Raw genomic sequence first — 69,675 nt, 5'->3', positions numbered from 1 at the left:
GGGTAACCCAGCATGAGGCCAGCTCGGCTTTCTAACCAGTAAGGACTGTGAATACTCGTAAAGTGTGTGCTTCCGTGGGAGAGAAGCGGAAGAACTACCCACTTGTTCTCAGCCAAGCGCCAGTTTCTGAGTGCAGAGATGAGGATGTGCACACACCTTGGGGGAAAAGTGCTCCAAGAGGCATAAAACAGTCGCTCACTCTTAAAGCACCGGCTCATCGCGTCTTTTGCCAGGCCTGGCTCTCACTTCTGCAGGCGGCGACAGGAGCCCTTCCTGCCTCTGGTTGGGAGGGGGGTTTCCTCCCCCCTCCCCCCCCCCCCCCACGCCAGGGCAGCAGGACGTCTTCAGCAGAGAGCAAGGGACGGCAATGGGGAGCCGCTCTGCATTCACCACCAGTTTGCAGGCCCTGGAAGCCACGTCTCCTGCCAAGTGTGGGACCTCCCGCTGGGACAGAGAGTAAGCCTTGCTGTTGACGGACAGGCGGGCAGAGACCTCTGCTCACGGAGGGCTGCCCCTCCTTTGCCATCAGGAGACGTTCGGGGTCTGAAGGAGGTGAGACGGAACTTTGACAAGGAGCGACGCAGGTCAGAGAGAACGTTCTCCACCCAGGGTGTGGCGAGTTCACCTGTCCTGTGTCCCTGCGTCTCCTCTGTCACTCGGGACCGTCTTCAGATGGGCTCGTTTGAACGGTCATGTAGTTGTTCCCCACCCCAGGCAACAACATCCACGAAAAAGTAAACTCGTTTAACGCCAAACCACGTTAAAGTAGCTGCGCTGCACAGCTGAAACGTGGAAAGTCCTCTCCCACCTGCCAGGCGAAATCCTCTCGACTCACCGTGGAGACTGGAGCCCCTGAGAAATGCTGACCATTGTGACCCTGATGGGGCTGAGCTCTGCACACAGACCCACCGGGAAGCCCGGACATGTCCCAGGAGGGAGGCACTGCAGGCAGGGCGTGTGGTGAGCGCGTACTGGGAACCCCACAGCCCTGCAGCCCTGGCTCGCTGCCAGCTCCACTCCTGAACACAGAATCTGCCTTCAGTAAGCCTCAGTTTCCCCATGCACACACCTGGACTCTCCCGATGCAGTGTGCTGTGTGGGTGCTGACCTTCCCTTGCTTTCAGAGACTGACTGAGCACCTCTCTTCTGGGGTGCAGGGCGCTGAGCTCGCCTCTCAGTTCCCAGCCAAAACCCCACTTACACCATCTGCATGTGTCCTCTCCACGCTGCTTGTTCACTACATCTCCGTATGCACGCACAGGCACTGGTGGCGGCAGTTTAGTGCTGTCAGCGGCCTTATTTCTAATTTTCCAGCTAAAGAACTGCAGAGCCCTGCCCAGCGTCAGATGCTAATTTTAATGCAGACCAACTCCCGCCTGCACGAAGCTCCCCAGCTCCTGGGGAAAAGGGACATTAAACAGCCAACTTCAAAACTACAGATACTAGGGGTCTTTAAACGGTGCATGGACTCCAAAAAGCATTTGCAACAAAATCAACTTATCTCCTAATTCCATTTTCCATGAATTTGTTGAAGTACAAAATGTCGACTCTGGGGACTGATGGTTTAAATCCAATCCGGGGGACACAGCACCACATCCCGCCCTGGGTTACACACAAATGAGGTCACGTGTCCAAGGCCCCTTGGGAGAGCCCATTGCCCACATCAAGACAGTGCTGGGAACGGAGATGGGACAACAGGAGGCCTGCCCAGTCTTGGATCCCCGGCTTGGCAGAGGGTCTCCCAGGGCTCTGAGGGTCCCACCCCGCGATCCAGGGTGTGAATGTTGCCTTTCAAGTCTGCCTGCTCATCACGTCCCTCCGCATACGATCAACCCTTCACAGTGCAGCTTCCAAGCCCTTGGAGTCAACCAACCCCAGAGAGAAAATATCCAGGGGAGACAGTGGCATCTATACTGGATACGTTCAGACACTGACCTGCCGTTAGTCCCTAAACAGAACAAGGCGACTCTGGACACGCCGTCTACACTGAATCAGGTGCTGCAGGTCGCCTGGAGATGATGGTGTGGGTCATGGGCGCATGCTGCGTCATTTCACATAAGCAACTGGAGCACCTGTGGGTTCTGGTATCTGCAGGGGTCCTGCAGCCAAGCCCCTGACGATACTGAGAGGCGACTGTGTTGTCCCAAGCAGTAGGGTTGCTTCTTTCGATGGCTGTCCCTGCGTCTACTTTTCCAGTGCGAGAACCCGGATGTGACTGTGCCTGTAAAAGGATCCTGGACAGGGCGCGCCTACAGATGATGTCACTTCACCGCGCCCAGTGTGCTGGGGTCATGCTGCGACGCCTGGCCCATTTTCACAAAAACCTCAGGTGTTCCAGCCACTGCTGGAGGGACCCGGGGAGGCGGGGCCCATGGAGGTATTCCAAGGGAACGCACGCTGCGTGCGTCCAGCTCCCTGGGGCCTGCTGAGGCTGTGGGGTGGCTCACGCGATAGCATCGTGGGGATTATAAATATTTATTGTAGCGTGACATGGCGTGATGATTTGTACTTCAGAGCGTCACCTGGATGCTCCTTAGGTAAACATTTGGGTTACGATCGGATACCCTAATCACCGTGACGTTCGTCGTGTGGTTTCTGATGTCCCTTTCTTTTACGGGAGTCCAGGAAGTGCAGGGCTTGCCAGCAGTTCCCTGCACACGACCACCGGAGACTGATGATGTTTAATGACTTCAGATCTCGCCGCGGCCGAGTCCACAGTCTTTGTCAGGCACAGCCGAGGAAGGAAGTCACAGAGGAACCTTTGATGTCAAAGAAAAGCGAGCTGAATGGCAGGGAGGGAGATAGCGGGTGTCCCTTCCTTGGAAAAGACAGGAGTGACACAACCCAGGACGTGGAGGCCGGGCAGGAAGCCGGCCTCGCCGGGCACCGCAGAACCTGGTATTTACTTTGCAACAGCATCACGCAAGCGTCTGTGAGATTAGACGTCGTGCGATTGCACGCTTTCCTTTTCCTAAGCCGTGTTTAGTGCCTTTAGGAAAAGATGAAAGGCAACCAACTCCTACAGGAAAAAAAATCCAAACACTCCACACTCAGCACCTGCTTTTTAAAAGATACGATCAAAGTGAGATTTGGGGCTCATTCTATCTTCCCAGAGGAATTTGACAATATCGTGCCTGGACAGTTTTCTTAGCATTTTTTTCCAGTGTTCATTGTTTGGATGATGTTGTTAAGAAGGTGAGAAAGGAAACGCACGTAATTTTCAGGACTTGTATAAAGAGCACAGGTACAGCGAGACCGGAGGACTCCAGGAAGACCTGGCCCGTGATAGAAACCACTGCTGGGGCTCCCTCGTTCACTGGTTCAATTACCGGACTAACCCTAAGACCCGATGTTGTGTGGCCCACCTGTCCTCTCTCTCGAGCTTCCGGAGGGGCCTCTGCCCACCCCATACCACCCTCGCCAGCTCTGACTTCAACAGGATGCAGACGTGTGGGACGCCTGGCAGCAGGCAGAGGCCGATGAGACGGAAATAGTCACTTTGGCAAGTTGCCCGCCGCTCGGTGCAAAGGGAATCCTTAGAAGCACACAGGACGGCATCCAAAAGGACGTCGACCGAAGTCCCGCGTGCCGACGCGCGTAGGAGCCCAACACTCGCAGCCGTGCTGGACGCAGCGCCTGATTTGCATAACCACTGGGGTGACTCCTAAGAAAGAGGTCAAAGGGGGCTTTGCTTCCTCCGGCTTCTATTCAGTCTGCTGCCTTCCAAAGTTTCATAGAAAATGATCACGTTCAGAGTTTTGTCCAGAAAAAGTAGGGCCAATTTTTTCTGGTGATTTTTCTTACAGGAAGTGAAGCATTGTCAGATGCCAGAGAACAGGTGGGTAACTGATGCTGATCCCAAGGGGTCAACGACTGGGTGCTGCCCTTGTCCAAAACACTTGCATGGGTTGGGGAAAACCACGAGCAGCGGCCAAGTCCTTAGCGCACAGAGGAGTCAGGAGAAGTTCTCTGGAGCAAGTGGAGTTTGCGTTCAGGAGCCCCAAGGGTAGCATTTCAAGGACGACCGAGGGTATCTGTGAAGGGAGGGACTGATTTTGAATCCCACAAAGAGAGCAGGGACTAGGCAAAGAGCTTCCCCTAAAAGGAAGTAAGGAGATTGTCACCAAAAGAGCCGGGAGGCCAAAAGCAGAGATGCGCACTGCAGATGTGACACACGGCAATCTTCTAGAATGTTCTGCACCCTCCTGGCAGAATCTCCTTGAGTCCAGTGACTCCCCCCCTCCCCAAAGCAAGGAGAAAGGAGGTCGACCACTCGATGTCACTCTTTCCCCAAAACCAACAGTGCAGAATCTCCAGGGTCCAGCACCCCGCAAGGCAGAGCCCAAGACAAGAGCGCCCACGACATTCGGTTCACACCAGAGCGTGTCGCAGGCGTTCACGAACCCATCCGAATCTATCCAGCAGGAGAGGGAGCAGGGCTGCGGCTCGGGTGGGGCGGCGCGGAGGAGCCCCGCAAGCAGCTGGCCCTGGCTCTCGGCTCCCGCTCTGAGCAGTCCTCACAGCTCCGTGCAAAGCTGAAGTGGCTTTTGAGCAGATGAAGCCATCCAAAGCAGGGACTTGAGGCGCCTTTGAAGAGTCACCTTTACCGTGCGGCCCTGGGGGTGTTTACAGCCCTCAGTGGCTGGTGCATTTCAGAGAACAGGGCCGGGCGTGGGCACTGAGTATGCATTGTTAAGTGTAGTCAGTGCCCGGGCAGGGGGAGAGCGGCCTCCCTCGCCCGAGAATTGCGACAGCAAGGAAGTGCTCGGAGGGGCTCTGCGTCGGGACGGCGTCCTCACGGGGCTGCCTGCGGCCTCGCTCCACGTGGCTTGTTTGCAACCTCAGGGGTGATGCTGCCTACGTGGCCACAACCACGAAGGGACTCCTGAGTGCCCAGGAAGCTGTGACAGCAACAGGGCCAGGCTTAAGCCAGGCGGTGGGAAAACCGACAGGCATGACTACCCAAACTATCCAAGACTACCCAAACACGAAAGATGGGAAAAGAGACACAGACGGTCCAAAAAGACGCTTTCCTTGTGAGGCGGGCTTTGAGGGGTCTTCGGCTTTCATGTGGTCTACCCCGAAGTTTCCCGCGTCCTCACTCACTTCCCTACCTCCTCCAGTCCTGAAGGGGGCACCCATGCAGGAAACACTGCCCATAAAGAACTAACACACTCTCATCCTGCTGGCTTTTATCCATGATTGCGTCACTACTCACAATCACTCCCCGAACGCCCGACACTATGCTACAAGTTGACCATATCCGGTTAGAACAAGACACAACCCCAGCCCCTAAGGCCCAGCCTGCTGAGACTCCATGCCGTGGAGGCGCTGCGGTGACGTGGCTGCAAGGACCCAGAGGCCATCACCTGAGCCAGTCTGGGGGCCGAGCGCCGGTCTGGACTGAGGCGGGGTCCCCGAGAAGGACTCCTCCAGGCTGTCCCTTCCGTGCACCCCAGGTTTTATCAGGTGACAAGCAGGAGGGGGCAGAGAGAAGCATGAGACAGCACAGAGTAGTGGTGTCGCGCGGGACGCTGGGGAAGCCTCAAGGGTCCTGCTGCTGCTGAAGAGAGAGTGTGGGGTAGCGAGTCACCAAAAACAGACTGAAACCTGCCCCGCACCAGCGCTCAAGTGCAAGGTCTCCGAAGGGGCTGTGTGGACCCGCGGGTGGGGAGGAGAGGTCCTGGCAGCTCCATAGGGGCAGGGCCAGCAGGGGTAGAATCTGACCATCACTAAGGGCATAGCAGAATCGGAGTGTCGCAAATGAGTGCTCTCTTCCAAAATCAACCCCGCACGACTCTAACTGAGCGTCTGGTGAGCTTTCCTTTGGGAAACCTGGGAAGCTGATTCTAAAGTTGAGTTTTGATTTTAAAAACTATGAAACTACGGTGAACGGAACTGCTTCCTTCATCAGTTCCTATGTTCTGGGGCCTCAGAGTGCTGCTGTGTTTGGAGTTAAGGCCTTTAGAGATGTAATTAGATGAAACTGAGGTTATTGATGGGCCCTAAGCCAACGTAAAAGGATTTTATAAAAAGAGGAATGCAGAAACTGTGACTTAGAGAGGGAAGTCACTGTGCAGACAGAAGGAGAAAGTGAACATGGACGAGCCAAGGAGAGAGGCCAGAGACGGAGGCGTCCTTCACAGCCCCCCAGAGAAACCAGCCCTGCTGACACCTTGGCCTTGGGATCCCAACCTTCAGAGCTCAAGAAAATCTATTTTTGTTGTTTAAAAACAATGTGGCACAGCGGGTTAAAGCCCCAGCCTGCAGCGCCAGCATCCCATATGGGCGCAATTCAAGTCCTGGCTGCTCCTCTTCTGATCCAGCTCTCTGCTGTGACCTGGGAAAGCAGTAGAAGTGGCCCAAGTCCTTGGGCCCCTGCACCCATGTGGGAGACCCAGAAGAAGCTCCTGGCTCCTGGCCTCAGATCAGCACAGCTCCAGCCACTGCAGTCATTTGGGGAGTGAACCAGCGGATGGAAGACCTCTCTCTCTCTCTCTCTCTCTCTCTCTGGCTCTGGCTCTTCTTCTCTCTGTAACTCTTTCAAATAAATAATAAATATTTTTTAAAAACTTCTATTATTTGTGATAGTCCTCCACAACAGGATTTATTATGGCTGCTCTGGTACACTAACCCAGACGGTCTAGGGAAATAGATATTAAAATGTATTGTGAAGCTGTTTAATTTAAACAGCTTGATGTCAGCAGCAAGACAAACGAACAAACCAATGCAACTGAATAGAACATCCAGAAACAGGCCTGTTAGGATGGCAAAAGTGCCACTGCTGACAGGTGCTCCTCCAGGCACATTGGAGGCTACCTTGGTGAAATAAGTGAAGTTGGATGTGCACTTCCCTTGTGGTCCAACAATCCTCCCTTTGAATACAAATTCTAGAAAATCTCTCACGTGGCCCAAGAGGACCACGTGCTTGATGCTCCTGAAAGCAAAGAAAGCCACGTGAGTGCCCATCAACAGAGAACTGGGTAAGCAAACTGTGATGTGTTCACTAGGGGAATAATTGATCTACTTTAGATGAGTGAGAGAGATCTCCCCTTCACTGATTTATTCCCTAAATACACACAACATCCAGGGCTGGACCGGGTCGAAGCCAGGAGTCTGGGACTCAGTCCAGGACACCCATGTGGGTGCAGGGATCCAAACCTTGAGCCTCCTGCTTCCCAGGGTGTGCATTAGCAGGAAGCTGGACCGGAAGCAGAGCCAGGACTTGAACCCAGGGACCTGTGTGGTCCCAGGTAGCGACTTCCCTGCTGAGTGCAGTGCCCACCCCTCACCTCCATTTCTGAGCAGCTCCCTGCATCAGGACTCTGGGTTAACAGTGATCTCTTTCAGTGCTCTCAAGATTTTGCTCCAATGTCTTCCCACTTGCATTGTTCCTTATCAGAATCTGCTGTCGTCCTTATCGGCCTAAGGTGGACGTCCAGGGAGTGTCTGCCTAAGGTGGACGTCCAGGGAGTGGTGGGAAGAGGCTTGAACTTCGTTTGTCATTGCCGCATTTGAAGGGCGAGTGGGGCAGGCGTTTAGCACAGCGGTCAAGTTACTGCTTGGGATGTGTGCGCCCCACATCAGCGTGCCTGGTCAGAGTCCTGGCTCCTCTGCTCCAGATCAGCGTCCTGATAAGCACACCCTGGAGGCAGCAGCTGATGCCTCAAGTGCCTGGGTCCCTGCCAGCCATGTGGGGGACCCCGGTGAACGTCCCAGCTCCTGGCTGTGGCCTGCTTCAGCCTTAGCTGTTGGGGGCATTTGAGGAGTGAATCGACAGAAGGAAGATTCCTCTCTCTCTCTCTCTCTCTCTCTCTCTCCCTCCCTCCCTCCCTCCCTCTCTTTCTCTCTCTCTCTCTCCCTCCCTCCCTCTCTCTCTCTCCCAACCCACATTTCAAATAAAATTAAATACCTTTGAAAAAGAGAAATGTATTCTCGTTTGTAAAAGAAAGAAAATGGATGTAAGAAATATGTAGCAAACGTGAAAATGTTAGGATGTTTGCATTATGAAGAGTTGATGGTTGAGTGAACACTCAAGAACTGTTTTCACGTCTTCAAATTAATTCATGATGTAAAATGTCTAGCGTGTAGGCGAGCAGTCAACTCTGAGAGAAGTGGACACGTGACGGGCCTATGGGACTCGCCACCCTGCTCACCTCATAAACAGCTCATGGAGGGAACAAGACGACCTTCTTCCAAGGAGCTCTCCTGGATGATGGAACTTCGAGGAGTAAATTATTCTGGGCGATTACTGGAGAAGTTTCTAAACATGCAGGCAGAGTTCTGCATCTGCTGGCGCCGCAGCTCACTAGGCTAATCCTCCGCCTTGCAGCGCCGGCACACCGGGTTCTAGTCCCGGTCGGGGTGCCAGATTCTGTCCCGGTTGCCCCTCTTCCAGGCCAGCTCTCTGCTGTGGCCCGGGAGTGCAGTGGAGGATGGCCCAAGTGCTTGGGCCCTGCACCCCATGGGAGACCAGGAGAAGCACCTGGCTCCTGGCTTTGGATCAGCGCAGTGCACAGGCCGCAGCGTGCCAGCTGCGGCTGCCATTGGAGGGTGAACCAACAGCAAAGGAAGACCTGTCTCTCCTTTCTCCCTGTCTCTCTCTCTCACTGTCCACTCTGCCTGTCAAAAAAAAAAAAAAAAAAAGAGTTCTGCGTCTGCAGGATGGCGTGTGAGCCGGCAGCTGCTTGCTGAGACTGACCTGCACATGTAATTATCGCTCACTTTCACTTTTGTCCTTTCACAGAGATGGGTATTGTGCAGGCGTGTAAATGTGCGTGTGTGTAGCCATGTGTGCATGCCTGGACATTGCACGGGAGGACACATGCATGCATGTGTATGCACTGTGTTGTGCATGTATGTACATTTGTGTGCACACGTGTGCATTGCATGTCTGTGTGTGTGCACATTTTTCTTGTCCATGGATAGCAGGAAGAAGGGTCTTCAAACACTTAGGAGGATTTGCAGCTCCGTTCCCAGGATCACATGAAAAGGATCTGATCCACTTAATTGTCATCGTGTAATTATCTCACGTTAACTGACCCCCGATGCACGACTTGATGTCAGGGCTGCTGCATGATTATCATGATGGGCAAAGCAGATCCACAGAGCACCCGTGGGCAAGCGTGGTGCCTCCCTCGACGGGAGCGTGGTCCCAGAGTCCCACTGCCAGAGGCCACAGGAGGAGGCCAAGCTGGGGCCAAGGAGAACACACTGCGTCGTCTTCTTAGAGGGGACTTCCGCCTGCTTGCTCGGACTCGAGGCAAAGTTGTTCCGCAAACTCAGTGGTGTGGACACCCGCCCTCTGCCAGGCGGAGTCGGACGAGGCGCCGGATGGGGGAGGCCTTCCAGGTGGGGCCCTGGGCTCACGAGTGGAGGCTCCCAGGGTTTCTTGGGTCCTCTTCTCTCCCACTGCCCCTCAACGTCCTCACTTAGGGTTACAGCCCCGTCTCTGCTATGCTTTGGAAAACAAAGGACAAGCGCATTCCACGGTGGAGGCAGCACTTGGCGGAAGCTGTGCAGTCTCTTCTCAGCAGGGGCCTGGGGAGTGCTGGCCTCGGGAGGCTCCAGAGGGCAGAGGCCGCAGGGCAGAGAGACCAGGCCAGAAGCCACGGGGACCCCTCCCAGCACACACAGCCCCTTCGACGCACACGCCAGTGCAATGAACTTGAAGAAACTCAACCTTGAGGGCTCCCCGGTGACGCTGATGTCATGTTACCTGTCGAAAGGTGATTTCCTTCTGCGATCATGAACTAGGGACCCCCGAGTTGGAGACAGAAACCCAAGTGGCAAAGTTCTACCCTTCAGCGAGGCCCCACAGTGAGGCCTCTCGTCCTCCGTTCTCTGCCGCACAAGCAGAGCCCACTGCAGGGTGGAAACAGGGTCGGGGGCTTGGCTCTCGTTCCAGCCTGTTCCCCTCCAAAACCACAACGGTGCTTCCTGATGACGCCACGGGGCTGCAAGTATCCAGACAGCCCGGACCTGCCTAGGTGTCTGCAGGGAAGCGAGTTGGCCGTTTCAATGTTAGTGACGATGACTTACGCTGTGGCCTACAGCGGATGCATCTCTACGGGCTGAGAAAATGGAGGAGGAAAGAGAAGAGATAAGGCAAGACCACGCCAGGGTACACTGAGGGGAGGAGGGGCGCGGCGCGGCTGTGTCCAGTGCAGCTCGGAGAAAGAGAAAGTCCAACAGATACGCACAGTGCAAGGCATGTCTTCGGCAGGTGCTGGGACAGGCGAGTACCTCAACAGGGACGGCGGACGAGGGGAAGATGGGCCGCCGGGGTCAGCTGCTGCCGTCCACAGGACTGGGAGGGGCAATGGACAGTCTGATGGCTGCCGCGGATCCAGGCCACCTGGTGGGACAGTCAGGCACGGCAGGCCGGGGCTGGGGCCTCCACTAGAGCAAGTGGGAGGAGAGGTCTGGCTCGTCCCGCCCTCCTGCCCCCCAGCTCAACCACTCCTGCGGGATCTGGAGGGCCGGGGAGCTGGGGACCGAGTCCCCGTGACAACCAGCAGACCAGGGAAGGGCGGGGGGCGGGGCTCGGAGCAGGTTCTCAGGTCAAAGACAAATGCCGAGTTGGTCGGAGTGTCAGGTCCACAGGGAATCACGGAGCCAGCTGCCCGTTCATGTTCGGGACACAGTGACACCAGAAGTTGCGTGTGTTTTTCTGAAATTCAGACTTGACTGGGAACTCTGCGTGTTTGAAAAGCTGACACACAAACAGGAAACTAAACTGGCACGGAGCGTCCTGGAGGCCGAGAGGGGCTCCGCGCTGCCCTGAGCCCAGAGGGTGGAATTCTGCAGCCGGAAGGTTCAGGGCAAGAAAAAAAATGGAAAATTATACGAGAGGGCAGGAGCTAAGGAGTTAACACGTCAATGTCTTCCAAACCCTCGAGGGAGATCAAGGGCAAAGGGATTCCCACAGATGTTGGCAGAGGAGACCAGGCCTGGGGCGGGGGGAACTGTGGCTTTGCACTCAAGAATTCCTGATAATGAGTCACGGCCCCGATTGAAGTCTGAAACCAATTAGAGCCAAAAATATGGTTGGCCTCAAACTTAATCAGAATTAAAAATATAAGGCACAACTTTCTAAAAAACTATTTGTTTGAAAGAGAGAGAGAAAGAGGGAGAGAACCTCCCATACACTGGTTCACCCCCCAAATGTCTGCAGTGGCCAGGGCTGGACTGGGCTGAAGCCAGGATCTGGGAACACAGTGCGAGCATCCGTGGGGCTGCAGGGCTCAGCCATGTGCCACCACTCTGCCTCCCCGCGGGCACAGTGCGGGAGGCAGGAGCTGGGAGGAGAGCCGCCCGGAGGTGGGCAGTGGGCAGCGGGCGTCCTAACCAGGCTCTGCCCCACGAGGCCACCCTAAGGCAAGCATTTGGAAGGAGGAGGAGGACAAGCACAGACAGGGCCGCCCTCCTGTTACGGAGCCCAGATCCACGCACACATAGACCAGCCAGGAAGGCACTGGAGCAAACACCATCGCCCCGGGGTCCCGGGGGTCCCAGGGGTCTTAGGTCTTGGGTCCGTGGCAAGGGCTGCCATCTGTTCCTGGGGGAGATCGGGTGGAGCTGGAGGGGTCAGCGGCAGGTTCAAGGAAAACCTGCATTACGGAAAAACGATGCTTGGATTTCAAAGATGGCAGCAAAATGAACTCGTCCTGCCACGCTGCCTTCCCGCGGCCCCGAGGTCGGTAACTCTGGGGGTCAGGTCCCTAACAGCTCTGCCAGCAGTTGGGCCTTCCTGACCCTTCCTTGAACACACACATACACACACGCATATGCGCATACACACACGCATACATACATGTACACGCACATACATGTGCGCACACGCGTGTGTGCACACATACACACATGTACACTGGCACACACATACACGCGCACACATACACACATGTACACACACGTACACTCATACCTGCACATGTACACACACGTATGCATGTACACACACGCACACACATGTACACACTCATACATGCACATGTACACACGCACGTATGCATGTACACACTCATGTACACAGTGCACGGTGCACACATGTACACACATGTACACTGGCACACACATACACACGCACACATGCACACATGTACACACACGTACATTCATACCTGCACATGTACACACGCACGTATGCATGTACACACTCATGTGCACAGTGCACACACGTACACACATACACACGTGCGCACATGTACACACGTACACACACATACACACGCATACACAAATGTACACGCACATACACGTGCACACATACACACGTACACAGGCACGTACACGCATACACACACATACACACGCACACACACGCACATGTACACACGCGTACACTCACACATGCACATGTACACACGTATGTGTGTACACACTCATGTACACATGTGCACACATGTAGACACTCATACCTGCACGTGTACACACGCACGTATGCACGTACACACTCATGTACACACGTGCACGGTGCACACACGTACACACACGTACACACATACACACATGCACACACATGTACACACACATTCCAGAAGCAGTGGAGGGAACTGGAAATGACTCAGCTCTTCTCCCACCTCGGCGGGGTGCTCCTTCCTCATTACTGAGCGGCTGAAGCCCCCGACTCCCAGAGCCCTCCCCAGACCTCCGTGCAGAGGGCCCCAGGCTCTGTGACAGGCGCTGGGGGGCGGCATTCGGGCTCTGGTGAGAAAGCCCGGCACAGGGACCAGGCTCGCTGCTTGCTCGCACACGCCTCCCTCTGCATATTCCGTGGACTTAGTCTCCAGCCACTCACGCGCGAGTGAGAGAGCGTGGCGATGAGTCACTGTGCACTCTCTTGCCTGCCCTCATGTCACGGAACACAGACCGTGAACTTCCATGGCCAGGAGGCCACGTCGAGTGCCCGCAGAATCGCTGCTGCCCGCGGTCCCCCAGCCCGGAGGGAGAGAGGTCTTCCACAGACAGAGCCATGGGCTCCAGGCAGGACGGTCACAGCCCACAGGACAGTGGGCGGGGTGGGGCCACATCCTGGCACAGAGGACGGGGGGGGGTCCGCAGATTATGCTGCCTCCCTCTACCCACAGTCCTCTTGGCCGAAGAATCCCGAAGCAAGAATTCGGCAAAGCTTCCTCCCGTTCGTGTCACGCGCGAGTGCTGCTCTGTGCGCGGCTGTCCCCCCCGGGGACCCAGGCTTCGGGGACAAACTACGCAGATGTGCCAAGTCCGCTGGTCCACTGCGGCCGCTGAGTGCTTGCCGTGCGGCCAGTGCAGCGGACTGACGCGGGCGTGTGCCTTTCATTCGGGTGCATTTTAAATGAACACAGTTGCTCCTGCTCTGTTCAGGCTCTGCATCTTTGCAGTATCTGCAACCACTTGGGTATGCGAACCTCAGTATCAACGGCAGGCTACATGTGGCTTTAGGACAAACAAGTGTTTCTGGGAAGTTTGCATCTGCCTTGAAGTATCCCATTCAGTGTAAAATAAGAGACTTCAGAGACTTAGCACGAAGAATATAAAAGATCTCATCGATACGTTTGTATTGATTCCATGATAAATGACAACATTGTGGATATGCCGGATTAGATAAGACATAGCGATCTGATTCCACCATTCGATACTTTCATCTTTGACTACGGCTATGCAGTGTGACAATGCAATCATCACGTGGTCTGTGTGTATTTCTGTTGGCCAGCACTGCTCCAAATCGCTACAGTTGTCCCTTGCCAGCCACAGGAAATCAGTCCCAGGACTCCCCACAGACAACATCCCTGGCTGCTCAAGTCCCTTCTGTTGTGTCTGCACACAGCTGACACACAGCCTCCGCCTCCTTTAAATCTACGTCACTTATAACACCCAGTACTACGGACCCCTGTGCAAACAGTCCCTGTAGTGTATTGTGTAGCGAACAATTATAGGGAAAATTAGTCTACTCGTGGGGCCGGCGCTGTGGCACAGTGGGCTGAGCCTCTGCCTGCCGTGCCGGCGTCCCATGTGGTGTCCGTTCGTGTTTCCACTGCTCCTCTTCCGATCCAGCTCTCTGCTGTGGCCTGGGAGAGCAGGGGAAGATGGCCCAGGTCCTTGGGCTCCTGCACTCGCATGGAAAACCCAGAAGCTCCTGGCTCCTGGCTTCGGATTGGCCCAACTCTGGCCGTTTCAGACATTTGGGGAATGAACCCAAGGATGGAAGACCTCTCTCTGTCTCTCCTCCTTCTCTGTGTCTGTAACTCTACCTCTCAAATAAATAAATAAAATATTTTTTTAAAAAGCCTATGTGTACTCAACCGATGTGTTCTGTTACACGGTTTTACCCTGACTGGTTGGGTCTGCAGATGCAGGCTCTGTGGACACGGAGTCAGCTGTGCACACAGGGTCTGCGTCTCTGTGTGGCAGACACCACTGCCCACCTCAGCCTTCTTCCCTGTCGCCGCCCGGAGCAGCCAGGCACAGGCCGAGGGCCAGTGAACCTGCAGGTTGGGTGGGGCAAGCAGTCTCAGTGGGGCTGTGCCGCGGAAGGGTTACGTGTTCTCCCCGGACAACCTGTGGTCTCCCTCGCTAGCTCCTGTGGCGGGAAGAGTCCCTGCAGTAACAGCAAATAGAGAAAGGTGGGCTGTGGGCAGAGGGGGGCACCGGGACCGTGAGCAGCAGGAGGCGCGGCCAACGGGCTCCAAGCTCCGCCCCCCTCCATGTCCTCCACCTCTGTGAGGGCCCGTGCCCCCCTGGGAGCGATGGCTATGGAAAACCCTGGAAGGAATGTGTGGACCCAGGAGGAGGAGGGGAGGAAGGACGCCCCCTGGGGCGAGGCTCGGGCTGCATCAGGAGGGCTGGGTGGGAAGCAGTCCCGGGCTCGGGTATCAGCTTCCAGATTGCGTGTGCATGTGCGGTTATGCACGTCTGCCTGCGAATCAAATGCTTGCTCTTGGTAATGGATAGAGTGAGGACAGCCGAGAGCTTTCATTAATAATCTGTCACTCTGGCCCCTGAAGTAGGACTGCAAGCGAAGTTCCCCCAGTCTTAGCCAAGAGCATTCGGTGACGTCTGGCTGGCGTCTCCCGGAGGGGTTTCCCACGCCTCCTCAAGGAGCCAGCCCACCGCCAGTGTCCACCCTCACCGCTCCAGAAACACAGCGGCTGGAATACGTAAAGCCCACGAGACCGTCCAAAAGACAGCAGGCCTCTGACGGAGCAACACCATCTCCATCTCACGGAGCAGCAGACTTGGGGGGAGGGGGGGATTCTGACCCCTAGAGCCCAGAGCGCAGCCCCGCTGATCAGCACGGCCAGCCACGGCTTTCCACCACGGTCATCAAAGAGCAGGGCCAGACACCTCGCAGAAGGAATAATTCCCTTTCTAGAACTCCAGATAACCGGCGGAAGAGAGAAGGCGCCTGTTGGAGGGTGCTCACCGAGCTGGGCCTGCAGAGGAACCGGGTGCCGGGGGCCAGGGCACTGCAGTCAGCAGCCGGGCCACCACGTGGGTCTGGCCAGTGCACACTCTTGCAGCAAACCCGGGAGAACCCACCAGGCCTGCAGCGGGAGGGGCCCCGGGACTCGCCAGCCCAAGGGGTCACCAGGCCTGGCTGCAGGCACCTGCCCCTGGCACGGAGGTGCCGGAGATGAAGCCAAATCAGCAGCTGCCCTGCCGAGGGCTGGCAGCTCAGCCGAGCAGGTGCCGTCAGGCGTCCGCTCATTCAAAAAGGAAAAGTTGAACCTGAGAGGCACCCACAGCCTCCCCGTGCAGGGACAAGGCTGGAGAAGTCTGTATAATAAAGTCCTGCAATGCTTGGCTGTCCCTGTCTGTGGGGAGCAAACCGGACTAGACTGAGTTACTGGAATTAAGACTTATTCTATGCATCTGCTCTCCCACAATATGGCGCTGGGAGAGAAGTAAACAGCTTCCGCACAGCTGCCTCCAGTTCAACCAATTAACTGTAGGACTTGCTCCTGATTGGAGAGCAGCGTACTCGGCGTGTGGGCAGCCGAGTTGGGATTGGCAGAGGAGGACTATAAAGGAGGAGAGAGACGGCATGCACCAGGAACATCTATGGGGAACATCTAAGGGAACCCGTGCAGCCCCCGAGAAAGCCGGCCGGCGGTGTGCCGCTCCCCTGCGGAAGTGGGGAATGTGGCCAGGGGGAACTGCCCTTCCACGGAGGTGGAAGGGATAGTAGCCAACCCGGGAAGAACCAGCAGCAAACCCGGGGAGGGCCGAGCAGACGAAAGAACAGCGCAGGGTTCAGTGTTGCTCCTCCACGAAGACGGGGAGCGACACCTGTCTTTACCCTGGCGTTCGCACTTCACAACATCATCCGACGCCTGTGGGTGGTGTCAGTCTTGTCCATGTAATGGACAAAGCTGATTCCTAGCTGTAAACTCGTCTCTCCACTGTTTGGGTGTGAAGCAGACTTCTCATTAAATATAGGGAGATATACATTAGACACGTAATATATTAGACATGTGTAACGTCTACGAGATGCATAAGACATGTAATGTGCAGTCTGACAGGGGAATATATGTTAGACATGCATTACATACACACTACTACATGTTAGACATTTGCATATAAAATATACTTCAGACATATACATGTAAAATGTGTCAGACATCTATATCACTCATAGTTTTTACTAGACATATGCATATAAACATGTATTAGACATGCGTAAAATATATATTAGGTTAGTAAGATATATTAGAATATACATATAAAATACACATTAGAAACAAATAAGAGAAATATTAGCCAGATAATATATATTAGACAGATAATATATATTAGACACATATAATAAATATTAGACATATACTTATAAAATGCAAATTAAATATACAAGATAGTTATTAGGATATAATGTGTTATATATGTAAAGCATATCACACATATATGCATAGAGTATATATCAGACATGTCTCATAAATATTTGACATATAAAATGTATTTATTCAGCATATATAAGATATTATACATACTGCATTAGGCATATATAAATATATATTAGACATACTTGCTCATATGCATACAAAAGTGTTAGACATATAAGATATGTGTTAGATATATGTAATATGTTAGACATATATAAAATATATGCTAGACATACACGCATCAGACCTGTGTGATATGTATTAGACATACACATATACAATATATTTGAGACATATATATACAAAACCTTGACGTCAGCGGGTTTCATTATTAGGTGAAGCCAGTTTTAATTCCCTCTCCGTGCCTGTGCCCGGGACGGCTGTGCTGTCAGGTTTGCTGGGGTTCAGGCTCCTCGACTCTCCACGTGTACATCGAGGCCCACTAGGGGGCGCCACTGTGTCCTCGGCCTGGGAAGTGCACAATCGCGCCGGGCCCCATCACCGACGGAGGGCTCTTCCCGCCCAGCCGGCCCCCTCCCACCTCCCCTCCCCACATCTTCCCTGATGAAATTCTCGCACGTGCCATCCTGTCTCTGCACCTGCTTCTTGGGGGCCGGGAGGGAGCACCCCGGTTCCTGCTCCCCGGCAGATCGCCCTCTCCTGTCTCTCCTGCGCCTGTCAGGGCTCCGGTCCTGGCATTCAGCTCGCGCGTGGCCCCCGGGGCTGCGTCCTGGGATGTGCACCCCCACCCCTTCTTCTCGTGTCTGGCACTAAGCACCCTGGCCTACGCACAGGAGACGGGACGACCGGGCGTCGGGAGTGAAGACACCCGGGATGAGAGGGAACCGTTCAGGGATCTGGGGAATGGAAGGGGAGAGTGGCCGCGTTCTCCCACAGCCCAGGCACGGGGGTCTCATCAGGGCCCCAGGGGACAGTAACAAGGCGAGCCCACCCTGCACAGGCGGCACACGTTGTGGAGTAGAGTCAAGGGCCTCTGAGCGTCCCACCGCGTGCACTTGGCCACACCTACACCACGTGCCTCCCTTCAGCCGATTCCCCCAGGGTCTGGGGGGTCCTGCCTTTTTGTTTGGGAGAGTCTAGAGGGGAGTGCATCGGGGTCTTTCCAGGTGACGTCTGAGTCGACGTGCAAATCAAGACCCTCGTTTCCTCGTGTGGTTGGCACTTGGAAGTGGGTCCCAGGGATCCCCCCCCCAGCGGAGGGGTGCACAGGGCGGGCTGGCTGAGTGCGTTCCCTCTCCTGCCTGGAGCCGCGGGAGCCGCCTTGCCCCTTCGGCTTCGCCAAGGCACTCGCACGCTTTGTGCAGGCCGTCGCGCCTTCTGAGCTTGCTAACTTGCCCCTTCGCAAAACAAAAATTACAACCTGAACAGCTGCTTCTGAATGCTAAATGAAGTGGCAATGAAGCAGAAATCCTGCGTTTGGAGGCCAGAGCCAGGCCATGTTTGCAAGGAAGACGGTTGTCAGCAACGGGCGAGACCCCAGGCCTCGGGGACGGAGCAGACGGTGCAGGGGCGGCGGGGAAAGAGGCTGAGCGAGCCTGGGGCCAGCGTTCCCGGCTCTGAGTGCGGAACCGGCTCCAGGCCAGCAGAGGATCCCAGGGCACTGCCGCCCTCGCTCTCACCCCTGTGCCAGCCCCCCAAGCCAGCACACAGAGTTCCCGGGGTCTGCAGAGCGGGGAGCCGGCTCACTGTTCTGTCTGCTGTTGAGTTCGTACGTGACTTGGGTGTGTAGACGAGATACGCAAAACGCACGTAACACGGGGTCCCATCTCCAGGACAAACCCTTCCAAGCCTTCGTATCAGGACCTGAGTTTTCAGCACCCCGGGAACAGGCACGCACCCTGGTTAGGATCCAGTGCTCAGCGTGGATGGCTCTGGAGTTTAGCTCAAGGACGGTGGCCTTGTGGTGTGGGGGGCGGAGAGGGGCATGGCGGGCAGGTTGCGTCCCACAAAGGGGTGCCAAGCGGGGCCCAGGCTCCGCCTGCTGCGAGAGAGGCCGAGGCTTTTGCAGACGCACGCCGAGGGGTGGGTACAAGGAGAGCACGTTTGTGATCAGTTGCTGTTCACATGAGTTTCCACAGGGACACAAAACCCTCCGGCTTCAAGTTCAGAGGTCTGGGCTCCTTCCCGCTGCATGCCGGTCGTCCTGGTCCCCTCCAGGGCCACACTCAGGTCTTCGCGGCCTTGCCTGGCCTGGGCTGGCGCCCCGTGCGTGCGTGCGGCTCTCAGCAGCTGTTGTGTTGGTGGGTCGCAGGGCACGGAGGTGTCACGCACAAAAGCAAAGCCACGTGCACATGTGGACCCAGCACGATGCTCGCGTGGGACCAAGCTCCTCAGTAGCCCAGAGTCTCCAGACCGGGGCGGAACCCCAGGCTCGGGCCCTGAGGCCAGGCGCCCGCCGCTCCGACTTTGCCCTCTCTCCACGCCCCGGGGGTCGCTGGGGACGGGGGCTCCATCCAGACAGTCTTGAGTGGCAGGGCTGGTTTCTCTGTGGGGTCGCTGGTGTTGCCAGATCACCGTGCCAATGCCAACTTACCGTCAGCTGAGCTCCCGAGGCTGCCCGGCTGTGCTGAACTCGACTGTGGGAGGAGGTGGTCGGAACCAACATAGAAACGCCAGAAAAGGAGAAACCAAGGACACCCAGGAAACGCTAGGCGCCGGGTGTGGGCCTGGCCGGTTTCTGTCACCAAGCTTGGGTTCTCACTGCACCTGGAATTCTTTTGTGCTGGGCGCCACCTTGTGGTTTCTTTTGTATTTTCTCCCTGGCTCGTAGGCCAGCTCCCTCCACCACCCAAGCTCCCCACACCTGCCCACCCAGGCTGCCCTCCACCCTCCTGTCCCGTGGGGCCTGTCCACCTAGGGCCACCCCTGTCCCTGTGCTGTGCCAGCGGGCTCCTCCCACTGGTCTGACCCAAGGCTCAGGGGCTTTGCGACAAGTGCTCTGCCCACTCCTGCAGCCTCCGGGCCGCCTGGGGGCCACCACTCCTGACAGCCTTCTCCTCGCTATGATCTGTATATGGTTTGCCCCTCAGGTTGGAATCTAAGCCCCACGGGGAGGTACTGCCGGGGTGGAGACTCACTCCTACCGTGGTGCCTAGAGGTAGGTGGGGTCTCGGGAGCGCAGGTCGTCAGGGCGCAGTCCCCACGCTTGAATCCTGGTGACTTCACAGAGGGAGGAGAGTGACTTGCAGAGACGTGTGCATGCCCTGTGTCTGCGCAGCACAGGGCTCTGCCCCCAACACGGCCACAGGCACAGCCCGGGCTTGGACCTCCACAGCCACAGCCAAAACCAAGCCCTTTTCTTCAAACGTACCCAGTCTGTGACACTGTCATCAGCACCAGAACTCGGACCAGCACAGCCCTGAGTGGTGCCGCCACCCTCACCCTCCGTGGGCTCCGTGGGCCTCAAAGTCCCTTTTCCCCACTCTGACATCCGGTGGGCAGCTGTGGGCCATCAGCATAACCGTCACCCAAAACACAGGCCTCCCTAGCAGCGTGTTCTGAGGCCGTAATCCCCGTCAGCATCAGCCACAGCCACTGGGAACAGGCAACTCACCACCATCACCCACCAGGACACGCCACGGCCTCACGTGGCCGGGGCAGCCACGGTGACAGCCACAGTGCCAGCTGATGGTCACAGCAGAGCTGCCTCTCACACGGCCAGAGGTACTGTGGGCAGCGCTGGGTGAGGCGTGAGGCCGACAGGTAGAACAGGCGTCGCTGCAGAGGGGCGCACAGCCAGGCGGCAGGGAGGCCGAGCGGGAAGACAGCAGGAAGTGCATGGCTACCCTGCAGGGCACAGAGATGCACCTGGCTTGAGTTTTTCAAATAATCCCACAGTAACTCCTCGTGGCAGGGAACATTTCCCCCATGTTCCGGGCGGGAAAACAGGCCGGGAGGGGTGTGTGGACTTCCCCTGCACGTGCGCAGCCTAGCTACCCAATTCGCTTTGTCGTAGACGCTCAGGTTCGCCCGGCTCACGTCGCCCTGATGTAACAGCGTGCTCTCAGCTGGACTGTGCACCTCGGCCCTCCTCTCTGACACCTGCTGCTCAGGGGCCCTGAAGGGCGGCCTCGCCCACACCGCAGCTTCTGTGCGCTGTGGGAGAACGTCCCCCACTCTGGGCCGCAGGCTGTGCTCAGACGCAAGAGCTGACGGGCGGCTGCTGGTGCCGGAAGCTGGTGGCAGGGGCTGAAGCCTGCACAAACAGAGACCCTGGTGGCAGGCGTCCGGGACCAGCACGAGACTTGGAGACAACAGTGGGAAATGAGGCAGGGGGCATGTGGGAGGTGGCCCTCGTCCCTGGGACAGAGCCGCTGCCTGCAGCTCCCTGCAGCCGGCAGAGCAGGGGAGGGGTGGAGACGCCCTTCCGGTCACCAAGCAGGGCCGGGGAGTGGTGGACAGCGTGGGCAGGGAGGGGAGTGGTGGCCGAGGTGTGGTAGATAGCCATGGGCAGGCCCGGGAGTAGTGGACAGCCGTGGGCAGGCCCGGGAGTGGTGGACAGTGTGGGCAGGCCCGGGGAGTGGCGGACTGCCGTGGGCAGGGTCGGGGAGTGTCGGATAGCTGTGGGCAGTGTTGGGGAGTGGTGGACTGCCGTGGGCAGGCCCGGGAGTGGTGGACAGCGTGGGCAGGCCTGGGGAGTGGCAGACTGCCGTGGGCAGGGTCGGGGAGTGTCGGATAGCTGTGGGCAGTGTTGGGGAGTGGTGGACTGCCATGGGCAGGCCCGGGAGTGGTGGACAGCGTGGGCAGGCCTGGGGAGTGGCGGACTGCCGTGAGCAGGGTTGGGGAGTGGTGGACTGCCTTGGGCAGGGAGGGGAGTGGTGGCCGAGGTGTGGTAGATAGCCATGGGCAGGCCCAGGGAGTGGTAGACAGCCATGGGCAGGCCCGGGAGTGGTGGACAGCCGTGGGCAGGCCCAGGAGTGGTGGACAGCTGTGGGCAGGGCCGGGGAGTGGTGGACAGCGTGGGCTGTGAGAACAAAGCACTGTAATGAGAGGCAGGCCCGCCCCCGGCCGTCTCCCTGCGTCCCAGGTGTCCTACCTGTCCTTTATCAGATGGGATTCAGTGACGGAGGTGGTGTTACCGCTGCTGCTACGAGGTCCTGGGGAAAGGCCAAGAAGGGAGCCGCGTCTGAGGGTGCTGTTTAGGGATTCCAGGGCCAGGCAGGGGAGTTCCAGGCCTGGGCAGCAGGTAAGGATCCCCTACCTGTGATCCCCCAGACCAACCAGAGCCCACCTGGCCATCAGAAGTCCCCTAAAGAGCATGGCATTGCTGACCAATCCAAGGAAGGTCTCGAGCCCCATTGCCCAACCAGAACCTGGACACAAGCTGACTGCACACCTCCCGGCCCCAGCTTCAGTCTATAAGAGCCTTGGCCCCAACTCCTCCAGGGGCCCGGGCATTAAGCGAGAGCTGTCGGCTCCTGCCTCTGTGCTTTGTAGTAAACACCCACTTCCTTCCACCAAGTGGATGTCAGGATTGGTTTTCTGCACGGTGGGCGGGCAGACCCGGGTTTGGGGGTTCCCAGTAAGGTGTGGGGAGGTTCCCCTGCCACAGGTGCTACCTTTTCCCCCCAGACACATTCAGCTACCTCTGCTGTCAGTGACATTGACCTGACAGCAGGAACTCCCCTTCCTGGGAGGCCACCGGATGTGGGCTGGACCTGTGATCCGAGCGTGTGAACCCCAACTCGGGGTGGTGTAGACAGGGCACCCCTCACGGGCATGGCAGGGCCGCAGCTCAGGGGCTGTACTCGGGGCTGAGGGTTGCTGTGTGCATGAAAGGGCCCATCCTGGGTCAAGGAGTTCGAGTTGGATCTGAGATGCATGTCGACAGGTAACCCCAAGCCTCCAAGCCTGTAAACTTGAACTGTCCGTCATCACGCACTGCGGCCGGGAGCCCCACTGTCTCCAGCTCACATCTGACCGGCTGAGCATGAGAGAGGCTTTGTGTGTCATCTCTCAGTGGGTGCGTTTGGAAGGGGGCCCAGGGTCAGAGCCGCTGGAGTGGGTTACAGGGGCGTTACCTGAGGCCCCGGTGCAAAGCCATGCAAAGACCACCCCACCCCAGCCCACCGGCTTTCCTTCAGACAGTGCTGTGGTTAGGGTGTGGTTTCCCCCAAAGGGCGTGTGCTGGAGGCCAGGCCCCCAGTGAGGCAGCACTGGGTGAGAGGTGGTGGTGGTGGGAGACGGTCAGGGGCTCCACCTGGGATGGGGGGGGGGGGGCTAGGTCTCCAGGGACTGGACTGGCCACCGCAAGACCTGGCTGCTGTTACACCTGCTCTCCTGTGTCCTCACTGGGGGGCCTCCCCTCCCCCATGTGTCACACACTCCCACCTGTGACCCCGGCTGTGGGTTCATTATGGGAGTGTCCGAGCTTGCACTTTAGTCTCCGAAACCCTGAGCCAAAATGAGGCTCTTTTCCTTGTTAAACCGCCAGCCTTGGGCATTTTGTTGCAGCAACAGACGGGAAACAGCTGCCCAGCCCCTCGGCTGAAGCCTCCCCACGGAGGGTGAGCAGAGCTGGCGCCTGATCCCCGACCCACTCCTGACGCCCTGCTGCTCCTGGGCCACTCACAGGAAAAAAAGAGCAGACGCAACAGGGGCCTCCCAGAACTCCCCAGCATCCTCTAGGCTGACATCACGAGAGCACCCCAACGTGCGTCTTCCAGACCAGGAGAGAGCCCGGCCCCCGCGTGGGACACCCGTGTGCACCGCCTGCGAGGCGAGCCCAGCACAGCGCACACCTGCGTGCCACCTGCGCCCCGTTTATCTTCCCTGCCCTCCCCCCTCCACGTGGGGCGGCCCCCTGTGATCTGCCCGCTGAGAACACAGCGTGGTCCCAGGCCCGGCTCCGGGCGCTCGCCCGCAGTGGGGAGAGAGAAGTGATAAATAACGGCTCAGGCACCGCGAAGTTTGGCTTTCGCGTCTCATATCTGCCTCTGGAGAGTCTGCTAAATGCCTTTTATCCTCCGTCCATAAACCCTTACGATAACAACTTTATTTGGGAATTAATCCAGACTCCCATGATTCACGGAGTCACACTTCCTCAGCGTGTCAGCCCCTCCCTCGCTGGCAGTGCCGAAGTTTTGGAAGCGGTGTTAACCCTTTCTGTCCCCTGGAATGATGAAAAAGCTTTGCTAAGTCTTTGTTTCAAGTAGATCTTAGAAGCGGTCGTGTCCCTGGGACAGGTCTTCTCACGCAAACCAGGCTGAGAAATTGGCTACCGGGGGAATCCCACCGAGACTCTCACGGGACGCGTCGCATGTTCTCGCGTCCAGCCTGCCACCTTGGTTCCTGTCCGTGTCCACGCACAGCCACCCCTCTGGAAGCAGCGCTGCGACCGTGAAGTCGGACACTCCTGGGTCCAGTGTTGACTCCAGCTCCCTCTGGCCGTGTGGCCTCAGGCAAATGGCGTGCCCTCCTGAGCCTTGGTTTCCTTGTTATAAGGTGAAAGGCGGCAGTGACAATGGCACGACGTGGTCTGCAGCCACAGGCGTTTGTTGAGGACTCGCTGAGCCGCAGCCCACGGATTCCTGATGTCAGGCTGGACAGCGGTACCCCCACTTGCGAGTGGCCACTGAGTGACTGATTTGGACACCTGTCCCTTTGTTCACCTGCCCCTGGCAACCCCGGCCAGATTTTACCCGGGAGCCACACCTGCCCATCTGTAAGCCCAAGAGCTCTGAGCAGGGCCAGGCATACAGCCTGGATCCAAGCCCTCAGTACACGGCATAAGCATCGCCACAGTGATTGGTCCACCCGGGGCACGTGACCCCACGGGAACTGGGACTCCCGGGGATGTGACGTCTTGCCCACCTGGGAGTGATTGAGCCTGGAGGGCACTGGGCCAGCAGCTGCACAGGGAGAAACGGCAGCTGTGGGCCTCACGTGGCCCCACGGGTGGGCCTGCCCGAGCCTGAGCCCCGCCCTGGACCGCCCGGTCACTGTGCCCCTCCACTCCCAAAGACCTCCAGGCAAGGCCTCACTCAGCGGACACAGCATGGTCAGAGGACCCCTGACACCACAGGCTACAGGAGGAGTACCCCCCAAAGGCCCTGGAAACTACAAGCTCTAAACCCCCAGACCGAAAACATCAGTCCTCAGAGGGACCACACCCTCCCTGGGGTGACTTCCTGGGTCACCCGGGTGTGGGCCTCACAAACCCCTTCTCCATTTCTCACACCACGGAACAGAGCCAGGGACCTTTTTGCCTTCCCTAAGGGTGGACTCGCCTAAGTGGCCACGATCACAATGCCCTTGGCCATGAACTTCAAGATACTGCTGGACACACCAGCCATGCTCTGCTTCTGCCCCCACAAGGGGAGGTGGACAGTGCCGTCCCCTGCGAGGCCAGTCCCGTGAAGACCTGAAGTCACCCCGCCTCCTGCGGAGCACGGCAAGGCCCAAGGGCAGCCGCTGGACGGTCGGTCCCACCGCTCGGACATCTGCCTTCCTGCAGAGACTTTGTGCGTGATTTACGCTCAGCCTTCACGCCGGTTTGGATCACACAAACGTCCCAATGGCTGTGACTGTGAGGCCTCCATTCTTAGGAGAGATTGGCTGACTCGCTGTGCCGCCAAGGACCGCCGTGCCCTGCTCCGCAAGCTGAAGTTCATTCTCTTGCTGTCCCGGAAGCTCAGATTCCACGACTGAGATGCCAGCAAGGCCGTATTTTTTGAGAGTTCCCCAAATACCAGCAAATTTATTCAGGAATGAACGTTGCCACAGGAACACGCGTGACACAGGAAGCCTAAGCCATGCGTGTATTCTAGAAGACTGGAGCGAGAAGGTATGAAAGGCGAAATGAGGACCATGAGGTCGGTCATGCGGAGTAACAGTCCCTGGCGACAGGGTGGTGTCGGCCCAGGGCTGGGCGGGCAGCGGGGCAGACGTCCGGGCACCGAGGCTTCTGTGCAAGGCCGAGCAGCTCCCGCGGAGGCTGCGGCTCTGCAGAGTCAGGCAGTCACGCGCGAGCTCCCCTCCCCCACAGCTCCCGGCTGTGTCTCTTCCTCGTGCCTCACCTAAGAGACTCCATTTTGATTGTGACGGTGTTCGCAGAAGGCTCTGGGGAAGAACTTTTCCTAGATTCTTCCAGCACCTGCAGCCCTTGGCTCCCCCTGGAGTCAGACCCATCCCTGCCGTCTCTGCCTTGGTGGCCACGGAGCCTTCTCCCTGCATCTGAGCCTCTTCTCATCTTCTGGGGTCCATCCTAGCCCACTACAACTGCATCCTGACTTGATTCCTACCCGCAAAGACCTTCTCCCCAGACGGGTCACACTCGGGTGCCGGGTGGCCGTGAGCTGGGTGCAGTGAGTGGACACACGGGGCGGCTGTGGTGTCCGGTTCTCCCCCGTGGAGTCCATGCTCCTCTCCCCAGGCACCTGTTTCCCCAGGGCCACAGCAACAAAGCACTGAATTTTAGGATTTTTGCCAATTGGGCATGTAAAACACACTATCTTACTTTTTTTTTTTTTTACTTTTCATTATGTTGAGCACTTTCTTCCTCTTTGCTTTTATTTATTACCTATTTTATTTGAAAGGCGAGCAGGAAAGAGAGCAATCTCCCACCCCATCCATGGCTCGCCATTCATTGGCTCCCTCCCCAGATGTCTGCAGCTCAGTCCAGGTCTCCACATGGATGCCAGGTGTACTGGAGTGAGAAGGCCATGCCAAGATGGCCGCTGGCAATGGAGCCTGCCTGGCAACAGGCTGTGATTGGTTAGGGCATAGACCACCCCATGACTGGATTGGCTGCCTTGGCTATATAAGCTGCTGCACCAACTGAACTAAACGAGTCTGCGGGCTGCTCTGTGGGCTGCTTGCCTCTGGCCTGCTTTCACCAGACTCCCGGGGTCTGTGTGGTGACTCCGTGCCTCTTGCCCCCACCATGCTCCTCCTCTCAGAACAAATCCACCACAACGGCCAGGGACCCAAGAACCAGAGCCATCACCTGTGGCCTCCCTGGGTGCCCATCAGCAGGAAGCCGGAATCAGAAATGGGGCAGAGACGGCCCAGGCACCTGCTGCGGGCCACAGGCATTGCGAGCTGAGTCTCACGTGCTCAGTGCCCCAAACATGTTTTTCCTTACGTGTTTCTTTGCACCGTGTCATGGGATTGGGGGGGACCTTCTGCTTGGGTCTTTGTCGTGCTAGTGAATTGCAGATCTTTTCCATTTTCTCCTGCAACTTGCTTGGGGTGTGTCCCAGCGCCCCACTGTGGAAGTCCTTTTCTTGACCATTTGAAGCAGAGTGCACAGTGCCTCCAGTGGCCCGCGGCTCCCCTGCCCGCGGTCTTGTGAGGTGTTTCACAAACATCACACTAGCCTCAAGTGTTTCCTGGCTGCACTCCCCTCCTCCAGCGACATCTCTTTCTGGTTTCCTGGTCAACCTCTGTCTGCACACGGCTTATTCCACAGCCAGCGGTGAGTCCTGCACGGGTCACCCGGAGGCCCCCTCAGGGTCCAGACACCTGCAGCCCCTCCCCACGTTACAGGGAGGGGTGCGGACAGAGCTACGGACGACGGCCGGGCCCTGAGCCCCCGCCGCTCTGCTCAGGTCATCCTGCCACACTCTGCAGCCCGGGCCTGCAGGCCTGCTGGGGTGGCCCCTTCTTGGCCTCCCTCTGCCCTTCCTGGCAGTCACACAACACACGTGCCTTCAGCCTCCCGGGTTTGCTTCCACCTGTTTGTGATGTGAAGTCCCCGAGAAGGCCCTGTGCCCCAGCTGTGCAGCTTTTTGATTCTCCAGTTTCGTGGTCTTTCCTCACTGGGAGTTCAGAGACATCCAGATCCTAGACTCCACAGAAGCAGCTGTCCTGGGGCACACCTGTCTTCTCTAAGTGTTGACAGTTTCTTTGAAAATATTTATTTATTTATTTATTTATTTATTTATTTATTTGAAAGGCAGAGCTACAGAGAGCAGGAGAGAGAGAGAGAGAGAGAGAGGTCTTCCATCCACTGTTCCACTCCCAGATGGTCACAATGGCCAGGACTGGGCCAGGCAGAAGCCAGGAGCTGTTTCCTGGTCTCCCACGCGGGTGCAGGGGCCCAAGAACTTGGGCATCTTCTACTGCTTTCCCAGGCTACAGCAGAGAGCTGGGTCGGAAGTGGAGCAGCCAGGATTTAAACTGGCACTCATATGGAATGCCGGCGTCACAGGCGGCAGTGTCACCCACCACACCACAGCACCACCGCCTTGAAGGACCCTTTATACCTCAGAGCAATTGTCCCTGTGTCTGTTATACATTGCATCTGTTGGGTAGGAAGATAGATATGAGCTTATGTGTGTATGACAGGCCTAAAGAGAAGTCTTCTATGTCCAGCATATGCTGCATCTCCAAGTCATCCCGATGGTGTTTCAGGGGCAGCCCCAAATTCACATCCTGCCCTGCCCCCTCCTCCCCGATAACCTGCCAGGTGGGGGTCCCCGCCCCTTCTGCCTGACAAACCTTCCACAGTCTCCCAGGTGCAGCCCAGTATCTGCATTTCAAACACCCTGCTCCTGATCCCCATTCTCCAGGGGGTCCTGCTCACCCTTCCTCTGAACCCAGGATGGCGCCAGCTAGCCTTCCTCCTGTCTGATACCTTCAGGGGAAAACTCAGATAGGAGCTTCTTAATATTTACAGCCATAAAGTCCTTTGTTTCAGGAGGAAATGTGTGAAGACAAAGACCCATCTCCTTAAACCCCCGGCCTCAACCGGACTGCGGGCTCAGCCCTCTGCCTCTCTGCTGAGCCACCCGCCTGCCTGGTCAGGTGTAATCTCTCCACTCAACCATGTAACCTTGCTCCTCCCCAGTCTGAGCGACTGAGCACTCTCTCAGGTCCTGTCTGGAGAGGTGCCCATCCGTCCTTCGGATGTCCCTTCCCTAATAAACCTTGCTATTTTACCTCCCACTACTCTCTGTCTCACGCCTGAATTCTTTCTTGCATGAAGACAAGAACCCTGCCGTTTTCTGGTAACAAATCCAGTTTAAAAATCATGCTCTGCCCTATCAGACAGGCACCTCCAAGCATGCAGTACTAGCATTTGGCTGGTCCATGCCAACTCCCCCTGTGGTTGCCCAGCCCCCAGGGCAGGGACTGGGCACCTGGGAGAGCTCATGAAGGCCACAGCAAGGTGTGATGAGCCGCACACCTGGAATATGGGCTTCTGGGGGGCAGGCACCTGAGCTGGCCCCCTGTACAGCCCCCTCCCAGCACAGAAATGGGGGGGCGCCCAGTGAGGCCCTGCCCCTGCCTTCCCCTTCACTGCCTCCAGCTTGCCTCTGGGTTCAGGGTGGCCGGGCCCCAGGCCTCCCACACAACGTCCACCCACCCAGGACCATCTAACTTAGGGTGACGTCAGGAAGGGGCCTGCAGGCCTGGGGAAGCCTAGGAGAATGTACAGAAAAATAGCAGGCCCATGGCAGGGGGAGTCACCCAAAATCAGAGTCCCGCATTTCCACTTTAAGAGTGATTTGGGGCCGGCGCCATGGCTCACTGGGCTAATCCTCCACCTGTGGTGCCGGCACCCCGGGTTCTAGTCCCGGTCGGGGCACTGGATTCTGCCCCGGTTGCCCCTCTTCCAGGCCAGCTCTCTGCTGTGGAGGATGGCCCAAGTGCTTGGGCCCTGCACCCCATGGGAGACCAGGAGAAGCACCTGGCTCCTGCCTTCGGATCAGCGCGGTGCACCGGCTGCAGTGTGCCAGCCGCGGCGGCCATTGGAGGGTGAACCAACGGCAAAGGAGGACCTTTCTCTCTCTCTCTCTCACTGTCCACTCTGCCTGTCAAAAAAAAAAAAAAAAGAGTGATTTTGAGGGGGAGGAGGAGTTACCTGCCTATGCTGAAAAATACAGATGAAGAATGATGTTCAACCTACCCTGTCCCTTCAAGCAGAAGGCAGAAGCTGCTACGTGGTGCCACAGTGCCTCCTGCTGGCCACGCCTGGGGTTACACCAAGGTCTGTAACCTCTTCAGGGAAGAAAACGGGAGCTGACTCCCCAGGATGGTGTCCCCATGAGAAAAGTCAAGAATAAGGCTTGCGTGGAGGACCCCCACGCTTGGGCCCCTGCACCCACGTGGGAGACCCAGAAGTTCCCGGCTCCCGGCTTCAGACCAGTCCAGCTCCGTCACTGTGGCCGTTTGGGGAGTGAACCAGCAGGCATAAGTTCTGTCTCTGTCTACCCACCCCCCTTCTCTCTGTAACTTATAAAATCTTTTAAAAAATAATAATGCTTTCTTCCCACTGCCAGAGTACAGGGCCTCAAGCCCCCTGTGAATGCAGGACACCCCAGTCCACGCTCATCTGGCTGTCGTCACGAACCCTCGGCCAGGCACTGGGCCAGGACTAAATCTAACTCAGCGTTCACAGCACCATTACAGGACATCCTGGGGGGGGGGGTCACCTCGGTTTCACAGGTGCAGGACACTCAGGGAGGGGCGAATGGGCTGGCCTGGGGTCCTGGGGCTTGGGCTCCCAGATGCTCTGCCGTGGACAGCACAGGAAACACGTGCCCACTTCTGCTCTGGTTCTCCCAAACACACCGTGAGGTCTGGTTTGGTTTCCAAATTCTTAACACTTCTTCCATGGACACTGGCTTCAATCAATCAACTCCAGCTCCAGCTCACGTGTAGGAAAGAACAGTTTATCGCTTGCAGAAGGTATATTGACCACATACTTCTCTGCGAAGGAGCTGGGCTCAGCGTTGTGGGAGACGTCTGTCTGCAGGAGGCTCCCGCTTGGCTCAGGGGCACTGGTGGCCCCAATGCGACACTGGACAATCAGCTAGGAATGCCAAATAGAGCCCGCAGATCATCGCCAAGTGGGTGCTGCTGGCAGGAGCTCTGGGTTAGCTTGGGGTCTCCCGGGCTCAGGCTCAACGTGTGCTGGGGCTTGGGGAGCCCTGAGCGAGCAGAGGCGGAGACGGGGGACGGGGAGAGCACAGGAGGAGAAACCTCCCTGCTCCCCAGCTCGGGAGCACCCCACTCCAGCTTAGGAGCCCGGACCAAGCACCCACGAGGAATCCAGCGCCCGTCCCGGCAGCCGGCTTGGTTCAGCACAGTCAGGCTGACGGCTTCCTGCTCACGTGCCAGCTCCCATCCTCGGAAACTGGCTGGCTGTCGAAAGACTCTGAAGCCATTCCCGGGCTCCTTGGGAAATGGCCTCCATTGATTAGCAATGTCTGCCATGTTGGCCTCTAGGGCAGCACAGGATCCAGGCCCCAGCCTCACCTCGGCTGTGGAGTGCGACAGTGGGGACAGGCAGGGTCTGGGTGCCCCTGCAGGCCTGCACGAGTGAGCAGGGCGCTGTCATGGGCATGGACCGGGGACACGGGCTACAGAGACGGCAGGCACCACTGGGGCACAGGCAGGGGCACAAACAGGGCGGGGGATTCTGGGAAGTGAGCAACCTGCCGGGCCATCCTGGCCTCTCTGAGCGCACTGGAGACCAGAGCCGGCCCAGGCGAGCACAGTGAGACCCCTGCGGTCAGGAGAGGGATGGCCCCCAAGCAGCCACTCACGCCTCCGGAGAAGAACTGCCCTGGACAGAAACGGGCAGGGCCTCCTGCCGCTGGGGCAGGGAAGCTGAGTGGGCAGGGGGCCGGTGGGGATGGGCAGAGGGACGATGGCCCCTCCTCTGGGCACAGGCAGGCAGGTGGTCCTGGGCCAGCGAGCACTCGCTGAGCGCCTGCGGTGGTTCCCACACAGCCAGCTCTGTGCAGCCTGCAAGGTGAGCACAGCTGGAGAGAAGACCACGCGTGCTGTTCTGTTCCCACGCGTGTTGCTCACAAGCAGACTCAGGAAATAAACACGGGTGGGGGAGGGCGCCCGGACCCCTGCCTTCCCCCGGGGCCCGCCCCGCTCCGCCCCAGAAGCCTTTGCTGAGGCCTGGCCTCCCCCCAGCGAGCCTGTGCGTTATTTATAACCCCTGCCTGGCCTGCACTGTCCACGGCTTCTCTTTATTCCTGCAAACTTGCCCTCACATTTGTCTGCCCTTAGCCCCAGGCCCTTTGTGAAGTTTTGCAAAAATGTTCTTTTATTATTCACCTGTGAACACAAGCGTGGGCAAAAAGGAAGACAAAAGAGAAAGAGCGGTGCCCCATTTTTAAAAATTTGAGTGAAGTTGTCTGAGATTTGGGGGGACTATCCTTAATCTTTCAACACTAAAAACTTTTTTCAGCCGTAATTGAGCCCCTTAATTTCCAACGTTCACCCTCGGAGCGGGACACGGGCGGTAACCATGAGGACCGATGCCAGCCTGCCGCTGGGTCTTAAATCTGCGAATTTAATAACTCCAAAACCCTTCCTCCCGTCCGTCAGTCACGATACGTTGAACCATCACCTGGAGACGCTCAGGTCACCGCCAGGCACCTGGCCACTGTCCCCTGTGCTACGAGGAAACCTGAGGCTGCAGCTCACTGCCCCTCCCGTGACCACCGCCCAGGGCAGAGCGCTGGGGCCGAGAGGAGGACCAGAAGTGCCCAGGGGACGACCTGCCAAGAGCTGCATCCGGGTGCTCACTGGCCAGAAACACGGCGGTCCCTCCAAGTCACCGCCAGTCTGAGGGTCCCTCCAAGTCACCGCCAGTCTGAGGGTCCCTCCAAGTCTCCAGTCTGAGGGTCGTGCATGGACACCTGCCCACCTGATCTACACCCGTACCCAGCCCCAAACCCCAGCCAGCAACCTGTCAGAATCAACGAGCCCCCAGCTCTGTCCGTCTGCCTTCCCCTGTCTCCCTGCCCTGCCAGTCCCTGCCATGAGCCTGCCCACGCCTGAGGGTCGGCTGCCACCTGGGCACACAAGGAGGGCAGCCCCACTGGCCACGAGGATGGCGGCCCCCTGCCTGCAGCGGCTGCCCTGCCACCCAGACCCAACCGTCACTGGCCACGTACGCAGCTCAAAGCCCTTGTCCTTTGAGGCCATTCTCCAGCCCTGGGTCCTGCAGCCTCCATCTGGAACTCTTTCTCACCAGCGTCTGAACTTGGCCTCTCGGCTGCAGGGCTGTGACCTTGACACAGGTCCTAAGGGCGTGCTGTGTGCTTTCTGCTTGCCCACGGAGCAAAGGCTGCACACACAGTTCTGCTGTAGACAACCTGCCCAGGCTAGCAGAAGGTGGGGCAACACGCCCCCCCCCCCCAGTGGGGCCCAGGCCATCCTGTCCCGGGTGTGAGGCGGGGCTGGGGCGGCCTCCACTGCCCCCACTCCCCACCCTCTCCCTCCCACACAGCCCCCGGAAGGCTCACCCGTGAGGGCTGCCCTGGGTTTCTGGCTCATCGGCCAGCAGGGGGGGGAGCCCCAGGTCAGAGCCTCCCTGGCCCGGCGGCCCCTCTGCAGGAGGTCAGAGTCCCAGCCGTGGACCCCTCTGGGCCAGGCACCTTTCCCCCCTCAGCCTTTGTAATCACTGTTGACAGACTGCAACTTAGCGGCTTCTCCTACAGGTGCAGGGCTGTAGACATCACTGCAAGGTGTCCAACCCGCTTGGTTGGGGCCGGGGAAGGCGTGTGTCACAGGTTGGGAGGGCTTCTTTTATAGAGTCAGGACATGGGGGTTAAAGGTCAAAGCAGGCCTGCTCCTCTCTGTTGACCTTTAGGCACCTGCGGGGACCTTGACAAGGACTCTCCTTCCCCGGAAGTGTGGGTAGGGCCTCTCCATTCCCTCCTTGTGCATCCCAAAGCTGCCATCCCGACCTTCTGATGACAGGAAAGGGGGCGACGATGAGTCTCTGGCTACTTCCTGCTGACTGGGGACGATGGGGCACTCTTGGCTGGCATGGGGCGCTGTCTCCTGGGTGGGGAGCTGAGTATATCCCCGTAGCAGCATTTGGTTGACCGCCTGGTTGCTGAAGGCCTTGGTTCGTTCCATTGTCACCTGCTGTAAACACTTACACAGACACTGGTCTGCAAGTCAGGGTGAGAACAGCAACCAATGATCCTAAGAGTGGCACTAACCAGGTAATGAAAGGATTTCACAGAGGAGAGGAATGGGAGGGGTCACTGGACCCTTGTGAGGACGGTTTGATGGACGTGGTTTAAATCTGATCCCAGCCGAGACCGGGAGAAAGGCCACTCAGCTTTTGCAGGTAGCGGGTTTGTCTGTAGGGAAATTCTGAATAATCATGCAGATTAGGTGGAGGAGAGGACCATCAGTGCACACAGGTCGGGAGCAGAGTAGAGGCTGTGATCACAAAGGAAGGAGACCCACGTGGGCAGACAGGGCCTGGTACAGAGGACAGTCACTGTCAGAGGAGCTGAGAGAGGTGCTGGCTCCGCCAAACAGAACCTGACAGAGGGGCCTGATAACACTCAGGTGGGCTTCAGGCCTTGTAAGTTAGGAGGCCAGACCGGTCTGTCTCTTCACAGGGTGCCTCCCAAGGGGGGTGTGCACCTCCCTGGGGAAGGCACCCTGTCGGCTTCCATTACCCAGCTGGCCTGGGAGGAAGCTGGCGTCTCCAACAGGAAGTTTAGTTCTCCCGCAGCGTTGCTGACCCAACCTCAGCAGCGGTGGTCACCCTGGAAGCTGGGCTGAGTGAGGGCCTTTCAGCTTGGAGCCAGCAAGGCTGCGGCTCTGACCTGGGCGTCCCGACTCCACTTCCAGCGACCCAGCTCCTGGCTGGCAGGGCTGGCGGGCTCTCCACAGGCTCACTCTGCTGAGGCCCGGCTCACCTCCCCGAAAGCCCCTGCAGTGGACTGGCCCGCTGGGTCTCCGAGGGCAGATCCCTGCACGGGGCTACATTTCACGGCCGGCCACCCAGCTTCACGTTTCTCACTTGTTGACAGACCAACCTAGAGGCTTCCGTGCAGGCGCAGGGCTGCACAGACACCACCAAGACGGAAGCTTGAAGCCTTATCATCACCCCAGACCCACTACCAGTCACCCCCGCCCCACCCGTCCCCGGCCCAGCCGGCTGCTTCCTCTCCAGGGACGCGCCCGCTGGGGCATCTCACCCCGCACACCAGGGGCGCGTTCCGAGGACAGAGGCGCCACCGGCCCACCGCCATCCCCTCCCCCGCCTCTCACCGCTCGCCGACCCCACCCGCCCTGAGCTCGCAGGGCCGGCGCGTGGGCGCCCCAAGTCCAGCGTCACCCACGCGGTGCCACCACGCCAACCCCTGCGCTCGGGTTTGGTCCGTGAGGAGCCGGGGAGGGGCGCGCAGACCGCGGCTACCGCCCTTCCAAGCGCACCGAGCCATGGGACTCGCCGGGCACCTGCGACCCCGAGGCTGGCGGGCGCGCGTCTCAGGGTCAGGCCCGGCCAGGTCGGGGTGGGTGGGGGTCTGCGCGGCGCCCCGCGGAGATCCCGCCTAGCAAACCTGAGCGGACACGCACAGCGTGAGGGCGGGTCGGGCTGCGGGGAGACGGCGACACCCATGACACGCCGACCCCTGCGGCCGCCTCTCCGGCTTCGGGACCTGCGACCCCCGCGGGTGCCTCCAGCCCCCGCACCCGTGTCCCCGCCGCAATCCGCCATCGCACCCCTCGCGGAGATGGCGCAGCTCGGGGAGCAACAGAGAGGGAAGCCCTCCATTTCCCTCCATCGCCTCGCCCTGCCTCAGACCAGCGGCCGGGCCTTTAAACGCGGCCCGGGCGCCCCCGGTCCTGCGCAAGGGCAAATCTGCACGTACAGGGCCTAAACTCCACGGCCGTCCCGCTCCCGGGCGGGACCCGGGGCCCGGCGGCGCCCGCCTCGAGCCTCGACCGGGGACGGCGCGGCCCCGTGACCCCCGCACACACGTGCCCGTGCTGTCCCAGCCACTTCCGCTATCGAACGTCCCTCACCTTCCTGTCCTGCGCACTGGGCGACCTCGGGCGGACACAAGCTCCGCCCTTTCCGCCGGCAGCCGCGCGCCCCGGAAGTGGTATCCCGCGACGGCTGGCTGGTCCTCCCAACCACCGAGAGGGCCGCCCAGAGCGCCGGCGCGCTCTCCCTCGCCGCCTCCTACCCCTGCGGCAGCGGCGCCCCGGGCCGTGCCGGGACCACTGTGCGCGTGCGCAGGAGTGCTGGGCCGCGGCGACGGCGTGGTGCGTCATCGGGGTGCGACGCCCGAGGGACTGTGCGGGGTTTGCCTGGCTGGAAGGTGCGGCGGCGAGACCGGGCGGGAAGATGCCAGTGGCGGTGATGGCAGAAAGCGCCTTCAGCTTCAAAAAGCTACTGGATCAGTGCGAGAACCAGGAGCTCGAGGTAGCCGCGTGCAGCGCGCTGGGAGGAGCTCCGGGGCCGCCCCGGCCTCCGGGCGGCGCCGGTTTCCAGGGTAACGGGGCCGGGGCGCGCGGAGAGCGGGCGCGGGACGCGGGCCCGGGCGCCCCGCACTGCTCGGGCCGGGCGGTTGCTCGGCCGCTGCCTGGACGCGTGGGGCAGCCTCTCCTGCCGGCCTCGGGGCCCGGGCCGCGGGCCGTGGGGGCCGCCCCGGGCGCTCGGTGTCTGGGGAAGCCAGCGCGGGGTGCGTGACCCGCGGACACGCACACGCGTGGAGGGAGCGGTGCCCGGCGGGCCGTGCTCCGTGCGGGCCTGGGGAAGGCGCCCCGCAGCATGCCCCGGAGCGGCAGAGCCGGGCGGGGCTCGGGAGTAGGCCGAGCTGTGTCTGCAGCCGCCGGCGACTGACGTTTCAGCTTTTTGTTGTTATTTTTAAATGTACCCGGAAGGCACCGTTAGAGGTCTTCCGTCCCCGGCTTCACTGCCCAAGTGGCCGCCAGGGCCCGGGCTGGGCCAGGCTGGAGCCGGGGGTCTCCTCCGCGTCTCCCACGCGGGTGCAGGGGCCCCGGGACTCGGGCCATCTCCCAGGCCACAGCAGGGCGCAGCATCGGAGCTGGAGCGGCCGGGTCTCGAACCTGCGCCCATCGGGCCGCCCGTTTGATCCGCTGAGCTGCAGCCCCACCCCGGAAGGTTTCGGGTTTTTTTCTGGCGTGGGTAAGAAAGGAGGCTGTGCTCTTGCGTTTCTGGCGTTCTAGGCTCCTGGAGGAATCGCGACGCCCCCGGTGTACGGCCAGCTGCTGGCTTTGTATCTGCTGCATAACGACATGTGAGTACCTTTAGCGACCCGCGGCGGCCGCCCCGGTTCCCGGGAGCCCCGAGCGCTCTGCTGCGGCCTCGCTGCGGCCGTTCCTGTGGCGTCCAGCGGGTGGTGGCCGGCGGCCTGTAGCTCCTCCTAAGGAGGACAGCGGGTTCCTAGGGAGACGCAGACGGGCGGGCGGCTGCTTCCCTCCCGGGTGCCCCGGGGCCGGGCTGGTCCAGACCACAGCTGGGAGCCCACTCCCACGAGCCGGCCGCCGTGTGCGCTGGCAGGAAGCAGAGGCCGGAGCCGCAGTCGCGGTGAGGCCGGCGGTCTGGGGCCCTGGGGCAGGCGCTGACCCCGCCCGCGGGCTGCCGCCGTCCATTTCCCGCGGAGCCTTCGGAGAACCCTCAGGTCCGAAAAGCAGCGCGGAGCCTGGGAAAGTGCGGGCGCGTGACCTTTTTAAAGGATTGTGCTCTGACCTGGGCTCAGCCGAGGGCCCCTGTTGTCGGCAGGCCCAGAGAAGCTGCCCGGAGGCCGAGGGCCAGCAGGGGTTTGCTGCCCACAGCCGAGAGCTCCTGGGAGCCGTCTCGTAGGGGGGACCCGTGTCTGCTCGCTGGAGGGCAGAACGCCCCCGGGTGGCTGTCGTTCTGTGACCCCAGGGGCGCCTGACGGTTTTCCTCTAAACTTCTCCGAGCCCTTTCTGTCCTGTCGTCCTAGAAGCTGAGCTGGGCTCCCCGCGTCCGGCGTGTGAGTGGCCCGCTTCGCTTCCTGTGGTCCCATCGTAGGGGTGTCCTGGTCCGGGTTTCTCCCCGGATCCCCCTGCTGTGGAGGTTCTGGGGGCAGGGCCCTGTGTGGGGCTGTGAGGAGGACCAAGCCCGGGAGCCCGGGCGTCTTCCCTCCGGGGAGGCAGGACCTGGGAAGCGCGTTCTTATCTGGGTGAATTATTTGGGGAGTTCTGTGTAAATCTTTGTATTTTTGGTGTTGGCTTAATTTAGCATCTGAATCATTCCTTCAGAAATTCACTAAAAATGGCAGAATGTGACGTTGATGAACTATTTCCTGTCTCTTCGTCTGGAGAACTACTCGTAATTCCCCAGAACAAGTTCACATAAAATATGTTTGCTCTGTACTGTGCATAGAGTATTTTGATTAACTCCTGTCTGTTCTCATTAGGACCTAGTAATTTCCAACATTTTTACTGACCGCTCTTTGCGCTGGTTTGCATTAGGAATAACGCGAGATACCTCTGGAAGAGAATACCGCCTGCCATAAAGTCCGTAAGTGTCCTTGCCCTGCGCTGTGTTGCTTCCACGTGGTGATAACGTTCTCTGACCGGGGAATCCCGTAAAGCGCTGTTCCCGTCCCGTGTCACTGGGGTTAGAGGAGAGAACCGACCTCCGGCGCTGCAGTCAGAAACCAGAACTTCCCCGGGATGGCGGAGGGGTCGGCTCGGCTCCCGGTCATTCCAGCCACGCCGCTGAGCCGGGCCACGCGAAGGGCTGGGCGGTGGCTGCAGGGGGGCGGGGGGTTCAACGGAGCTGTGCAGGTTCCTGAAGCAGGAGTGGCGTGGAGACTGGTGGTACACTGCTGTTCTGAAATGGTCATTCGCAGCGCTGGGACTGTCTATCCAGTTAGGAGAGTGGGCTTCTCGTTTTGGGTGGAGAAGCAAGTGAAAGCTGCTTCCGAAGTGGGCCGCAGTGGTCCTTGGGTTTCGGGTGGGTCAGTGCCCGCGTGAGTGGTCTCCACGTGGGACCAAGAGTCCACCTCAGGTTGTGCTCAGCTCTCAGCCGGGCACCGGATTAGTGCTTTAACTCCCATCCTTTCCCATACCTGCTGTGAAGTGAGGTGAAAGAGGGTCCCCGTGGTGGAGGCGTGAGGGTGGTGGCCTCCTGTGGTGGCCTGTGCTGACCTTGGCTCTTGCTCGCGTCCCCAGGGCATCGTGTTATGTGTGTGGGGACTGCAAACAGGGCACCTTTCGAATCAGCTGCCCGAGATACTTAATCCCCAGGCTTAATCCCGAGCATGTTTGGATTACTTTCTCAGCCCTTAATCTGTTGTGGTAATAAACACTTACAGCGAATGAATAAAGAAATTTTGCGTTACTGCTCATGCTGCTTAAAAACCTGTTTGAATGTGGTTGGACTGAAAAAGTGATTGCATCTCTTAAAAGGAACGTGAGATTTTGTGTTGATGATGCAGCTAACACGTTGTACGTCTTTCTGACTTTCGCTTTAAGACACAGTTGTGGCCGGCGCCACGGCTCACTAGGCTAATCCTCCGCCTTGCGGCGCCGGCACACCGGGTTCTAGTCCCGGTCAGGGCGCCGGATTCTGCCCCGGTTGCCCCTCTTCCAGGCCAGCTCTCTGCTGTGGAGGATGGCCCAAGTGCTTGGGCCCTGCACCCCATGGGAGACCAGGAGAAGTACCTGGCTCCTGCCATCGGATCAGCACGGGGCACCTGCCACAGCACGTGGCCATGGCGGCCATTGGAGGGTGAACCAACGGCAAAGGAAGACCTTTCTCTCTGTCTCTCTCTCTCACTGTCCACTCTGCCTGTCAAGAAAAAAAAAAAAAAAAGACGCAGTTGTTTCCAGGATGAGCACTGTCAAAGGCTGTGACGTGTGTTCCAGGCGAACTCTGAGCTCGGGGGGATCTGGTCGGTGGGACAGAGGATCTGGCAGAGGGACTTCCCCGGGATCTACACGACCATCAGCGCTCACCAGTGGTCCGAGACGGTGCAGCCCATCATGGAGGCACTGAGAGGTGCGTTTCTTTGTGTTGGACGTTGCAGCAGGCCCTTCCTGAGGCTGCAGGGCGGGAGGCGGGTGGGGCGCTGGTGAGCGCAGGTGAGCGGCAGCTTTCCGAGCTCCCGTTTTTATTTTGTCCAGAAAGTGCCGCCAGCCTTCTCTTGCTGAGGCTGCATCAGCAGTTCAGGGCTTCGTGTCTCGGGCTGGTTCCAGGTTGAAATTGCTCCTGGCAGGGAAAGGGCTCTCCGCTGTTGCAGGAATCCCCGGAGTTCACGGCCTGAGGGGTGGAAGGTTAGAATCCCCGCCGGAGTGCAGACGGTCATTCGGCCTCGGCAGGCGTCTGGCCGGCGGCTTCCAGGCGAGCAGGCTCAGGGCGGCTCGGGCACGTGCAGGGGCTGACGCAGCGATGTGGCCGACAGCAGGAGGCGCTCCTTGACACTGGAGTGGGGAAAGCAGGGGTGCAGGGCAGGTGAGGGAGCGAAGGGAGGAGGGGTGCGGCCGGGCGGGTCCCGTAGGGGCAGTGTTGGAATCGGTGAACAGCCTTCACCCCTGCTGTAGGCCTGAGGAGGGATAGTGGATTTCATGGTGTGGGCTGAGCAGCCCTAATTGAAAATCTGAAGTGCCCCCAAATCTTAGAAGTGTGTGAGCACGGACAGGACCCCGCACGTGGAGAATTCCACTGCCGGCCTGTGCGCTGTGCCACAGCCAAATAGAGATGCACTGAGAGGGTCGTAAATCACAGTGTGAGGTGGAGGTGAAGCTTAGCGATTGTGTATGTGGGCTGACGTCGCATCCCCAGAGCACCTCACTAGGTGCAACTGTTCCAGGATCCACAAAGCCCCGCATCTGAAGCTCTCGGCGTTCCCAGGCCTGTGTCTGGGGCAGCCTGGGACTGCAGCGAGGGCCCGCGCCAGGGCCTCGGGCCAGCTCCGTGCAGCAGGCTGGTGGGCAGGAGCGGCCTCGGGCCCTTACTCAAGCTGCTCTGGGCTTTGGGTCGTCGCCTCGCAGATCTCTGTCGTGTTGGGAGTCCCTGGGAAGCGGCCCAGTAGACCCCCGGAGACTGGAAGGTGTGTTGTGGGAATGCGGACTGTGGGGCAGGGTTTGTCCCTCAGTGGGGGTGGCCCATGGTCCCGTCAGGACTTCTGCATTCTGGAACATTCTGTCAGCCTTCAGTACCCCACGCTGCCCTGAGACTCCTGCAGGTCCCCAGAGTCAGGAATGCTGCTTGATGGTTGAGGGCGGTCCCGTGGTAGGTTTGAATTATTGCCAAATTTTGCCAGATTTAATATTTTAGTTTTTAATTTGTTACATACACACTTGTCTTCAAGTTAAAAACACTTTCTCAGGTCTGTTCCTCTTCTTTTCTGAGTCCCAGTCCTATTAGAAAATCAGAGACGGCTTAGATGAGGTCGGGCCAGTGAGAGAGCTGTTTTTACAGGAGACCAGAAGGACTCGCTGTGGACAGTGACCCTTCTCCCCAGGGCCTCTGGGTGGGGTGAGGGCCAGGATGAGTGGAGCTGGAGACGGGGGCTGCCCCTGGCAGGGCACAGAGGAATTCGATTCCCTGGCCCCTGGCCCGCCTGAGGGTGCCTGCCTCCCCATGTACAGCACGGCTGGAGGGGCCGCTCACTGTCCCTGTGCCCCGGCACCGGCACCCGGCGGTGGGCAGTCTGGTAGATGGCAGGCACAGGCAGCGGAAGTTGGACAACTGAACCGTGAGCAAGCCTTTCTTAGGCCTCCGTTGTACTCAGGGCGCGTCCTCCCTAAGTTTCCGCAGATGCCAGGTGCTGGCTCGGGGCCGTCGTCCGGGGTGTGACTGTGCGGTGGGAGTTCAGAGCTAGGGTTGCGTGGTGACTCAGGGTGCGGGGGTGTGAGTCACAGGCTGGGGCATGAGAAGCAGCTGCGCGTGGAGGCCTCCCTGACGCCGGGACCCTGACCCGCCACCCCCGTTGTGGCTGCTCCTCCTCCTGTCCCCCCTTCCCTTCTGTTCACGTTCTAGCACGCTTCACTCTGGCCAGAACATAAGAGTTAAAGTGAATATTTTAATTTATGCTGATTTGCCTAATGAGTATAGTTTCCTGGTGTACACTTTAATTTTTCTAAAGAAACCAAAAAGGTGTTCCTTTTCCATTGTTACCTCAGTTCTTTCCTGTTGAGTTGCCATAGCTTTCAGTAGAAAATGTTTCTTTAAGATGTTTTAGGGGCTGGTGCCACGGCTCACTAGGCTAATCCTCCGCCTGCGGTGCCGGCACACCGGGTTCTAGTCCCGGACGGGGCACTGGATTCTGTCCCGGTTGCCCCTCTTCCAGGCCAGCTCTCTGCTGTGGCCCGGGGTGCAGTGGGGACTGCACCCCATGGGAGACCAGGAGAAGCACCTGGCTCCTTACTGCGGATCAGCGTGGTGCGCCAGGCGCAGCGGCCATTGGAGGGTGAACCAACGGAAAAGGAAGATCTGTCTCTCTCAATGTTCACTCTGCCTGTTAAAAAAACAAAAAACAAAAAACGATGTTTTAGGGGCAGAGGGTGAGGTATAGTGGATAAGACTGCCACCACGATGCCGGCATCCCTTATGGACGCCGGCTCAAGTCCTGGCTGCTCCACTTCTGATCCGGCTCCCTGCCTCCCTGCTGTGGCCTGGGAAAGCAGCGGAAGATGCCCAAGTCCTTGTGTCCCTGCATCCACGTGGGAGACCTGGAAGAAGCTCCTGGCTCCAGCCTCTTCCAGCCCCAGCCATTGTGGTCATCTGGGGAGTGAACCAGCAGATGGAGGATCTCTCTTTCTCTGTCTCCCACTCTCACTGTAACACTGACTTTCAAATTAAAAAAATTCACATCTTTTAGAAATCTACGTTATGTAGTTGGGTTGAAAGATGGAGGGAGAGCAGAGGCTGGCCAGTGCAAGCTGGGGAGCACTGTAGCTGAGCAGGACGCCACACCCGTTTGTCCTGGGGAGACCACCCCCCAGCACGTGCGCAGCGCAGGCCCTCGGGAGATCACCCCCCAGCACGTGTGCACTGCAGGCTTCCCTGGGGCTGCTGGCCTCCCCAGAAGCAGGAAGTAGAGAGAGAGCCCTGTAAAGAGCTTGGAAAGAAGGGGGCAGGTGGAACAGTACACACCATGGTGGTCGATTTCTTGTTCCATGGGGCGTGTGGAGGTGAAGGCTTGGCTCAGCAGTTGGGAGAAAATTCTGCGTCCCATGTTGGAGGCTGAGCTGAGTCTCGCCTCCATAGCGAATTCCATCTCCTGCCGTCGTGCGCCCTGGAGGCCGCGGTGAGGGCTCAGGTAGTTGGATCCCTGCCACCCACGCGGGGGATCTGCCTTAGTTCCAGGCTCCCGGCTTTACTTCGGCCTGGCCCAGCCCTGCCTGTTTTGGGCGTTTGAGGCATAAATCAGTGGATGAAAGACCTTTCTCTCTCTCTCTCTCAAACAAACAAACAAACAAAAGTAAATAGATGTATGCACTGCAGTGCTGTGAGTTCAGAGGAGGCACGTGGTGGAACCTCACAGGCCAGAGGCCTGGGGGAAGGTGCGAGGCCTGGAGAGCCAGGGGACTGGCGTGGAGCGAGCAGAGCGGAGCGTCTGGCATCTGGCAGAGCCCCAGAACCATGGGGTTGGCAGTGTTACAGGGTGTACACCAGTGGATTAAGTGTGCAGAATAAAAATGACAGGTACTCCCTCAGCCTGCTCACAGCCACGTGGAGGAGCTCTTGGGTTACGCAAGAGCCCTGGGCAGGACTGGCCGGCTGGGTGCGGCAGTTCTCCTCTGTCTCTGACGTGACTGCGTGTAGATTTGGAAGCCCGCCCAGTGTCCACATGCTGTCCTCGGGATGAGATGCTGCTGGTGCTGCCTGGCAGTCTTTTTTTTTTAAAAGATCAAAGTTAGACTCTTTATTTAAGATTTATGCCAGGAGCTTCTTCTGGGTCGCCCACACGGTGCAGGGGCCCAAGCATTTGGGCCACCTTCTTCTGCTTTCCCAGGCCACAGCAGAGAGCTGGATGGGAAGCGGAGCAGCCGGGACTCGAACCAGCACCTGTGTGGGATGCCGGCACCGCAGGGCCGAGGCTTAGTCCACTGCGCACAGCAGCAGCCCCGGGCTGCCCTTCCCGATGGGGCAGGAGCCGAGGACGTGGGGCGTCACTGACGTCCACTTAGTCCACTGTGCACAGCACCAACCCCGGGCTGCCCTTCCTGATGGGGCAGGAGCCGAGGACGTGGGGCATCACTGAAGTCCACTTAGTCCACTGCGCACAGCATCAGCCCTGGGCAGCCCTTCCCGATAGGGCAGGAGCCGAGGACGTGGGGCGTCACTGAAGTCCACTTAGTCCACTGCGCACAGCAGCAGCCCCGGGCAGCCCTTCCCGATAGGGCAGGAGCCGAGGACGTGGGGCGTCACTGAAGTCCACTTAGTCCACTGCGCACAGCATCAGCCCTGGGCAGCCCTTCCCGATGGGGCAGGAGCCGAGGACGTGGGGCGTCACTGAAGTCCACTTAGTCCACTGTGCACAGCACCAACCCCGGGCTGCCCTTCCTGATGGGGCAGGAGCCGAGGACATGGGGCGTCACTGACGCCAGGCGTTTGATGCAGACTTTGCAAGGCGGGTGTGGTCGTCACTGGGGTTGTTCCATGACACCCAGGGCTGCTCCTGCACCGCAGACCCTCCCGAGAAGGAGGCGCGTTCCTGGGTTTTCCGCTCCAGTCATTCCAGTGTTTGTACGTGACATGAAAGAAAGTTACAAGTTTACACCCTCAATACAAAAATGTGTTTGAATTACATTTTCTTAGCGCGTGAGTATTGTGCATATTTGGCTCTTTTTCCACCTTTGCCGTTTTCCTTGTCACTTGGGAGAGGTTTCTCCGTAAGTGTGAGAAGTGCACCTGTTTGTTTAGCAGTGTGCGAGCCTCTTCCGTGGTAGGCACATATATGCGAGGGCACTGCAGAAAGTTCATGAGAAGACGGAATTAAAGATGAGTTATTTTAGTGCAAGAAGAGTTAAAATCTGTACATAGTTTTAGCACAAAAGAAAAAAACAGTTCCATGAACTCTGAAGATCTTTCCTATGTCTGAGCCTGTAATGTGTGTGATCATGTCTTGTTCATAAAAAGTGGACAAGAACAGTAACTGTTGTTAAACGCCTCTCTTGTTGCCTTTCTGCCGCTCCCCGGCTGCCCCAGACGCAACAAGGAGGCGAGCCTTCGCCCTGGTCTCCCAGGCGTACACCTCGATAATCGCGGACGACTTCGCCGCCTTCGTGGGGCTTCCCGTGGAAGAGGCCGTGAAAGGTGTGTTTGTCTGCTGTGTCATCACAAGTGGGAATAGAGATGTGTGTTCTCAGCTCACAGTGCCCGTCCCCGAGACCCTAGCGACCGAGTGTGTGTGGGAAACGCGGGTGCGTTTTTTAGGACAGTGATAACCCCTGCAGGGTTTGGACGGAAGCGGCCTTGAATCCAGCTCATTCTGGTTGTGCAGGAAGCAGGTCTGTGAGCCTCCACAGCGCTGACTCAGACTCCGTCCTGACTGACCTCACTGCGTTAGATGCCCTGGGCCCCCGTGCATGGTGGAGGCCGTCCCCTCGCTGCCCCGTCAGCACGTTCACTTCCTGCACGCCTCACTCAGACCCTAGATGCTCTGCCCTGGTACCCACTGGTCTCCGAGGGTCCCTGTGCGTTGTCCTCTCTCAGGTGATACCAGACTGTCGTGTCCACTTGCTGGATTTCTGTGGGACATTGCACACAACCTGGTGCCTTGTTGAATGCTTACATTTCCAGGGCTTAGCACAGTTCTCGGCACATGGGGAGCAGGTCAATGAACGTTCTTACATTGAATCCTAGTGTTACTTACTCATCAGTCATCTACTTGTTTGGTGGGTAACTTATTATCTAATGTGTAATATGCTCCAATGCCCGTGCTCTTACCTGACTGCCAGGGGGAGTCCAGCTGCCATCCCGTCCCTCCTGCTAGTTGTGTGAGCTGGGGTAGGTCACCCGGCTCCCTGAGCTTTGTTTCAATACCTGTTAGGGCCATACGTCCTACGTCAGAGCTGTGACAGCTACACAGAGGATCCTGACCAGGGCACCGAGTGGTCATTCATGGTCGGCCTTCTGTGTACATGGAGCCTGTTGTTTCTCCTCCATCCTGGATGTTACCGATGAGATGATGAACAAAATATTCTGTGTTTCCTTATGTCTCTTCTGAATAGTATCGGTTAAGCTAATTCTATGCTACATACTTAAACTAATGACATATTAGTGATTCCAGCAGCCTGATGAGGGGAAAGTGAGGCTTTGATACATGTGCAAAAAATGTTTGCATGCTTTTTATAATACGTCTTTCTAGTAGAAATGCACATGTCTGGTTGAAACTAAACATGTCAGGTCTCCCGTGCAAGTGATGTCTTGTGGACAGGGTGTGGATCTCGTTGTGGCTTCCTGTTCATGTGAAATGCACCTTGTAGGTATCTTGGAGCAAGGATGGCAAGCTGACTCCACCACGAGGATGGTGTTGCCCAGGAAGCCAGGTAGGTGGCGCTCCTCACCCACGTGCAGGGGAAACGCTGTGCCATAGCCTTGGCTTTAAATGATTTGATGACAGATAATGCTGTAATAACTCGGTGGAAGTGTGTTTTAAATAAACATGTGGATAGAATGGATACTTAGGGAGAAGGAATCACGACGGTCACCTAATTTTTTTTAGAAACACATTTATTATGTAGATGTTTCATAATACTTATTACAACTAATTTTGACAAAATATTGGTCTCCATTTTTCTTTTTTTTTTTCCAAATATTGGAACTTTTTTTTTTTTTTTTAACAGGCAGAGTGGACAGTGAGAGAGAGAGACAGGTCTTCCTTTTGCTGTTGGTTCACCCTCCAATGGCCGCCACGGCTGGCGCACTGTGGCCGGCGCACCGCGCTGATCCGATGGCAGGAGCCAGGTGCTTTTCCTGGTCTCCCATGGGGTGCAGGGCCCAAGCACCTGGGCCATCCTCCACTGCACTCCCGGGACACAGCAGAGAGCTGGCCTGGAAGAGGGGCAACTGGGACAGAATCCGGCGCCCCAACTGGGACTAGAACCCGGTGTGCCGGCGCCGCTAGGCGGAGGATTAGCCTAGTGAGCCGCGGCGCCGGCCCCTGGTCTCCATTTTTCTATTGATGGAGCCATTCCTTTCTATTTTTTTAAGATTGGTATGTTTGAAAGAGTGAGAGGCAGAGATTCCATCCGTTGTTTCACTCCACAAATGATTGCCAAAACTGGAGCTGGTCCAGGCTGAAGCCAGGAGCCTGAACTCCACCCAGGTCTCGCACATGGGTGGCAGGTGAAAGATTTGGGCCTTCGTGGGCTCCGTTCCCAGGCGCACTGGCAGGGAGCTAGGGCTGACACGGAGCAGCTGGGACTTGAACAGCTGGTCTGATACGGAGTACTGGTGTCTCAGGCAGCAGCTCAAGCTGCCACACCACAGTGCTGGCCCCTGCTGAGCCAAGCCATTCCTAACTCTGCTTTTCCTTAATACCTAAATCATCGCCTTTTTAGAAAATAGAAGCTGTCCCCCTGCTCTCCTTGTACTGGAATCGGACACTCTTCTGTGGCATTCACATCCACAGATTTAACTTCGTTTACCTTCCCTTAACGCCAGAAATCTCATGGCCTGTCCTCAGGGTCTCACTGTGAGTTCCTGCTCTCTGAAGTGAGCTGTGCTCGTGCCTGCCTGGTGGACTCTCTCCCTCGTACTGTGGGAACATTCTTTTCTGCTGGTCTTTCAAGCTGAGTTTAATGCCCCCCCCCCTTCCATAAACTCTCCATCAACCCAGATTCCCTCCCCCGACTCTGCCTGCTGTGTGGATGTTGGTGAACACACAGTCAAGTGTTACACAAATCTGTGTGCCCTGCTCTTGAGGACGGAGAGAGTGGAAGGCCCTGAGCCGCCAGTGTAGATGGGGCGTAAAGACGCATGTATTGAAGATTTGGATGCATCCCTGTTTGAGAACTAAATTGTCACGTATGCGTATTGCATTAGAAATGGCTTCTTCCATTACGAGGTCTTCACAGTGGTGTCTGTCATTTTTTTTTAATGCAGTTGCAGGAGCCCCAGATGTTTCCTTTAACAGATTTATTCCCTTATCAGGTATGTACACGTTTTCATACACTCGTAAAAATCATTGTTTCTCACTTTTTTTTTGGTGGTGGTGGTATTTTATGTATGTGTTTACCTTGCAAACAAAGATTAAGGTGCCATGCACTTGTAGTGATACATGGGTTATGAGAGTGAAGTTCTGGGTGTCCCCTCTGGAGCTTGCTGACTGCCTGGCCTGTCAGGCTGTGGGGGCCTCTGTGCTGTCCTGCAGTGGGACCCTACCAACGCTTCTCTTCCCTGGACTGATGGGTGCTCACCTGAACATTAGAAATAAGCTACTTGAGGATGGGATGGGGTTCTTCTTGGGTGTTGTCCCTATAGCAGGACCTGGAATGTGAGAGGCACTTAGTAATTACTTCCTGGATTAAATGCCACATGGGGAGGAGCCCTTCCAGGTGAGGTGGGATGTGAACAGAGGTGTTACCCAGTGAGAGTGTGGGAGGGCCCTTCCGGGTGGAGGTGGGATGTGAACAGAGGTGCTACCTAGTGAGAGTGTGGAGGTGGGATATGAGCAGAAGTGTTACCCAGTGAGAGTGTGGGAGGGCCCTTCCGGGAGGAGGTGGGATGTGAACAGAGGTGCTACCTAGTGAGAGTGTGCTCCCCTCACCTGGCATGCTTCATACCATCAGTGCCAGACTTGCTTTCACTCGCATTTGGGGGAAGCACACTCTGCTGTTGGAAGTTGAGACCTCTTGGTTTGCTTTTTCAAAAATACCCAGGCCACTAAGAGGCACAGTGTTGTCTGAAATCAGAGCAGACGTCTTTGCAATTAAGGATGTTGATGAGAGTGGTGGTGGAGTGGCGCTGCCATCTAACTGTGAGTGTGTGTGTGTGTGTCTCTCTCACACAGAGCCCGCCCCAGTGCCTCCGATTCCTAACGAGCAGCAGCTAGCCAGACTGACCGATTATGTGGCTTTCCTGGAGAACTGATTGATCCCAGAGTTCAAGATCCACCTTCAGAATCTTGTCCATTGACGCGTAGAGAAGCATAAAATTTTTTTTCCAATTTATTGGCTGGATTAAGCACCTCAGCATTCCTGAGTATGTGATAAAATACATGTGTAATATAAAGTGTATTATATATACTTTGAACTCAAACATACTGAAAGTTCATTGAAATAATTCTCATCATTTAAGATTGAGCAGTTTGGATGGAGCCTGTCAGTATTATGCAATTTCTATTTCCTGGTGACTCAAAATGAGCTTTTTGCTTCATGTAGAACAGTGGTTGTCAGCGGTCTTTGCGCTGCCCCCGCACAGGCCGCACTCCCATCTGTACTGTTGGCTGATGGCCGCCGTGACTGGCTGAGGTTTGAGGAGGACGGTCCCCACGGGCCACCCCGCATTGCTGGGGACTGTGACTCATCCTCATTGCAGAATACGCTCTCTTCTCCCCGGCCCCTGAGAATCACTAATGCGGATACAGAAAAATAGCCACGGGACAAATAAACCATTTCCATGGTAAACCAAGTCAGTAACATGGAGTTTTTTCCAATAGTGTGAGTAAAACCCTTGCTGGCAGTAGAGGCGTCCTGGGGCGTACGGAGCTGTCAGGCCTCCTTCAGAAGAAGGGACAGTGTGGAGTGCTCGCTGGGGATTGAAGCTCCTTAGAGAAGCCAGGCACTCAGGACCACTGTCCTGCCACCTCTTGGCTGTGTGCTCAGTCCTTGGTTCAGGTTCTGTGTGGAGAATCCCTGGACACACCTGCTTCTCGGGGCATAGCCATCTGCGTGTGTGAAGCTGTTTATTGTATCTTCAGGTTGAAACACCCCTTAGTTCAATTACTCTGCGTTTGTTCAATAAATACTTAATTTAATTCTTTAACTGCCATCTACGATAGTTTCTGAAAATATTACTATTTGAGCACTCTCTAGTGTGGACAAATTTTAGCGTCATTGTCTCAAGATATGAGCTTCAGTTGTGTATCTCTGTGGTGTTCACCTAACTTATGTTATTACTCATTTTAAATATTTTGACTCAATTTTTCGTAACAGATATGGAAATCCCTTTTAAATTGTAATTGATCACCAAGTCATGTTGTTAAGACTCCCTGACAGTTGCGGGAGCAGTAATTCAAGAATCAGAGGATCCATAATGCGTTAGTGATGAACCCGTTTTTAACTCCCAGGTGTTAAATACAGATTGTATCTGTGGGTGCTGTTTTGGAACCAGCCCACGTGTTTGCTAGCAGGATGGGTTGAATAAACAACCCAGCAGACTGCAAAGGAGCGCAGGTGACGTCGGCTGCAGAGTGGAAGCAGAGAGCAAAATGTGCTGCACCGCAGGGTGGCAGAGGGCAGCGGTTAACAGTCGTGAGAACAGATGAGCGGCTTCTACTTCTAGAAGAAGTCTTGAAGGATGAACCAAAAGTGAATAAAAACAGTTCTGTAAAGAGGGAGAAGATGGCAAGCTGCTGTGTAAGAGAGAGTTGTTGTCTCGAGGGATCCTGACCCTGTGTTCTGCATTATCCGCAAGAGACACACTGAGGGCACACAGAGACTACGGTGTGATTTCACGGTGTAATCTCACAGAACAGTCTATGTCCTTGTCATCAATAAAAGCATGTGATAGAATATAATTGCTAATTATGTAATGTTTTTAGGTGCCAGTAATCCTGAATTTGCTTTGGAAACCTCATCATTTTTCCTGCTGGATGGTAGTGCTGCTTACCTCTGTCCCCTGGAAAGCCTGGAGTCATTGCTCCTGCTTACAGTGAGCACCACAGTGCCTAGATGAGGCGCTAACTCCATCTTCAGCTACAGGGAGTAATGCATTTTTATAGAACAGGTAATGTCAGGTGCAGAGCAGTAAGGGACAGCCTCTCTCTGATACGAGGTGTCCTGGGTTCAAGGAGGTGTTGTAAGACTCTGGGTTCTGACAGACATTTATAGAAGCTGATGGAAGTTAGCTTCCACTAGCCAAAATGAGACAGTTTGACCATGAAAGATATGTGTATGTATTTATGTTTTCAACACAGGTTCATAATTGTGCCAAGATAACTTCCATCTTTGTGCAACAAGGCAAGGTAAGTGCATGATTCCATCCCCGCTCCCCTGCCCCCCCTGCCCCCGCCTTCACTGATCCAGTTTTGGGACAACCAGATGATGCCCTAGCAGTATCTGGAGCAACAACATTGAACCTGCAGGGGAGCCAGAGGACTGCTGGCGAAAAGCTCTTCATGGAGTGATGCCACCTGCGTAATAGGACTCGAGAAAGAGTACTTGGCAGCAAGAAGGAATCCTAGCAATCAGTATTGGTAGCTGCTGAGACCACAGGATGAGAAAGTGAGACTGAGCGTGAAGCACACCCTTGAAATGGCGATCGAGAGTCAGGGTGGTGGAGCTGGCTGTAAGTACCTGAGGACTTCTGCTCCTCAGTGGAGTGTTGTGACTGACAGGAGTGCCGGGAACAAAGAAGAGCCCAGAAACAGTCCGCCAGCAGGCGCCAGGAGCAGTGGAAGAGCTCAGAGAGGAGAGAGCTGCAGCAGGCCCCCAGGGCAGTCACTGACTGCAGCAAGTGTGATCCAGGGTTTCTCGGACAGAAGAAAGAAACCAAGCAGGTTCCCAAAGCTCAGAAAACCCCAGAGGATAAGTGGGAAGAACATCAAAGTTGACGGGTAGTAACCACTGCAAACCACAAACAGCGTACCAGAAAGCACAGAGGGGTGGAGGGGCCGTTACCCTCCCAGGAGCAGAAAGGCCTTTGCTATGTAAGAGGTCTAATTTCAATCTTGTGGGGGATTAAAAGATAAAAGTATGCCAATGCAAATACTGGTCAAAAGAGAGCTAGTGCCTCCAACACAGATTTAAAGGCGAGAAGCATTAGTATAGAAAAGATTTGTTTTAAAGATTTATATGAAAGGCAGAGTGACAGAGACAGAGATCTTCCATCAAAATGGCTGCAGCAACCGCGGCTCAGCCAGGCCTAGGTCTGGAGCACCACCTGGGTCTCTTACGTGGATGGCAAGGGTCCAAGAACTTTGGCACTACAACTCCTGTCCAGAAAATGATTTTTAATGAAAAATATGCTGCATCAGTTTCCTGTTGCTGCTGTAACAAATTGCTATTAACTTCCTGGCACGGACCAACACCAAAGTTTACCTCACAGCTGTGCAGGACGAGGTCCCACGTGGGCATCAGTGGACTAACGTGAGACGACAGGGCTCCCTCCCCTTCCAGAGGCCGCAACATTCCATGAGTCCTGGGCCCGTCCACTGCAAAGCCAGCATTGTACTGAGTCCTTCCACACTTCTGCCCCTCTCGTTCTCTTCTGCTTCCCTTTCCCACCTTTAGTGCTGTGACTACATTGGGAGACCCAGGATAATCACCCAGGTGTAAGGTAAGCCAGTTAGCAGCCTAATTCTGCCCACTAGTTTGATGGATGACCCTTGCTCGAATAACCTAATATAGTCACAGGTTCAGCGTATTCAGAGACGCACAACTTTGGGGACCGTCATTCCATCCAAGAGGTCAGTTCAACACAGCAGGGATAAAATCTACATCTGTATTCAAATGCAAGAGGAAATTGACAGACCCAAAAGGAAAAAGTCGTCTACCACTCATTTGGGAGACGTTTCCATGGTTCTCAGTTGCTGGTGTCGTCAGAACACCAGCCAGAAGAGCACAGAGGTGACACTAGCCCGAGTGACATAAAACCCTGCACCCACAAGCGACAGACGACACACTTTCCATGCCGTTTCAAGCATTTGCCAAAATTGAGCACTTACTGGACCATGAAGCCCTCATACACTTACAAAGAATAGAAATCACATTCATTCACAGGAAGCAATGCAAGTAAGATTTTAAAAATGGCAAAAATATAGAAATTACTAGGAAATTTAATTGCTTAGGATGCAGTATTTCCAAATTACAGATCAAAAAATATTTTTAATAAAGTGTAAGAAAATAATGAAACACAAAATTCAGCCCAGGCTTTGATCAGAGACAAATGTATATACTGAAAAAGTAGAAAAATATTAAGTAAAAAATCAGTTTTAGAGAAGAGGCAAAGTGGTAAACTAATCTCTCAAAAGTAAGCCTAGAGCAAAAAGGAGTGCAAAAAAGCAAATCAATGAAAAAGTAAAAACAGTGGAAACTGACAAAAACAAAAGTTGGTGCTTTGTAAGGATGAACAAAATTGACAAATCCCTAAAAAGGCTGATAAATGAGGAGAGAACACAAACTGGACACACTGGAAGTCAGAAGAGGGTTAGAAAATAATAGGACAATCTTATGCCAACAAATGTGAAAATTTTAATTGGACAAAATCTTTGAAAAGGACACAATATTTTTAAAAGTATATTCATATCTTAATAGGTATGAAAGTGACTTGGTTATTAAAATCCTCCCCACAGACAGGGACATTGATTTATTTATGCATTTCAGAAATACAGTGTCTTTACACAGTTATTACAAATAGAATAAATGACAGCTAACAATGCAGCTAGAATATTACAAACCATTACACTAAGGAACATTGATGCTAAAATCCATAACTAAATGCTAGGAAATCAGGTCCAGCAGTAGTGAAAAGACTTGTTTTGGCCAAATGGAGTTTCTTTGGAGAGTGACAAAGTAACTTGCCATGAGAAACTCAGTATGATGTGTTGCATTAACAGGAAGAGTCATACAGTGGTTGTCTGCATACAGAAAAATGGATTATAGAGCCCCTGAAGAAATGGTCCCAAGCAGGATGGAATAACAGAAACCATATTTATTCTACTGGAAGCAGACAAGATTTTTGAGAAGTTTTTCAAGACACTGCACATCTGGCACCTAAGTTAGCAGTGATCCCAGGGAGTCCAACACCCATTCATGATGAAGAACTCTCGTAAAAGAGAGTGTCTCAGTCCAGTAAGTTTTCATGGGAAAAGTGGCAGCAGACTTCACACAGAATGGAGACTTACTGAGAGCTTGTCGGTTGATGCTGAGATAAGACAAGATGCTTTCTGTTACCTCCTGTATTCAGCGTTGCACTGGAAATCCTGGTCAGTGTATTAAGATCCAGAAACAGCCCAGGGATAAGGGTGTACAGTCAGCGTAACTCACAGATGCAGTTTTGTGCCTGGGAACAAATAGGTGCATCTACTAACGACTAAAAAGTGAGTTTATTGGTGTGGCTAAGAGAAAATTAGCAACACTTGAGTATCCTACTCAATTTGTGGTTAAATATCCAATGCATTCGCTTCTGCTGCAGAGCAGTTTCCCCCTGGGATTGACAATCTGAGTTTAGAATTCATAAAGGACTCTTCAAAGCCACAATTAGCCAAGCCAGTCTTTTGAAAGGACAATGGTGACTGCCATGACCAGAGATCAAGATGTGAAAAGCTACTTAAGTTAACTCACTGCTATGACCAGGATAGACCAACGTGCCAATGGAATATAGTAGCGAGGTCCAGACAGCCTACTTAGAAAGTCACATTCAAGGCAAAACTGCAGTGCAGCAGGGAATGAGATTACTGTTCCCAGTGAATTATTCTATTTCATTGGGCACTCACACTGGAGAATATAGTTTTAGCTTTTAACTCCAGATTCATCACAAGTATAAAAAGATATAATGCTTGAAGGAAGGCATAGGAACATATTTTTTCCAAACTTAGGTTGGTCCAGAAAAATAACCACAAAAATAATTAGCCTACGTTAATAAAAAAAAACTATTAAAAGACATGAGCAGAGTGAAAAATTGTAGCAGAAGAAAAATTTAATAGGTACAGAAGAGGATTATGAAGAATACATAAAAACCTACAAATTCTTAGAAGCCAGTGAAGCAATTATAAATGGCTATAAGATGTGAGTATCTTTTCTTTTTCTTTTTCACAGGCAGAGTGGACAGTGAGAGAGAGAGACAGAGAGAAAGGTCTTCCTTTGCCGTTGGTTCACCCCTCAATGGCCGCCGCGGCTGGCGCACTGTGGCCAGTACACCGCGCTGATCCGAAGGCAGGAGCCAGGTGCTTCTCCTGGTCTCCCATGGGGTGCAGGGCCAAGCACCTGGGCCATCCTCCACTGCCTTCCTGGGCCACAGCAGAGAGCTGGCCTGGAAGAGGGGCAACTGGGACAGAATCCGGCGCCCCAACCGGGACTAGAACCTGGTGTGCCGGCGCTGCAAGGCGGAGGATTAGCCTAGTGAGCCGTGGCGCCAGCCAAGATGTGAGTATCTTACAAGAAGGCTGTCAAAAACGAGCAGTGAACATAAAACTCCTCATTAGTCTTCAGGGAAATGAAAGTTAAAACCTGGATGTCATGCCACAGCCTGCACTGTGATTGCCAAAATGAAGAGACACACCGTCTAAATTGTTGATAAGGATGTGGAGCAATGGGTGCTTGTGCCCTCTTGGTGGCAGTATAAATTGACAAAACCACGTGGGACAGTGTAAAGTCAACATATGGATAGTTTATGACAAGATTCTGGGAGTCATTCCAATACACATTTACATACTATCAATAAAGTGTGTATTATCATACCCAGGACTGTTAACTTTAAAACAGTCCCAAACTAATAGCAGTGCAATACACATAGAGTGGACAGATTGTGGTTTAGTTGTAAGATAGATACCCCAACGATAATGGGCTGCAACCACAGATGATTAAATGAATGATCTGCAGGTTAGTGCTGTGTAGAAAACAGAAGAGGCTATTATATGATTCCTGTCTGTGTGCATAACAGCTGGAGCACAGGGTTGGAACTCAAGTGTGTGCTGATGCGGAGGTAGTGACTGGGCAGGGGCACAGGCACATGCTGGGGTGCTGCTGACCTCATTGTGTTCCCTTTCCGAAGGTTCACTGAGCTGTAACCTTGTGACTTTGGCACGTGACTGCAGTCTATCATATTGTATCAAGTAAAATGTATTTGATAAAGGAATTGTTTTACAATGAAGTCAGTAATGTTGCAGCTATAAGTCAACTTGCAGGAATAAATAGCCTTCCTTTATTTAAATGACAAGTTATCATAATCTCATTTATAATAGAAACAAAGGAGGTAAAATACAGAGTAAGTTTTAAAAGATGTATAAAACCCATATGAGGAGCAGCACTTAAATCCTTCTGAAAGGCCCTGAAGTAGATTTGATGAAATGGAATGAAATTCTTTGTCCTTGACCAGAATAATTAAATACCATTAAGATGTCAGTTGTCTGGCCAGTGTTGTGGCATAGCAGGTAAAGGCGTCTCCTGTGATGCTGGCATTCCATATGGGTGCTGGTTTGTGTCGTGGCTGCCTCACTTCCAGTCCAGCTCTGTGCTAGCAGCCTGTGAAAAGCAGCAGAGGACTGCCAAGCACTTTCCCACGTGGGAGAGCTGGATGAAGCTCCTGCCTCCTGACTTCAGCCTGGTCCAGCCCTGGCTGCTGCAGCACTTTGGGGAGGGAACTAGCAGATGGAAGGTCTCTCTCTAAACTTTTAGTTAATTAAGTCTTCAAAAAATATATGTCAGTTGTCTCTTAAAGTAACAGCAGTTTAGCTTTTGTATAGAGAATGAAAATCTGATTGCAAAAATAAACCTGTAAAAAGGCATAAAATTACTAGCAGAGAAAAACTATGGGGTTAAGAGAATGTAGGACCTAAGCCATACCAGATGTTAAGACATAGTCTAAAGACAGCAAGAGTACTGGAGTGTGAGTCGCTTATAGTCAGTGGAAGGGAACAGAGATGAGAAATGGACCCCAAGTACAGAATTGGACTGAAAGATAAAGGCGGCGTCTTAGATCCCCAGGAAACTTAGTACATTTTCAGCAGCTATAACACATGAGGTGGGGGTAATTTGTAAAGGAAAAAAGTTTATGTAACTCATGGTTCTGCAGGCTGGGAGCCGGGAAGCCTCGTGCTGCATAAATGCATGGTAGAAAATGGACGGGCAGCAGGGAGTATGCAGAAGGGGCAGAACGTGAGGTGGACCTGCATTTGAAGCAGGCTGCTCAAGATGGCTAATCCACCTCGGAGAACTGCATTAATCCCTCTTATGACCTAATCACCTCTTCAGCATGCTACCGTCTCAGCACGGTCACACTGGGGACCAGATTTCAACCTGGTTTCAGAGAGGACAAGTCACATCCAAGACAAAAGCTCTAAGCAGAAAATTCACCTGTGTGCACACATACACACACATTAAAAGAGTGTACCATAAACAGAAAAAGATGTTCAAATTTATAAGATAAATGCAAATTAAAAATGCATCAGATTAATATTTATGACCCATCTAGCTGGCAAAAACCAGAGTGTATCTAGGTCCTCTGTGTAAGCTCTGGGAAGTGGGTTCTCCTTACCTTGCTGCCGGAATACAAGTTGGAACCATCCTTCCAGAAGGGAATTTGAACTACACACCCATTTATCATTTACTATATTTATTTATTTATTTATTTATTTTTCTTATATATATATTTAATAAATAAAAGTTATTCATTTTAAAGGCAAAGTTACAAAGAAGCAGAGGCAGAGAGAGAGAGGTCTTTGATCCGTGGGTTCACTCCCAAGGTTGGCACAATGGCTGGAGCTACATTGATAAGAAGGCAGGAACCAGGAACCTCCTCCGGGTCTTCCCACATGGATGCAGGGGCCCAAGCACTTGAGCCATCTTCCACTGCTTTCCCAGTGAACTGGATCCCAGAGAGCTGGATTGAAAGAGGAGCAGCTGGGACTCGAACTGGCACCCATATGGGGTGCTGGCATCGCAGGCAGCAGCTTTACTCTCTACACCACAGCACCAACCCATGCCATTTACTCTTTATCCTGTGAATTCAACCTTCAGGGACTTATCCTGAAGGTAGAGCACGCATAATATAAAAATATGTATACACCAGGTTATATACATAAGATGTGTGAATCAGTGGTGGCGTATCTCTGCTGGGGTTTGGTACAACCAGGTGGGTTAAGCTGCTTGGGACACCCCAGTTCTGTAGTCCAGCTGCTCTGTCTTTGATCCAGCTTCCTGCTAATGTGTGGGAAGCAGCACCTGATGACTAGAGTACATGAGTTCCTGCTGTCCACTTAGAGACCTGGATGGAGTCCTTGGCTCCCATTGTTAGCCTGGCCCAGCCTGGCTGTTGCAGGCAGCTGAATGATGAACCAGCAGACAGAAAAAGAGATTGAGGAAGGACAGCAAGATAATGATGAAATTGTTCACTTTCAGGATAAGGAAGGGAGTGAAGTGGAAAGCAGTAGAAAGAATTTGGTTGTGGAGAAAGTGTTACTTCTATTTTGTACCTTCCTGACTTTTGGAATTGTGTTACTATTTTGCATACTCAGAGAAGAAATAAATAAATCACTGACAATGAGGGGAGGGAAGAGTGAACCAAACTGTTTCCTCTGAATCCGCCAGCTGCCTTCAAGTTTGGGGAAAGGTATGTTTGGACACATTGGAAGTATTTTGTCCAGAAAGTAGAGAAAAAAGGGACCTTAAACATACATTGAGCTCCTACTATTGGGTTTCTTTTGTACATCATAATCAGCATAAATTGAAAAATGCCTTATTTATTGAGTGGTTTACAGTGTGTGCTTCAAAACTGGAGAATTAATTTGTAATCAATATTTTAATCATCAATTAGTTTAATATGTTTAAGTACTTTAATACATTTAAACATTGTAACAATATGTTTATTCCACTAAACTACTTAAATTTGTAAAATTCTGTTTTTAAAATATACTTAAAGAAACGCTGAGGGGCCTGCACTGTGGCACAGTGAGTAAGGCCACCACCTGTGGCGCCGGGGTCCCCTGTGAGTGCCAGTGCAAGTCCTGGCTGCTCCACTTCTGATCCAGATCCTGATTATGTGACTGAGAAAGCAGAAAGATGGCCCTCGTGCTGGGGCTCAGAAGAAATTCCTGGTTCGCGGCCTCGGATCAGCCCCACTGTGGACGCTGCAGCCATTTGGAGAATGAAGCAGTGGATGGAAGATTCATTCATATTCATTCTCGCTCGCTCGCTCGCTCTCTCATTCTCTCTAACTTTCAAATAAATAAATAATTTTTTTAAAAATATACTGAAAGTAGAAAGAATGAAGAAGATACATCAAAAGTATCTGGCAAACATGAAAAAAACTGATTAGAATGTGTCAGAAAGAAAAGCAGAGTTAAAACTGGGATCTCTTCAAGTGGGCTATAACTGGCTATTAGATTCAAAGCTTTGTGGGTGCAGCCACCATTCATCACACCATGAAAATGGTGATTTTGATAGCAGATCCAAGGGAGATAAGTTGCACAAGCAGACGACCAAGACTTTGACGGTTCCTGCCTTGATTGCACCAGCACCTCTCCCTTGACTCACGTGTGTCATTTTGTGGGAGATCTGAGCAGATGCTGGAGGGAAGAAGATCCCAGGCCTGGTTCACATATGTCCATGTGTTGACCCAAGCCCAAAACAGCACGTGGCTGTGGCCCACAGCCACCCAGAAGTGCCCATCAAGGGCAGCAGTAAGGGGAAAACTCTTCAAGGCCTTTGAGCGTTGTCTGTGGCCACTGACTGCACAGAGAACGCAGCAGCCTCCAGTGTGGCCTTTTAAGGCAGTGGCAAGTGGTTAGGCTGGTTGGGCAAGACCCACAGGAACAAGATCAGAAACTGAACATGTATGGGAAGAAGGCACATAGACGGACGTAAAGGAGTGGGCACACTGTATAGATCCTTAGATTCTCCGGCCGTGCTCACCAGAGAACATCCCGCAGAGGGAAGATTGACCCACCAACTGCACAAGCTGATTTCTCTGTTGCATGTTGGCCAGTCACCTGTGCTGGCATGAGTAGAGTAACTATGGTGGCAAAGATGGGGTTATGCATGGCCGGGCAGCATGGGTGCTCTCTCCGTCACCGAGGTTGACCTAGTTATCCTCTGCTGAGAAGGCATCAGCAGGTGGTGTGGAGCCCTCGGTACCCCACTGTTTTTGCAGGAGCCAGATGACCACATGATAGCAAGTTGACTGCAAGGAGCAGTGTTCCATCCTCACTGGAAATGACGTCTACACCAAGTGTGGGTCTCCCATGCACTGTGGTGCCTTCTCCAGCACTACCTTCTAGGAACATAACATTCCTGATCCATGGCCAAGGAATCGTGCAGGAGATTGTGTGGGTTCCTGGCACCCATTTTACGGAACAGAGATATGAGATCCACTAATCTCAAGTTCTTACCCAGATGTGGCCTCATCTAATGGAGTGGTGGAGGAGTGGCCTACTCAAGGCTCAGCGTGTGAGCCCACATGAGGATAACAGTCGATGGGTTGAGCTGCTTCCCTCCAAGTGAGGATTATACTCTGGACCAAAGCACAGCCAGCGTGAAGCTGTGTCCCCGACGATCAGAACACGGGGACCGGAGATCAGAGCTCAAGTGGATGCCTTCACCCTAACCCCAGAGGTCTATACATGTAGAACTTTCACTGTTAGTCCCAGGTTGCAAGAACACTGTTTCTGTAGTTCTAAAGTTAAGTGCTCAGTAACTGCCCATGACTGCTAAGGGAACAGATGTTTTGTGGCCCTGCAGTATCTGAGTGATAGTCCCCGAGAGAGCTCAGTGAGAGGTATTGAAGTTATTTAAGAAACTGTCCGGCCAGATATCATTCTGACATTTTCCAAGCTCTGGATAAATAATCTTTTAACACGTGTCACAGAAGGAATGTTTGCGAGAGGGACAGGCTATCCAGTGCAAGAAGAAAAGATGGGGTGGGGATGACGATTCTCTTCACATGCTGGACTGACCGCCTGTGGAGGAATTTTGTTTATCGCCTCAGAAGGCACGATCAAGAAGGTTAGGAAAGGCCAGTTTCCACTCAACACGAAAAAGAGCTCTTTAACTGTCTAGACCTCCACTCTCGGATAGAAATGTGTAAGTGAGCCCTGTATGTGATTCTAGTTGTTACTTACTTGAGAGGTGGAGTAAGAATGCTCCCCACTGACATATGTAATTTAAAATTTTCTAGTGCCCACAACAAAAAAGTGAAAAAGAAAAGCATTAAATTAACTTTTTTAAAAATGTATTTGACAGATACAGTTAGACAGTGAGAGAGAGAAACAGAGAGGGGTCTTCCTTCTGTTGGTTCACCCCCCAAAATGGCCTCCACGGCCGTAGCTGCACCGATCTGAAGCCAGGAGCCAGGTGCTTCCTCCTGGTCTCCCATGCGGGTGCAGGACCCAAGCACTTGGGCCATCCTCCACTGCCCTCCCAGGCCACAGCAGAGAGCTGGACTGGAAGAGGAGCAACCAGGACTAAAACCTGGTGCCCATATGGGATGCCGGCGCCGCAGGCGGAGGATTAACCTAGTGCACCACCATGCCAGCCAACATTAAATTGACTTTAGCAGTATATTTCACTTAGCCCAATCCCAACAGAACATCAGCATCAAAAGTATTGAGATACTGTCGCCCCCCGTCTTCGTGGAGGAACGACACAGGACCCTGCGCTGTTCTTCTGTCTGCTCGGCCCTCCCCGGGTTTGCTGCTGGTTCTTCCTGGGTTGGCTGCCATCCCTCCACCTCCGTGGAGGGGCGGGCCCCCTGCCACCTTCCCCACTTCCGCAGGGGAGCGGCACACCGCCGGCCGGCTCTCTCGGGGGCTGCACAGGTGTTCCTCAGGTGTTCCTGGTGCATGTTCTCTCTCTCCTCCTTTATAGTCCTCTTCCGCCAATCCCAACTCTGCTGCCCACACGCCGAGTACGCTGCTCTCCTCCAATCAGGAGCAGGTCCTGCTGTTTATTGGTTGAACTGGAGGCAACTGTGTAGAAGCTGTTTCTCCCTTCTCAGCGCCATATTGTGGGAGAGCAGATGCATAGAATAAGTCTTAATTCCAGTAAGTCTAGTCCGGGTTGCTCCCCACAAGATACTTCACATTATTTTCTCCATACTCAGTCTTTGAACTCACACTTGCAGCACAGCCCAGTTTGGACCCGTCACGTTCCAAGCAGCCACCTGTGACTGGGGCACACAGAGCAGGCAGGTGTATTCTAGATGGTCAGATACAGTGAGAATCCTGTCAGACACCCTGGAACCGAGAGAAACAGCCACGGAAGATGTTTGGAGGAGCGTCTGTGCACTGAGCGCCTCAGGGACCTTTCCCCCTCACCTCATCTCTGCCTGGTGTGGCAGAAGCAGGAAGCCCGGAACTCCGCCTGATCGCATGCATCCCCGCTGCCTCCCGTCCACGGCGGCAAGGGCTGCTCTACCTGCTGCGTGGGATCAGTTCTCCAGGAGTCTTCTCGCTTTAGTGTGTCTGGGGGATTTGCACAACTAAACTCTGCACTGAAATACAAGGGACAGAGGCGTCTGTCGGCCCTTGGCTGGAGCAGCCCTGGAACTGGAGTGCGTACCCCTTGTCAAAGGATGGCGTGCCTGGGTTCCTCTCCCTTGAGAGCTACTGGTAACACTGCAGCGTGAGGCACCTGGAGCTGATGACCTTGGTAATCTGATCATTTTTTATGGTTGAGTGAAGTAATCACTTTCCTCTGGATTTGTTACTTCTTTGCATCAAGGAAGCTTTCAAAGTGTAGTGGGAAGGGTTGTATAATTTTATTTAGCCACTGAAGGACAAGCTAAAGTCAGGCTGGACATGTGCTTGACGTTTGTGATGGACGCCGTTCTCCAGGGTCGGCTGAGCCCCAGGGAAGCCAGTTCTTTGAACATCTTTTCTAGAAAGGAGTGGGCTCCAGCAGCCACGTTCTGTGCACCCGCCTGAGCAGAGTGTGCACCCCGAATATGAGTTATGATTTTTCTCCTGGGTGGAGCTGTAGGAAAAGGTTTTATTCTTAATTTTGAAAGAAGGAACCGGGGAGCATTTTCCATGTGTGAGTCACATGAGAGGAATCGCCAAAGACGGTTTTGATTTAATAATCGTGTACCTGTGCCCAGTCTTCCAGAAGAGCAGCTCGGGACAGGGAGCAAAGCGTCCTGCTCCGAAACGGTGCGTAAGGCAGCCGCACAGCCGTGGGTGTCCTTGCCGGCTAAGTCACACGATGCGAAGGCGGGATGGGCTTGTTTGTGAGCCTGGGCAGCGAATGATGTCAGAGGGGAACGGGCCAAGAAATTCCGAACCTGGCAGCCTGAAGCCTGTCTCTAGCAGACTTGTCCACAGAATTCTCACCCCATTTCACAAGGATGTGAACACATCTTCAGCTGTCTTCGTCTGGCCCAAGGCAATTCAACATGGAACAATTTCAAGAGAGTCAGAGATTCTAGGTCTGGGCGTTATCTTCCATCCTCCACATCGTGACGGCTACCTGTTCTCGTGCTGTGCTTGACTCTCGTGTGCCCAGAGCCACTGGTGTGGACGCAGGCACCCACGCAGGGCAGCTTCCTGCCTCTCCACCCATCCCTTCCTCCAGGTAGCAGAAGGGTCCCGACAAGAAAAACTAAATGAGGGACCCACCCTGTGTTTGCCCGGCTCTTGAGCTGCGCTATCTGAAGCCAGTGGTTCTGCCAGAGCCAGACAGCTGTGTGAGTCTCCTGCTCACTGCCGCTTGGCTTTTTGTTGTTCGGAGTACGCAGCCATAATTCACTTGGTGTTTGGGTCACACCATTCCTTGGAAATCGGATCATGATCGTTGTTGGCTCACACTAGTCCCTGTGGCTGAGCCCAGTCCCGCAGGGACATAAGTCTTCCTGAAGCCTGCAGAAAGTGCTCTCAAGTTATCAGATGTCTGTGAGGAGATGGTTTTATTTTTTAATTATTTGATTGGCCTTTGAGATTTGAATCCTTGTCTCATGGTAGTGGAATGAATGATTTTGCTAAGACTTGGCAAGACAGAAAATCTGTGTTGAATTTGGAGTTGAATTCTTAGTAATTTTTTAGAAGATTTATTTACTGATTGAAAGTCAGAGTTAAAGAGGGAGAGGCAGAGGCAGAGAGATCTTCCATCTGCTGGTTCACTCTCCAAATGGCCACAGAGGCCAGGGCTGGGCCAGGCAGAAGACAGGAGCCCAGAGCTTCCTCTGGGTCTCCCACGTGGGTGCAGCATCCCATAGAATGGGGCCGTCTTCTGCTGCTTTCCCAGGTACGTCAGCCACTGAGCTGGATCAGGAGTAGAGTAGCCGGGACACAAACCATAACCCATGCGGATGTTGGCATCACGGGCAGTGGCCCCACTGTACCACAACAGTGGCCCCTGAATTCCTAAAAGTAAAGGGGATAAAAGCCTGAAAAACTCCAGCCAAGGTATTATTTTGGGTTGGGGGTTGGTTTTCCTAAACCTGTATTTCATCACTTCAGAAAATCAAATCCAAACCTATGCTCAATCTAAAAAATCAAAATAGACAACGCTTGCCCAAATGCTGCTGACACTGGTCACCAGCCTAGGAAGCGCAGGCTGGGGCAGGGTGCTGACGTGGCCCTCCGTGGACAAGTTCAGTGGCCGCAGCTGCAGGCTCCAGTCCTGGTCCAGCCCTTCAGTGTCATCAGGGACCAGCCAGTTGGCCTTGCACAGACAGAGTGCGTAACTCCCGCCTTTGATCGCAACACTGGATGTGAAACACCCAGCTCTCGTCAGGAACTAACTCCAAACACTTGCATATCCAAGTTTTATCAAAGGATCAATTGGGAAAAAATAAAATTTGTGGATTGTTCCCGAAAGTCCCGATTCTCCAAGGATGCTCCCTGGAACACGTTGGCCTCGCCTGGGAGCCCGAGTCCAGACCTCCTGAATCCGAGTCTGCATTTGACAGCATCCAGGGGGCACCAGGGCGCCTTGACGCTCCAGGGGCTGCTCCGAGGACTTGCAGCCGCTCCGTCTGGACCATGCCCTGTGTCTCAGAGCAGGCGATGTCAGAGGAACCCAGGCAAGTACTACGGAAACTACGACTATGTTCACCGAAGTACGGAGGCTCTACCTGTCACCGAGTGGCGTTTCACACGCGACAACCCCCTAAGTGAGAATTCAGGTCTCACTGTCAGGGCCAGCGTGCCGTGTGACCGGGCGTCTTCCAGCTGCTGACGGCTGCCGTCAGCCGTGGCCCGCGGTGTGGGGGCCGGCAGCGGATCGCAGGCATCCAGCATTCACGTTCTCCCCTGAACCTCGCTAGCTGCTCCCCCTCAGTGCACTGCCCGCAACCTGCTGTGCACTGAGTGCTCTCTCCCCTGGACCTACTCTGGAAGCGCCCAACACCAAACAGAGAAACACACTAGCAATGCAGGGCCAGCGGCGGAAACCAGCAGCCCTTCCTGATGGTGAGATGTCCTCCAGTGATAAAGGGAGCCCTTGCGATTCCACCGGGAGCCCCGTGCCCGCGTCCTGAGCATCCTGCCTTCATGTCCTGGCGGCTGCTGCTAGGAGCCAGGTGCGCAGGTGCCTGGGACGCCAGGTGCACAGGTGCCTGGGACGCCAGGGCTTGTGTGAGGCCTCCATCCACGTGATTGCCAGCATTCCACCGCTCAGGGCACACACAGCCCAGAGTCAGGGGAGTGGACTCTGCCCATCCTGCGGGGCGAGGGGCAGTGAGTACCTGGGGAGCAGTAGTGAAGTATCGCAGCCGCAGCCTGGGTCTGCCTGCATCGCACACGCTTGCCTTGGGAGGCCGCGGTGAGGAGCCCTGGGGACGAGGTGCTGACATGCAGAGTGGCGTGGTGCAGGGAGCCGCGGCCCTGGATCTGCAGGGCGGCGCGGGGCGGGGGAGCCGCAGCCCCGGGCGTGTGGGGCAGTGCAGTGCAGGGGAGCCGCGGCCCCGAGCATGCGGGGCGGTGCGGTGCGGGGGAGCCGCGGCCCTGGATCTGCAGGGCGGCGCGGGGCGTGGAGCCGCGGCCCTGGGCCTGCTCCTGCTCTTCAGCGTGAGACCACCTTCCCTGTTTCCTCAGCCGTTGAGTCGGCTCCGCGTGAGGTTCCGTGGGAGAACACGGGGGGTTCCTAGCAAGGTGCCCGCTTCGTAGGAAGCACCATTTCAATAGCTGCTAACGTCTGTCCCGGTTGCCCTTAGGGACATCCTTGTAAGTCTAGAGCCGTCGTCTTACTTAAGCCGTCGCTCTGGAAGGAGGGTGACGTGGGTGTGTGGGTCACTAATTGCTGTGGAGGCCCCTGCAGCCGTCAGGTACGCCACGTCCTGCTGGCCCAGCACCCGGCTCTTCATCTCAGTGTTGCACAACAGCAGAGCTGTGTCCGTGCTCCTGCTGTGGGCCACACGCGGCACCTGGCAGACAAGGCAGCAGGGCCAGGAGCTGGCTCCCACCACGCTGCTGCTGCTTCCACCGGAGAAACTCCCCTGTGCCCACTCCACAGCCCGGGGGCTTCATCCTCCTGAAAGGCAAGTTCTGTAGAGAGAAAAATTCCAAAGGCAGGTGACGGTGGTGCAGGGACCTGGGGTGCGGCACAGCCGGTGACCACGGGGGCAGAGGTGGGAGTGACAAAGATCCCAGCACAGGTGACGGTGGTGCAGGGACCTGGGGTGCAGGACAGCCGGTGACCACGGGGGCAGAGGTGGGAGTGACAAAGCTCTCAGCACAGGTGACGGTGGTGCAGGGACCTGGGGTGCGGTACAGCCGGTGACCACGGGGGCAGAGGTGGGAGTGACAAAGCTCTCAGCACAGGTGACGGTGGTGCAGGGACCTGGGGTGCGGTACAGCCGGTGACCACGGGGGCAGAGGTGGGAGTGACAAAGCTCTCAGCACAGGTGACGGTGGTGCAGGGACCTGGGGTGCGGTACAGCCGGTGACCACGGGGGCAGAGGTGGGAGTGACAAAGCTCTCAGCACAGGTGACGGTGGTGCAGGGACCTGGGGTGCGGTACAGCCGGTGACCACGGGGGCAGAGGTGGGAGTGACAAAGCTCTCAGCACAGGTGACGGTGGTGCAGGGACCTGGGGTGCGGTACAGCCGGTGACCACGGGGGCAGAGGTGGGAGTGACAAAGCTCTCAGCACAGGTGACGGTGGTGCAGGGACCTGGGGTGCGGTACAGCCGGTGACCACGGGGGCAGAGGTGGGAGTGACAAAGCTCTCAGCACAGGTGACGGTGGTGCAGGGACCTGGGGTGCGGTACAGCCGGTGACCACGGGGGCAGAGGTGGGAGTGACAAAGCTCTCAGCACAGGTGACGGTGGTGCAGGGACCTGGGGTGCGGTACAGCCGGTGACCACGGGGGCAGAGGTGGGAGTGACAAAGCTCTCAGCACAGGTGACGGTGGTGCAGGGACCTGGGGTGCGGTACAGCCGGTGACCACGGGGGCAGAGGTGGGAGTGACAAAGCTCCCAGTATAGGTGATGGTGGTACAGGGACCCAGGGTGCAGGACAGCCAGTGACCACGGGGGCAGAGGTGGGAGTGACAAAGCTCCCAGTACAGGTGACGGTGGTGCAGGGACCTGGGGTATGGTACAGCCGGTGACCACGGGGGCAGAGGTGGGAGTGACAAAGCTCCCAGTACAGGTGACGGTGGTGCAGGGACCCGGGGTACGGTACAGCTGGTGATCACGGGGGCAGAGGTGGGAGTGACAAAGCTCTCAGCACAGGTGACGGTGGTGCAGGGACCTGGGGTGCGGTACAGCCGGTGACCACGGGGGCAGAGGTGGGAGTGACAAAGCTCTCAGCACAGGTGACGGTGGTGCAGGGACCTAGGGTGCGGTACAGCCGGTGACCACGGGGGCAGAGGTGGGAGTGACAAAGCTCCCAGTATAGGTGATGGTGGTACAGGGACCCAGGGTGCAGGACAGCCGGTGACCACGGGGGCAGAGGTGGGAGTGACAAAGCTCCCAGTACAGGTGACGGTGGTGCAGGGACCTGGGGTATGGTACAGCCGGTGACCACGGGGGCAGAGGTGGGAGTGACAAAGCTCCCAGTACAGGTGACGGTGGTGCAGGGACCCGGGGTACGGTACAGCTGGTGACCACGGGGGCAGAGGTGGGAGTGACAAAGCTCCCAGTACAGGTGATGGTGGTGCAGGGACCCAGGGTGCAGGACAGCCGGTGAGCACGGGGGCAGAGGTGGGAGTGACAAAGCTCCCAGTACAGGTGATGGTGGTGCAGGGACCCGGGGTACGGTACAGCTGGTGACCACGGGGGCAGAGGTGGGAGTGACAAAGCTCCCAGTACAGGTGATGGTGGTGCAGGGACCTGGGGTGCGGTACAGCCGGTGACCACGGGGACAGAGGTGGGAGTGGCGCAGCTCCAAGCACAGCTGAGGGAGCCTCCCTTCGGACCTGTGCCCTCCCCGTTACTTAGCAGCGCCCCTGCCTTTTCCTGCCGCCTGTCACTCCCAGTACAGGGAAGAGAATTCCTGCATGGCTGCCCCGCAGGCTGCCCAGGGAGCCAGGGGCAGGAAGGCGCCGCCCTAGGGGGCACCTCTGCGTGTCATTCTTCCACCACAGCAAGTGACACGCGACACGCCACACGCCACACGCCAACGGGAGTGGCGTTGCTTCTCATGATGTGTTCCAGAGAGATGGGTGCATAGCCGCAGCAGCCTCTGTCCTGGAGGGAAAGGGGGGCGGGGGAGGGGGGAGGGTGCCCGGGGGGCCTGGCCACTAGCGGCTTTCGGGGTTCGCAGTCCTCCAGAGAGGGCCGCTGGGGAGGAGGATGCGCAGGTCTGGCCTAGTGGTTGGTCTCCACGTTCCAGGTCACCCCTGTGCTGTCCCCGCAGGCTTGCTCTAGGTCACCCCTGTGCTGTCCCTGCAGGCTGCTCTAGGTCACCCCTGTGCTGTCCCCGCAGGCTTGCTCTAGGTCACCCCTGTGCTGTCCCCGCAGGCTTGCTCTAGGTCACCCCTGTGCTGTCCCTGCAGGCTGCTCTAGGTCACCCCTGTGCTGTCCCCGCAGGCTTGCTCTAGGTCACCCCTGTGCTGTCCCCGCAGGCTTGCTCTAGGTCACCCCTGTGCTGTCCCTGCAGGCTTGCTCTAGGTCACCCCTGTGCTGTCCCTGCAGGCTGCTCTAGGTCACCCCTGTGCTGTCCCTGCAGGCTTGCTCTAGGTCACCCCTGTGCTGTCGCTGCAGGCTGCTCTAGGTCACCCCTGTGCTGTCCCTGCAGGCTGCTCTAGGTCACCCCTGTGCTGTCCCCGTAGGCTTGCTCTAGGTCACCCCTGTGCTGTCCCTGCAGGCTGCTCTAGGTCACCCCTGTGCTGTCCCTGCAGGCTGCTCTAGGTCACCCCTGCGCTGTCCCCGCAGGCTTGCTCTAGGTCACCCCTGCGCTGTCCCTGCAGGCTTGCTCTAGGTCACCCCTGCGCTGTCCCTGCAGGCTTGCTCTAGGTCACCCCTGCGCTGTCCCTGCAGGCTTGCTCTAGGTCACCCCTGTGCTGTCCCTGCAGGCTGCTCCTGGGTGTGGGGAGAGCCCCAGACACGCAGAGTGGGGAGAGTCCCACACTTGGCGTCTGTGGGACTTGGGGTCTCAGCTCTCACAAGCGGCCGTGTCCCACCTGTTCAGAGAAAAATGCAGGAAGACCACCGCGCCTTCTCGTCTCCGGAACGTGACTGCTAACAGCCTTGCCCGGTGTCTACCCCGACCCGGCCGGCCTTCCTGGGGAATACACACAGCCTCAGGCGCCTGGGGACCCCTCGGCCCAGTGTCCCACTCCCTGCTGCGGGGGATCCTGGCTGCCCGACAGGCTCCAGGTGCCTGAAAGGAGACGTGTGCGTTGGCTCACTCCTCAGCCTGGATTTGTTCTTTGGCGTTGACATCCAGTGCAGAGGAGTAAGAATGATGTCTGGAGAAGGAGCCGTTGTTTTCAAAGCAAAAGAATCACTTTGGCTGCGGGAGCTGCCTGTGAGTCAGCAACCTTGAACTGGAGCAGCCGCAGCCGAAGTCTTGGGGTGGGTCACCGGCACCGCCTGCTGCGTGGCTGTCCCCCGCCCCCGGGACGCCGGTTACGCTGCCGCCGCCTACCTGGCACGGCGGACACCAGTTCACACGGTGGAATGAGACTTGCTGAGTTCCACGGCCCAGGGTACACATGCAGAGCCTCTGAGAGGACACTGCCCCCCGGGGGACACTTCCCCAAGCCTCTGGTGGTGGACTTGACCCTGCAGCCTGGCCAGGGGGCCACGCCCGGCTCCAGCTCTCCTCCCAGGGGCCCAGGTCTGGGTCCGG

General features: G+C 55.8%; 2 protein-coding genes across 3 annotated transcripts; one reads left to right on the top strand and one right to left on the bottom strand.

Annotated features, from left to right (window-relative positions):
• Nucleotides 1-16,994: 16,994 nt before the first annotated feature.
• On the bottom strand, nucleotides 16,995-22,708 carry LOC138849152 (YLP motif-containing protein 1-like). Its single transcript, XM_070071501.1, has 3 exons — nucleotides 22,601-22,708; nucleotides 18,724-21,446; nucleotides 16,995-17,333 (listed from the first exon to the last, which is right to left on the bottom strand). Exons 1-2 carry the CDS (start codon nucleotides 22,706-22,708, stop codon nucleotides 20,445-20,447), a joined length of 1,110 nt encoding a protein of 369 aa, XP_069927602.1. The 3' UTR covers nucleotides 16,995-17,333; nucleotides 18,724-20,444.
• Nucleotides 22,709-35,718: 13,010 nt separating this feature from the next.
• On the top strand, nucleotides 35,719-50,305 carry COPS8 (COP9 signalosome subunit 8). Of its 2 annotated transcripts, none has more exons than XM_002722898.5 (8): nucleotides 35,719-36,039; nucleotides 36,807-36,877; nucleotides 38,079-38,127; nucleotides 39,480-39,612; nucleotides 44,770-44,877; nucleotides 46,050-46,112; nucleotides 47,671-47,718; nucleotides 48,578-50,305. In XM_002722898.5, exons 1-8 carry the CDS (start codon nucleotides 35,962-35,964, stop codon nucleotides 48,655-48,657), a joined length of 630 nt encoding a protein of 209 aa, XP_002722944.1. In that variant the 5' UTR covers nucleotides 35,719-35,961; the 3' UTR covers nucleotides 48,658-50,305. The 2 variants fall into 2 exon arrangements, with proteins under 2 accessions (XP_002722944.1, XP_051694226.1); XM_051838266.2 differs by lacking the exon at nucleotides 35,719-36,039 and adding an exon at nucleotides 36,048-36,298.
• Nucleotides 50,306-69,675: the final 19,370 nt, after the last annotated feature.

This window comes from Oryctolagus cuniculus, chromosome 3, assembly GCF_964237555.1.
Source record: "Oryctolagus cuniculus chromosome 3, mOryCun1.1, whole genome shotgun sequence".
NCBI classification, from domain to species: Eukaryota; Metazoa; Chordata; class Mammalia; order Lagomorpha; family Leporidae; genus Oryctolagus; species Oryctolagus cuniculus.
Note: the sequence above shows the minus strand (reverse complement) of the source record. Positions and strands in the feature narration are given on the sequence as shown.

Coding starts and splice junctions, on each gene's coding strand:
- COPS8 (XM_002722898.5), top strand. CDS start 35,962: ATGCCAGTGGCGGTGATGGCAGAAAGCGCCTTCAGCTTCAAAAAGCTA. Junction 36,878..38,078: donor TATCTGCTGCATAACGACAT/GTGAGTACCTTT, acceptor GGTTTGCATTAG/GAATAACGCGAGATACCTCT. Junction 39,613..44,769: donor CATCATGGAGGCACTGAGAG/GTGCGTTTCTTT, acceptor CGGCTGCCCCAG/ACGCAACAAGGAGGCGAGCC.
- LOC138849152 (XM_070071501.1), bottom strand. CDS start 22,708: ATGCATCTCAGATCCAACTCGAACTCCTTGACCCAGGATGGGCCCTTT. Junction 21,447..22,600: donor GCTGCGGCCCTGCCATGCCC/GTGAGGGGTGCC, acceptor CACTGCCCACAG/CTATCCGACACTCCCCGACC.